Source organism: Mercenaria mercenaria, chromosome 11 (assembly GCF_021730395.1).
Source record: "Mercenaria mercenaria strain notata chromosome 11, MADL_Memer_1, whole genome shotgun sequence".
NCBI classification, from domain to species: Eukaryota; Metazoa; Mollusca; class Bivalvia; order Venerida; family Veneridae; genus Mercenaria; species Mercenaria mercenaria.
In genome coordinates, this window is record NC_069371.1 from 62527859 (window position 1) to 62599947 (window position 72089).

Here is a 72089-nt window from a genome sequence, read left to right on the forward strand (position 1 = left end):
GGATGAACCTCTGGCACATTTCGCCGATATTTGTGGTTTGGTAACATTACAGGTAAAACGTTTCAGCCAATCAGCGTCGTTTCGCGACAAAATGTAGCGAACCAATCAAAGTCGTCCGCGTAAAAGCGTGACCGCGTCCTTTCATATCGATGCCGACTTACGAGGAATATTATTATTTCTTCAGGTAAATTTCTTAGCATCGAATACCAGAAATAAATCTTTATTAATCGCAGTTATGGAATATCGCCTTTATCCATCGTTAGCAACTACCTTGCTTACATATTGTTTGAAATTTCAATTCGGCGTGCCAAATAGTGGCGAACATTGATTGGCTGAAACTTCTCCCGGTAGTAATTACGAGTGCGCATGCTCACCAAATAAACGACAGAAATAAATCAGAGGTTCGTCTCGGGATTTTGACGAACATCTGATGGATGAGAATGGTCACCTGTGGATTATAAAAGATCAATATCTTTTTGAAAAGCTTGGGTTGATATTTTTATGTTCTCTATAATGACACGTTTTATGAATATATGGGTATATATGGGTTAGTATTAGTAAGCCATATTCTAAATTATATTATTGTGTAACAGACACTTTTAAAACAGGCTCCAATTATTAAAAGTTTCATTTAAAATAGCTTTACTGAACACTTAATCTGGATATATCCGCCTATTAGAATGAAGTAACTCGATCTAGGTCTGCATGTGTTATGGCACTGATCTGTAACTCAGAAATCTGCATAACATAATGCAATGGCTTAAATATTCGGCATATTATGTAGAGTTTCATATCTGCAAAGGTCATTATGCACAGTTTTAAATGGGTATGCCTCCAAATAGATGTACACCAAAACAACAACAAAAAAGAAAAAGAAGAGAGAAAGTGATTTGTATAATCATATACATGACGAAGCTAAATTATTTCTCTTTACTTCAACATTTTCCTATGTAGGTCTCGCAATTAACAGAGGTTTTTTTCTTTTTAATTGACCGTTAATGAGCATTCAAGTATATTCAATACCGCCTGAAACTCATCGAAACACTTTTTCTTAATGTTTACATGTACTGGCGCATGAAAGTTTATCCTTGAAAATGTGTCTATAAAAGGTAATTTGGTTGCAAAAAGAAGTTGTCAGTCACTTGAGGAGTTAAAATTACCACAGAAATTCTAATAAAGTAACTTAAGGAACGTATTTTCTCAAATCTCCCACCCATCTCCTCTAATTAGAAACTTGTTGTCTTTAAAAAAAACAAGCAAATTCGATTAATTGGTATCCCCCGCCGAAAGGGTTTGTGGTGAGGAATGGCAAAAAGATATATCCGGCAAAAAGTTAAGGATGTTAATAAGAAGCAAATAATTTCATTAGTCAAAATCAATTTAACAGAAAACAAATGTTTAATTAAAGAGTACATAATAAATGTATGATACTATGATCCTGACTAAAGAATTTAATTTGAATGGGATATGCTTACTGTAATAAGCTTAGCTTTTAAAATTAAATGCAGTTAATTGAAATGTGAGCTTGAAGTTTAACTGGAACGAAATGTTGTCTTTGAGTGGTTTGGCACCAGGTGTTGCTGTTTAACATGTACATTTGAACTTAAAAGAGCAGATGTCCTTGAGAGAACACAGGTAAGATATCTTGAACATGGCTGAGGGCAAGGTTTGTGCAGTCACAACTTAACATGTTGAAGGTTTGAACATTTAAAAAAAAAAGAATGAAATGTAAATATATAATCTATATATAGATATATGTATATATTTATTTTTTTAGGGGTGGGGGTGCAGGGGAACGGGAGAGGAAACAAAATTTCACATGTTGATTATAAATATTGATTGAAAATTAAAAATGAAAAAAAAGATAAAAGGGTGAAGATGGAGGGGGGCAGAGGAAGCATGATCAGTGGTGGGCATGACTGGATGGAGAAGTGAGGTGGGGGAATGGTACAACTTGGAAGGTTTGAAAAAAATCTAAAATAAGAAATGAAAAAAAAAATTTTTTTGGGAGGGGGGAGGGGGGTTGGGGGGGGGGGGGGTGTGACCAAGGCAAGTGGGTGACCAGGTGTGGGTGCGCAACTTCACATGTTTATAATAAATGTTCACAGAAAAGAATGAAAGAAATTCAATGAAATTCTGCCAAATGGTAAGTTTGTTATGTACAAATATGTGGATTTTTAGACAATTAAAGGGCAATAACTCTGAAGTTACATAAAGAAATCCTTACAAAATTGTCTGTGCACAACCACATTATAGTGCTCTAAATTCTGTTAAAGTTTCAAAGTTCTAGGTCAAATATGTCAAAAGTTATGATGCAGAAATTGGCATATCTATAGATCTATAGTACCCTATATAGTTAACACTAGAAACTTCTAAGGGCCATAACTCTGGTGTTACTTGGGCAATCTGTCTGAAACTTGATGGGCCCCATAACCTTATAGTGGTGAACATGTATATGAAGTTTGTTTGAAAAAAATCTAAAATAAGGAATAATTTTTTTTTTTGGGGGGGGGGTGTCAGGGGATAAGGGGGGAGGTGTGTGATCAAGGTAAGGGGGTGGCCAGGTGTGGGTACACAACTTCACATGTTTACAATAAATGTTCATGGAAAAGAATGAAAAAATTTAATGAAATTCTACCAAATGGTAAGTCTGTTATGTACAAATATGTGGATTTTTATACAATTAAAGGGCAATAACTCTTAATTTACAAATAAATCCAAATGAAATTGTGTGTACACAACCACATTATGGTGATCTAAATTCTGTTTAAGTTTCATAGTTCTAAGTCAAATATATCAAAAGTTATGATGCAGAAATTGCCATATTTATAGTACCCTATATAGTTAACACTAGAAACTTCTAAGGGCCATAACTCTGGTGTTACCTTGGCAATCTGACTGAAACCTGACGGGCCGCAAGAACTCATTGTGGTGAACATTTATATGAAGTTTTAAATAAATATTCCCAACCATTTCCTAGATATGGCTCCGGACGGACGGACGGACGGACGGACGGAAAGACGGAAGGACGGACGGACGGACGGATGGAAAGACGGACGGAAGGACGGACGGACGGACAACGCCAAAACTATATCCCTCCGACTTTCGTCGGGGGATAATAAACTGTAGGTTCATTCATTTTCAGACGAACCCCTTAACACTATCAAGTATATCCGGAATAGTAAAACTGGACCTTCTAAAATACAGGTTTGAAACTTATATTGCATGTAAATAGTTCGTTACAATCGTTACAATTCTGATTGTTACATTAATAATAAATCCTGAGGACGATGGTGGTGTTTGTCTTTTTTGCGATATTATCATTTGTCGTTATAATTTCTGTTGAAATGATGCTGTTTCACGAAGCATTGGAAGATACCTTACGACAATTATAATAAGTATGCCCGTTTCAAGAGTTAGACAAATCCCGGGACAAATATTTAGCACAAATCTGAAAATATATTTTTATGTAAAACTAATTATATTTAAAACAAACTTTTTTATAGCAGGTAACTATAAAGTTACCTAGTCACTCACGCGCGCACTTTTATATTGTTTTGTAATGACATGCACGGACCTTTCGTCTTCTATTCATTGTTCTATGGGTTTCAAAAAGAAGAACAAACGTGATAAAAAACGAAAACATAGCAGTGACAATGGCGTTAACGGTCATTCAAAAAAAGAACCCCGCATAATGGCGGATCACCGGCATTAAACAGTGGTAGTGCACATGTAAGTGTTAGTGATACTATTCGTGAAGCAAACTCAGTTTATTTGACGAATCTGCCTTTGAGTTGGACAATTCTGTTTTCGAAACCAAAGCTCAAGGGAACTGTTATAGTTATACGATGGCGGACGCAAATGTATCAGGTGTAAACATTCAAGTCGAATCAGGAACTATGCAATCTACTAGCTCTACCAGTGATATAATGATCTTCTTGAAGCGTATTGATGATAAACTCACACATGTTGACAAACGTCTTAATACACTGGACTCGCTTGAAAAAAGGTAAACAAATTTGAAACTGAATTGACTTTGGACTTTAGTAAGGAATCATACTAAATCGATTGACGAAAAATTGAGCAAAATTAATTACAGGGCTGATAACGTCAAGTTTTCGCTTGGATTGGCTCACGATGACATTTCACGCTTACAAAAGGAAAAGGTTAAAATGCAGGACGATTTATTGTATTTGCAGCCGCAAAGCATGCGCAACAATCTCATATTTGCTAACATAACGGAAGATGACCATGAAACCCTCGAGCAAACCGAGCGCAAACTTCGCCAGTTCATGGTAGATCACCTTAAATTAACGCAGGATTTGGTTAGCCAGATGAATTTTGAACGGGTACATCGCATGGGTCAGCGTTCGAGTAGTAGTGCCTTTATCGCAAAATAATTGCAAAATTTACATTGTTTAAAGACAGAGAGATAGTAAGGCGCCAGAAAAAGGAACTTGCAGGTACAAACTTCTTTTTGCACGAGCATTTTCCCCCGGAGATTTTTGCGCGCAGAAAGGCTCTCCTGCCCAAACTGAAGGCAGCGAAACGGGAGGGTAGGTCAGCCTGGTTAAGTTATGACACGCTCTATGTGAACGGGGCGCCAGTGCGTGATGGCCATGAGTAGCGGTGTGGTGAGGCTGGACTGTCAGTTTTATCATGGAACATTAATGGATTGAACCGATCTAAGTTGGAAGATAGTGAATTTGTAGATAAAATATCAAAATATGACACTGTATTTCTGTTTGAATCATGGGCCAACAGCACATCTAAATTTGATATAAGTGGTTATAAATGTTATAACTTTTATAGAAAATTTTAAAATAGGAGAGCTAAGCGTTGTAGTGGTGGCGTTGTCTTTTATATAAAGGATTCAATTAAGCAAGGAATTAAAATTGTTCAAAATCATCATGATACAATCATATGGCTCAAAGCTGATAAAACTTTTTGTTCAATATGAAAGACGATGTATTTATTGCAGATGTATACATATGGGTCGAAAATTCACCTGCCTACAATTTTATTACAGATGACCTATTTACCTTATTACAAAATGACATACACATGTACGAATCACGTGGTATTGTATTATTAACTGGCGATTGGAATGCTCGAGTAGGTAACGGGGACAGAAAGGATTACATTTTACACGATAGATTAATTGATTTAATAGACGATGATACATACGAACCAGATGTGCCTTTAGGTCGTGTTTCGATGAATACTGTACATAATAACCAAGGATTAAAACTTCTAGATTTGTGTAAAGCTAATTCATTCCGTATCGCTAACGGCCGATTAGGTAGTGACTACAACGTCGGCAATTATACCTATGCTAGTACAATGGGAGCTAGACTAGCCACTAGACTGATAATAACTGTATTTCTATATTTTTCCCTTTTTTGACGAATTCAGTTTCATAGAGACAAAAGCCAGTCTATTTTAGAGATTTTCACACAGGACTGATGTTGAAATTATGATATTGGACATAGGATATAGACTGGCTCAGTTTACTACATTCAATCATAAAAAATGTAAAAAGATATTTCATAGTCTAGGAGCTAGTCTAAATGGGAGCGAGCGTTATTGATTACTTGCTTTTAAGAGATTGTGATTTTTGTTGTATAGACAGTTTTGAAATTGAACCGTTTTCTGAGTGGTAAGATCACCCGCCCATTTCTTTTTCAATTTTATGTAATACTGTGAATAATTGTTATGACGCTCCGTACAGCCGAACTCAAATAAAATGGAATGATGACCTGCGTAATAGTTTTAGACGTGGTTTAATTTCAAAATTGCCCGCTTTGAATGATATTACTCGTAATGTTAATTTTACATGTAAAAATGAAGCCAATTCATGTATTGACAATTTTACAGATGTTATGAAATGTGTTGCTGAACCGTTATTTTGTAAACATGTAGTAGTTTTAAACAGGCCACGGCCTAGCGATTCTTTATGTAGAAAAGCTGAATGGTTTGACAATTCAAGTGTTTAAATGTCAAACAGATTTATGTGTCGTGTGTTCATAAATTTAATATGTGTAAAAACGATGCTGATAGGATAGAAATGTGTACTTGTAAAACTACTTATTAAAATCTTATTAAGACTAAGAAACGGAAATATGAATTAAATAAAATGAAATATTGAGAGATTACGCCATTGTAATCCGAGAGAATTTTGGAAACACTTTTCACGTAAAATACGTCTAATATAAACAATGGTATTAGTATAGATGAATTTTACAAAAAAAAAATCGGGTCTAAATACACAGTTGCCTAACGATAGAAATATTGATGCTGAGCAGTTCGGTGATAATCATGACTTTGGAGGTAATGACTGTGTATATGATAGATTAGATACTAAAATGCCAATTAGGCGGTGATAAGTAATCTTAAAAGGAATAAGTCGTTTGCTGGTGATCAGTTATTAAATGAATATTTTATTGAATCTTGCGACATTTTGTTGTCTCATCTCGTTGACATATTTAACGATATTTTAAGTAGTGGCTTTTTCCCAGACAGTTGGATGGAAGGTATTATTGTGCCATTGTTTAAGAAAAATTATCCTTCTGATGTTAATAATTATAGAGGTATTACCTTAGTTAGTTGTTTCTCTAAAATCTTCACAGTGTTTTAAACAAAAGAATAAGCAATTGGGTTGAAAATAATAATATAATTAGTGATGCACAGTTTGGTTTCAGAAAAGAATGTTCAACTGTTGACGCAATTTTTGAATGCTATAAGAATAAGTAAAGTTCTTAGTGAAAATGGACGATTAGCATGTGCATTTATTGATTTTAGTAAGGCGTTTGACAGTATCTATCGCAATGGTTTATGGTACAAACTACATCAGTTAGATATTACTGGTAAGACTTTAAGAATTATCCGTGTTATGTATTCTAAGGTGAAAGCTCGTATAAGAGGTTGTAAGTCATACTCAGATTTTTTTGAATGCTCGATAGGCCTTTAACAAGGAGAGGTAATTTCTCCTCTATTATTTTCACTCTTCCTAAAGGATTTAGAGTTATTTTTACTTGAGGGTGTTAACAGTGGTTTAACCTTGGATGACATATAATTTATTCTGATGTTGTTTGCCGACGATATGGTTATCCTTGGAAAAACTCCATCTGATCTCCAACGAAGTTTAGATCTTTCAAATGTGTATTGTAAAAGTTGGAATTTACAAGTCAATCCAGATAAAAGTAAGATTGTTGTATTCAGGAAGAATGGGCCATTGAAATCAACCGAACAATGGACGTATGATAATATGCCCTTAGAAACTGTCGATAACTTCAATTATTTAGGGACCGGATTCAGTTACACTGGAACGTTTTTATTAAATCAAGAAACGCTAGCAGGGAAAGGATTAAAAGCTTTAAATGTTTTGTTAGCAAATACAAGTAAATTTTCTTTAAAACCTAAAACTCTGTGCCAGTTATTTGATGCTTTTGTTGGCTCTACATTAAACTATGCATGCGAGGTCTGGGGTTTTGGTAAATCTAAAGAGGTCGAACGTATACGTCTTAAGTTTTGTAAATTATTGTACATGTTAAAACATCATCCTGCAATATGTGTGTATATGGGGAACTGGGAAGGTATCCGCTATTTATTGATAGATATGTGCGCATTATTAAATATTGGTGTAAAGTTATACGTTCTAAAAACATTATTGTTAAGTATTTATATGTAGCAATGTTGGATGGGAGTTAAAAAAAAATGGGCTAGTAATGTTAAGATGCTTTTAGATACCTATGGTTTTTCATAAATTTTGAATTATCCATTAGATTATAACTTGCAGTCTTTCCACTTACAGTTCAAACAACGAATAATCGATGTTTTGTGCAAAATTTGAACAATAGCCTCTCTAACAGTCATTCTTTGTTTGCGTATAGAACCTTTAAATGTGTTTTTGAGTTTGAAAAACATTTAGATCTGTTACCTAATAAATATAGAATTGCTATGTCATGATTGAGATTGTCTTCCCATCAATTACGTATTGAATCTGGACGTTATGGTGCTGATAGAATTGACCGCAATTTACGTATTTGTAACTTTTGTCATACTGGTGATATTGAAGATGAATATCATTTTATAATAATTTGTCCTTTTTATAGAGATATCAAAAAGATGTATATTAAACCATATTTCTATGTAAGACCAAGTGTTTTGAAATTTACTGAACTTATGAGCACTACACAATATTCAGTACTCTTGAAACTCGGAATATTTGTATATCATGCTTTTTTGTTACATCAGTCTAATGTACTCGCTGTTGCATAGTTTTTTTTATTGCATACGATATCGTCTTTGTATAATATTACAATAGTCAATAAGGATACTTATAATGATTATTTCTTAGTTTACAATATTGCTTATCATATATTTTTGTTCCAGGTTATTGGCTTCAGTCGGTGTCATTTTTATACTAGAATGTTTTGTTTTGTTATATTTACCAACCATATCCTGCGAATTGTCTAAATAAGTGTAAGTATTATTTGCTGTAAAATATTTCCACTTTATTCTTTTTAAACTTCTCTTAAATCTTTCAGTTACAACAGCTTTTCCTTCATTAAATGTATGAGACATGTTAATCTTATTTTATTCAAAAAAGATTCAAACTTTTTATTATAAAATTGCTTTCCTTCATCTACCCATAAATTTGTAGGTGTTCTACCTTCAGAAATTATTTTATCAAATGCTTCAGTAACAGATTCTCCCGTTTTATTCTTTAATGGAATAACCCAAGCATATTTGCTGAATATATCAATAACGGTTAATAAATACTTTACACCTTTATTATATTTTGAAAAAGCTTGCATATCGACTAAATCAGCATACCAAGTTTCATCAATATCACTAATTATCACTCTTCGTTTCGGAAATTTTCGTTTGATTGGTTTATGTATTTCTTCTGCTAATTCATCACTCTATGTTGTTTCAGGGGTCTTTTTGAGTGAGCTTTTAGCTCCTAAGGACTAACGTTCAAGTAAATACTCTACCCCTTTTTTCCGTTTTTTTTTTTTTACTTTTTTTCCGAGTCTAAGTTAAAAAAACTTTGTATTTCGTTTTAATTGCTGGCTTTACAACTAAATGTTTTGCAATTTTTTCTCCAAATGTTTTTGATTTAGTGTTCTTTAGATTAGATAACATTTTTTTGTCGCATTCAATTTTATTTGTACTAGTATCATAACAATAAACATGGTCCATGCATACTGCGTCCAGTTCATTAACAGGAGGTCCATTATCTAAAGGATTTCCTGGTCCACAATAGTTTAATCCTGGGAGTGTTAAACCTTTCTTAGGTAATAAAGGTAACATTGCTTTATGAATATCAAATGCTCCTCCGGCGAGCTTTGCTGCTCCCCCAGAACGTTTCACAAACTGTGTTTTTATATTACCGCAGGATGCACACGGAGCTCTTAACATAAGTCTACCATTTTTGCTGTAACATAATGAGAATTTATATTATCAGTAAATTTTCTTTCTTTCAAACAATATATTTTATTCTGTAAACTCATTTATATTATATGTATTTAAAATTATTTAAAGAACACTTTTACTAAAAAAAAAATGGCCCCAGCGGGGCTTAAACCTACGCCCCCCTGAAAATTGTGATAAACGTAAGATAATGTTAAAAATTGAATACTCTCTATTATTGACCTAATACCTTAACACGGTTTAACTGTTTGTTATGTCGTAAAGCTTTACATTGATAAACTTGTTTTCCCAATATTCATAATTTCATCTGCTAAACAGTCTATAGTAAGCAGTTCACTTGTGTACATGTTTACTATAAAATGGAGTTATAAAATGGAGTTGTAGGTTATAGAGTCAGTATATGAACGGGTAAATATCTTTTTTCATGTTCTTTTCCTTTTTTATAACAAATTGAGGATTTAAATTATCAGTAAATTTTCTTTCAAACAATATTTTTATTCTGTAAAATCAATGTATTTTAAAGTAAAAAAATATTAAAAAGTGCAAAAGTCTCGTCTGCTACACATTACTTTTAACCCGGCACCGGGCAGAGATCATAACGCGCGCACCCGGCACCAGGGTGAACCTTTAGTCGTTCTTAAGTCATCTCACCTGTCGGCTCGTCCGGAATGAAGCATTGGTCCCTCTTAAGCCGTCCCACCTGTTGGCTCACAGCAGGATCACCTTTAACCCCATTGTTCGTTGCCTCCCGAACCTTCGAAACAGAGACAAGAACGAGGTAAGGCAAGCCGGGTGGCTATTACAAGTTATAGGAAGATATCTATTGTGCGCGCAACCTTCAATTTGTAATAGTCACAGCTGCTGCCATTAAGCGGGTGGAACAGGCGCCATACCGGACCTCTGAATCAACCGACTACCATTAAACAGGCAGAGACAGACGTCATACTAGACCATCTTGAACATAGCATGTAACAGTCGTGACCTACTAAAAAGTATTAAACAATTCCTTGTATATATAACACTACACTATTGTGCAATCCGCTTATCGATAAAGTAGTAATTTAAAAGCGATATATAAACATCGTGCGTCATCAATCAATAAGGACAAAACTATTGTAAATTATTTTTTCAGTGCAGAGTTTAAAGTTTCCTTCCGGGTTTTTAATGAAATATATTTTATATAAAATATATGTTTTTCTTCACTTTGTTAAAACCTGCGGTCAAACCAGAGGTTTTCATTTGGTTAAACCAGAGGTTTTCACAGTAAGTTGTTAAAACCTGTGTTTTTTTTAAATTGGCCAGCATTGGTCAGTTTAGGTCAAGAGCAAGGGTCAAGTTGGGGTCAAAGTGTTTCCGCTTCGGTATTTTCTATACTACTAACAATATCCTTTCCGTAACAGGTCTATAAAAAGAGCTTCAAAATGGGTGTCATGGGTGGCCTACATATAAAGTTTGGTGACAACATGTCTGGCCGGTTGCAAGACAACTATAAGCTAGAGTTAAGTGATAGTTACTGTGTTCCGCCGATCAAACGGGTTGCATGAAACGCCTTCTTGGGTAACCGTTACAATTCTTGGCCAAGATATGGCTGGGTTGCACGACGGTAATGATTTATCAGTGGACACTTCTTGTATAAACCTGGTTGTTAGTAGGTTTATCGCCGAGTCAAAGCACATTTCAATTTATATACATGGTTTGTTTTGAATTGTACATGAGGTAAATTAAAGTATGTATGTGTTTGATTACCTGGATATGTTTGAGAAACTTTATAGAGTTTAAATAAAGCAATATTATAACAATGATGTTACTATCTCTGTCAAAGTCCCCTCCTTCTGAAACAATATTTTCGCATTGTTACCTTTGCTTTCTATCATCTTATTATTCTCTGCAAGCTCTATAAAAACTTCTTTCCCACAAGGAGAAAATAAAACGCCCTTTTGCCTAGGCATCTTGAGTTACTTGTGTTAACAAGAATTTTGTTGAATTAATGTTATTTGAGCCACGCCATGAGAAAACCAACATAGTGGCTTTGCGACCAGCATCCGCCCAGTCTGGTCAGGATCCATGCTGTTTGCTTTCAAAGCCTATTGCAATTAGAGAAACCGTTAGCGAACAGCATGTATCCTGACCAGACTGCATGGATGCGCAGGCTGGTCTGGATACATGCTCGTCGCAAAATCACTATGTTGGTTTTCTCATTGCGCGGTTCTTTTGTTTCCAAATGAGCGTGAATGTTGAATAATTCGGTTAACAATAATAATTATAAATGTATTATCTTATTATTCAAATCTGGAACATGTATATTATTTTATTGGACATACTTTCCTTTTTGCACATTTTAATTGTCGTCATGGTCAGCTTTTAACGAGAATTTGCAAGAATTCTCTCCCTTAATTATTGACTGTGTTAAAACAATTCCCTTCAAATTGAATTACCTCCCTTACATAAGCTAAAGTCGTGTCATTCATGACCAAAGTCAATAATTTTTTATCATGGATTTTGCATTGATATAAAATTTTGCTTTAGGTAATACACGGAAATTAAGCTCGAATGTTACTTCATAGAAAGCAACAAGTAGCCAGTTTTTGATATAAATCATGTTGTTTTATAGATTCATATAGAAATATTATTCTTGTAAAGATATAAAACATTTCTGTAAAAAAACATTATGTTAGCATATGATATTACGAAATTCGTGTTGTCATGTAACAGAAAATGAAAACATTTAAATAAATTTCTTTTCTTTTCTTTTGAAACTTTGAATCCCGCTAAACATAGAAATCCGAAAATTATTTCCCACAAAAACACGTATAATAGTTTTCCTCGAGAAAAACGAAACTTGTGTGAAGATACATGTATTCCCATTTTGTCTGATTGTTCTTGTCCATATAACGGTACTTTTGTTTAACTTTTAAGTTTACTCTTTAAAACATGATAAAATAAAGTAATAAACTAAGCAATACTGTATTTGACAGGCAATGGCAAAGAAAAACCCGAGCAATTTAACAAACTTAAAAAACATACATATTACTAAAACGCAGATACACATGTTTTATTAAGTGGCCTTGATCCAAGGTTTTCCATAGAAATAAAAGAAAGAAAGAATATATTTAATTATTGGCCAGTTTTTCAACTCTAGCACTAAGAAAAGGCTCAAACCAGTATTAGTTAAGCCATCGCTCAACCTTGTTTTCTAACGGATTTTTACTTATACTCGGCGGGTATTTTTGTGATGTATTAGCTAAGCCTTGGTCACACACTATGAAGATGTGGATACAGTCATCGGACCGTTTCGCTGTACGTTTTCATAGATAAAACGTGTTACTTTGGTGATTTACTACTTCTCATAGAAAATACAAAGACACATTAAAACACAACAGCACTAGCGCCCGTCTAATGAATGAAAAAAAATGCTGGGAAAAAATGTGAATTTATTTCAAGGTAAGACTACAAGCATTCCTATGTTTGTTCATTGTCTTATTGTTTTCATTATTCCTAAATGTTCCACCTTTCATGTACAAAACACGTGTAATATGCACTTGTAATTAGGAATGCATTTTTAAATTTAAATCAATAGTATAGGTACTCAAATTACACTTGCAAATGCATGAATTTCAAGATCCACACGTCATTGAAAGGAGATGTGTATATACAGACGTGCGTATCCATGAACTTTTATATATATGTTCACCTACATATTTGTGCGTTACATGTATATATAATTAATTACATGCACTTATATATTTATGCTTGCACGTATATTTTGAAACGTGTACAAACGTAGCGAATTTAGTAAAGTTAAAATGGAAGAGTTGAATGTGTTACATTTTTAGCTCGACTTTTCGAATAAAAAATAGAGCTTTTGCACTCGCCCCAGCGTCGGCGTCGGCGTCGCCGTCGCCGTTGGTTTAAGTTTTTCTTCTATATAAAGTAAAACATATATAATACTAGCTTCACTGAGAAAAAATCTGTTCAAAAGTCTAAATCGTCGTACATAACGGAAGGGTTTGCTCAGTCCCGTATCATTCCCTCCCTCTTCAACATTTCTGCTTTAACTTCATACTGGAAATTTAATTCCATGTCTAAATATTCCGCCTGCATCTTATCTTAAACCACCTATGCCCCAGGTTTAGAATAACAATAGAAAGATAATCCATTGCTGACACCGCTCAAAGTAGAAAAATCCAATTGAAGGTTTAAGTATAGGATAGACAACTCGTGCCGTTGTCTACGGCATATATACAACGAGCAAAGCGAGTTGTATATATCCCGTAGACAACGGCACGAGTTGTCTATCCGACTTAGACCACGTGACATAAAAACTGCAATTATTGAAAACTGTCCCACGCGTTCTATAGAAATTAGGATTAACGTGTTTTTATAAGAGTGATATTATCTTTGTACCGTTAGCGCTTTTTGTCAGTTGGGCATGTGAAAGAATGCAGGTTACTTTGTATAAATTCAGTTTTACTCGAATACCGGATTTACTAAAATTTGACGTTCATTAACACTTTGAGTCATTTGCAGTCGCTAAACAGTTAAATATGGATTTCTCAAAAATACTCAAAATTGAACTACTGAACAATTAGTTTTTGTGAGGAGTTTGCATGTTGGCGAAACACGATGACAGATACGTTGAAGCAAGAAGATAGCCAGGTTCCGAAACTACAAAAAAGGCTGACAGCAAATCGGAGGTAAACATGTTGGATAAAAAAAAATACTGTTGTTTGAAGTAATCTGGTATTTTAAGTATGGACTAGTGCTTACTGGTAATATACATAATCACATACAAATTATCAGACTATTAGAAATCACTTTTCAACAATCGGTATAAAGTGACAAAATAATTATGGTTATATTCATTTTTGTTCTTATAAAAACAGGAACCAGTGTCGGTGTTTATTTATTTATTTATTTATTTTGTTTATCAGGATATAGTTAGTGCGTAGATGCTTTTAGGACTACGAACACTTTTAACTATATCGTGCCTTTCTTGTAAGAATGATGTAGTTGTTCGACTTTCTAACAGGGCCCAGTTGTTCGAAACTTTAACGGGCTGTTAGTTTAGTTTAGTTTATACTAATTTGTTTTAGCTCGATTGTGATGAAAGTTCAAGCTTATTGTAACCACACTCGAGTCCGTTTCCTGGGAAAACCACTACTCGTGCCATATGAGGTCATGGTCGTGACCCCTGCAGTAAGCTGTTAAACTAACTGCCTGTTAAATTTTTATTCAAGATACTAGTCTTGGTGGGTGGGAAACACTAGTATGATGTTTTAATTTAACTGTAAAGATGATTTAGTGTTTATAATACTTAACAAGTATATTTGTTTTTCTAAGTTTTCTAAACTGTCGAAATATACTAATAAAGTTAATCGACCGTTAGCTCAGTCGACTGTTAAAGTTTCGAACAACTGGATCCAGTTGTTGCAAATGTAAGGATCGTGCTGACATGTCTATTTTATAATAAGTGAACATAAAAAGTTACAACTGTTGGAAACGTTTCAGTGAATGTGTAAATTACGTATTTACCCACTTGGTTCTACACTACAAATGTGGAGTTTTTTGTAATTCAATTTGATTTTTATATGTATAGTTATTCCAGTCTTGTATTTCAGTCATGTCAACCCTTTTACTGATATCCAATAACATGGGGTCATTTTTACGATATTAGTATTTAAACGTTGTCAACTGAATTTACCTCCAAGTCAATCTTATTTTTTATCCCATTGATAATTGGTGAGAATATTGCAAGGTCATTTAACTCCGGCGTTAGCCTGTATTGTTAGATGGGAAATTGACACGAAATTCACGCGTTTTTTTGCCCAAGTTTCCCCCGATATATATACAACGCTACTGTTGTATATGAAATATAGACGGATACAAGTCTGCTTTGCGATTGGCTATTTACGGATTATCGTGGTCTAACTTTTGTCGAGCCCCGTTATCCACGTGCTGACTAAATCGTTGTAAATATACCCGACACGGCTTAAGTCAGAGCTTAAGTCATTACTTAATAGTTGAAAAACTGGCCATATGAATCAAGTTTCTGATTTTTCTTAATATCAGAATTGGTGTATGTGTATCATAGAGATCCGAACTCATTTTTTTTAAACAATTAGCTCTGATTCACCCTGTCTACTTATTTATAGTGTCTAAGTTACTTGTATAATCAATGATATACATAAATCAAATATGCCATTCAGATGTGTGTTTGTACATACTAAACAATTCAATCATGAAATCAAATTTATCGTGTAAACTTTTTAGCTGTAAAGGTGGCTCTTTTGCATGCTTTCCACGAACAAAACCGTGACAAAAAATTTAGGTCGTACTAAAGAGATAATCCTACTGTGCAAACTCATGGTAAGCATGTCAATTTTTTTTTTCAAGCTTGGATTTCATTTCTAAAATAGACATGATATTGCGCGTCTATTAATTATACCCTTTCTTTGCACATCGTGGAAACCATGCTGTGTTTTTTGTTTAAATAAATGTACACATTCTCTCCACCCCCCTCCCCCACCCCACGTGCCTCTCACCAGCTTTCAATGAGCGCCTGACTTAAAAATTACACTGTTTCATAAGAAAATTATTCTTTGAAGTAGTTTTTCTCATGTCGTCGAATGTTTCAATATTCCAAAGATATTTAGCTTTCAGTCGGAAATTATGTAATTTATGTTGATTTATATTGTTCTCATAAACAATTTGGTGAAAAAATCAAAGCTCTGTTCTATTCTGTTCTTTTCATTTTTTTTTTTTTTTTTTTTTTTTTTGACTAATTAGACAATTATGAATGTTATTATTTCAAAAGACTATACGGAATCGTACGTCAGTTGTTGGTATATGCAGTTCCGTAAATCAACAGAGTTTAAGTTGCATTAGAACTTTAAGAAATCCACAAGTTTTTTTTTTCGGCGACGCCGTCTAAATTCGTTTTCGTTACCTATGCCACGTGACTTCAGTTTGCAAATCAAACTACTTGATAACGCATTATAGATAATTTATCAAAATGGAAGATTTATGCAACACTCTGCCTGATTGGACGAGAGTGTCAATTTCTTTCACTCTTTTGATTGTGCTACGCTGAGTGAAATGTAGACAAAGCGTTTATCCTAAACGACGCTGTTCACAGTTTTAAAGCTAACTTTGGCTCAGTATATTTAGCAAGAATATTGATATATCTCAAAATGATAAGTAAGTTTAATAAATATGATAAAAACCTGTTCAAATACCAACATATATCAAATTAAAGAAAGAGCTGAATACGGTCTGCGTATCACATGAATAAGGGTGTGATAAGAGTCTTTTATGTAGAGAAGTGCTTTTTAAAAGATTTTCCTTGTTACAATTGTCGTCTGTATATGAAAAGGTTTCTTGCTTTTGTGACTTATTCAGATTGCATATTAAAATGAGTACTTGTTTGCTTTGATATATTTGTATAAATTATTTAACTGATTTATTATATATATGAATATTTTTCTTTAGTATGGTATGCAAATATTGAACTCAGTTGAAATCTGTTTTATTATATATATATGCTGTATAATGACTGAATCTCATTACACTGAAATGAAGGCACGCTGCATACAGTTTATCTATGTGATATGACTACAGTCAAACTTTGCTTATGAAACAGAAATATTGAAATAATTACAATTGTATGTTTTGCTTGACCTTCACTTTTTTATAGGTGTGACGTCATTGTCCAAAGATTCTTGAATAGCGAATATGCATTTGTTAAAGCGGGATCAGTTGGCCTATTTTAGAAATAAATAAAAATAATAAATAAAATAATCCTTTAATTGATTTTTTCTCATGTATTCTAATCAAACTTGATTTGTAGCAACTTTATTAGGCCCGCAGCCAACTTTGTTCAGCTGGGACATTTAACCCCTTTTAGGGGCTGCTAGAGCTAAAACTAGAAATGCCTTTATACAGCGTCTCATGAACAGCTTGGTGGATCTTTGTCATACTTGGTCTGGAGCATCATTATAAGGTCCTCTTCCAAATTTATTTATATAAGAACTTGGGCCCTATTAGGGACCACTATAGCTAAAAGTAGATATGCCTTTCTTCGCATTAACCACTAAAATGTAAGGGATTTTTATCAAACTCGATGTGTAACAATATCGTAAGGTCTCCTGCTATTTTGTTACAAATGGGGATAGGGACCAATTTAGCTAAAATATAAACACGTTTAATGACCTTTTCTCATGAACCGCTTCATGAATCTTCATCAAACTACTGCTGTAATTATTCGTCTTAGGATAAACGAAACAAAATTGCAGCCCTATGAAACCTTTGCGAAAAATTAAAAGAGAACCATTTACAAATGTAAATTGTTAAAGTGTGGTGTTTAGTTTTGCAATTTGAAAAATGTTATATGAAAGATGAATGTTAGATGAAAAATTCATAAACTTCTTTCCTTATTACAATTCGCCGACCATCATTTTTAAAGATATTTCTTGTTATTTCGTGATACACTTTGAAGTAAAATGGAAGCAAGAAGCCTTTACCCTATTACACTTATAATTATATTATTGTATTGTTTATAAAGTCAAGAATACCTACGTATGTGATAATAAATTGTCATGCTTTGGAAAATATAATTTATTTGCATCTAAAGTAAAAGAAATTGAAAAGTTTAGTGTTTTTCACTATATGTTCAATATAAGCGATGGTGATACTTTTAAAACAAAATTGGAAGCAAAAAGATATTCAGTTAGATTAAAAATTTTCACACTAAATTGAAGAGAAGAAATTGAAGTTTACTGTCATATCTGGTAAAATATTCACAAACCAAAAGACATATTTGAAATTAATCATTATAAATAATTTTCCTATATAATCAATTGCTCAAAGTAATATCAGTAGGGAAACCAATATTGATTATCGGATAGTTTTCAAGGGAGACAACCTACTATGATAAGCCAGTCAAATATAATAAAAGCTGGGGATGGAATTAATCTTTTCGACGCATGGTAATTCTTTTAAAACATAGTTATTGTTATACTTATAACTTGTGTATATTATGTTTATTTAAGACTTCTTTAATTTGAGACCTGTTTGTCGAAGAAAATTTAAGTAATTCTGATATGTGTATTTTTGTATAAATGTATAATTATAAATTGATTGTATGATTGTGTAGATGTGTAAATGAAATTTAACTGAAGGCCATACTAGAAATAAGTTGTTTAATATTTGTATTTGTATGTAACCTCCAGAAAATAAAATTAGTATTATCATTACTATTAATTTTATGATGCTATACCGTATATACACATACACCCACTATACATGTGAATGCTTTAATAAACATGAATCGTCGATCATCCATTACTCAATTGAGTAAGACTTGAAATTTTCATGCGCAACCCATTTGACTCCGGGATAATCTGGAGATTATAGGTAGATAACTCAACCCGCCGCTCAGCGTTGATCCGCGAGTTATCGGGCGTTCTGTCCATCAACCCACTAAAAGGCCATACAAGAAAATTTCATTCTTATATTTGACCTTTGACCTCCAAGAGTGACTTTGACCTTAGGTCTAGGGACCCAGTTCTTGCGCATGACACTCTGTCTCATGGTGATGAACATTTGTGCCAAGTTACATTAAAATTCCTCCATGCATGAAGTCTTTCGTACTTGAATTCAGTATTGTTATATTTTCTGGTCCTTTTGGATCATGGAGTCCATTCATTATATGTGTAATAGAGTTCCCCTTAAGCTGGTTCTAGGGGGGCGTGAGAGGTGTTACACTTTTCAGTACCTCTCACAAACAGACTCAATCAAAACCGAATCTGCTATTGTTGTTCTTGATTGTATTCTTTGCTTCCGAAGGATCTTGTCACAGATTTTATTAACTATCACAACAGCAATTTTTAAGTGCCGTGTGGCGGCTGTCAAAAGTCTCCCCGTACTTGGATTCAGTATTGTTATATTTTCTGGTCCTTGGGACCACTGAGTTATTTAACATATGTGTAATAGAGTTCCGCTTAAGCCGATGCTAGGAGGAGGGTGGGGGCGTGAGAGGTGTTGCAATTTTCATTACCTCTCATGAACAGACTCGATCAAACCTAGTCTGCTATTATTCATTTTGGTTGCAATCTTTGCTTCCAAAGGATCTTTTTTTACAGATTTTATTAACTATGACAACAGCAATTTTTCAGAGCCGTGTAGCGGCTGTAAAAAGTCACCCCGTACTTGGATTCAGTGTTGTTATATTATCTGGTCCTTTGGGATCATTGAGTCCATTCAACATATGTATAATAGAGTTCCGCTTAAGGCAGTGCTAGGGAGGCGTGAGAGGTGTAACTCTCATGAACAGACTCAATCAAACCTAGTCTGCTGTTATTCTTAATGGTTGCATTCTTTGCTTCCAAAGGATCTTTTTTACAGATTCTATTAGACCTAGGGCCCTGGTTCTTGTGCATGACATTCAGTCTCATTTCATGGCGGTGAACATTTGTGCTAAGTTACATAAAAATCCATCCATACATGAAGAAGAAATGCTCCGGACAAAGTCATTATTGTATTTGGCCATTGGCCTCTAAGTGTGACCTTGACCTTAGATCTAGGGACCTGGTTCTTGCTCAACACTCCGTCTTTTGCTAGTGAACATCTGTGCCAAGTTACATCTGAATCCCTTCATGCATGAAGAAGAAATGCTCCGGACAAAGTTGTCATTCATGTATCTGACCTTTGACCTCTAAATATGACCTTGACCCTAGACCTAGGGACTTGGTTCTTGCGCATGACACTCCGTCACATGATGGTAAATATTTGAACCAAGTTACATCAAGATTCCTCCATGCATTAAGAAGAGATGCTCTGGACAAAGTTTATGGATGCTGCCCGCCCGCCAAGATTGTTCCCATAATACGTCCCGTCTTTCAGACGGGCGCATAGAAAGCATCGCAATTTTCCACTCAAAAATATTTGTGCCGGTGGTAACCTAGAGAAAGCAAAATCCGTAAGTCAAGGGTCGACATAATGCCAAGGAATGTGCATGATCGTTAGAAAGCGCTGAAAGTACTTAGAAAGCGCCGAACAACACATGTTCAACAACATAGTCCATTTTATATGTAGCAAATATGAACATGATAATAAGACTTTCTGTGTATTATAACTATTGTTGTGCAAATATCGGCGTCACATCGTGATGTGTCAAAGTATGGACAAAGTCACAATACAGCAAGTGAGTGCATAAAAATTGCAATTTGTTGAGTTTGCATTGGCTATTTATTTAGCTATTTAAGTAGTATAATATTTTCACTTTCAAGATGATATACGCGAAAATATATTCGTTGCATTTAGCAGATAAATCTTTAAAGTGACTAAAGAAATGTTCGAAGTTGTTGTTGAAGCGTTGCTGGAGCTGCGGCCATAGCGTCCTGTAAAGCTGTTGCCACAGTTCTACCATCACTCGGTGGTGCGTCAAATTCTCTACCTCTGTTCCTAGGACGCTCTTGCTGTCCAGATCCCATTCTTGCTGAGCTTAGCGACATTGCAACTGCAAAGCCCCCACTTAATTGACCACTACTGTCTAGTAGTTTTGATCGAGATACGCACGTGTTTTTAACACTATCGCAGTAAAGTGGCGCTGGAGAGGGGCAGTTAGGACAGCAGTCTGGACAACTTGGTTCTGGGTCATAATTAAACCAGTTATTGATCCATTGTGGTCTGATTCCATCCCTATTGATTAACCATTCAAAGCCCGTCATTGAAGCATCTGGGTGGTTGCTATTGCCAACAGGAACTTCAGGATAATCTCTTGTCGGTTCTACTCCGCATATATATCTTTGTCTGCGTCGAAATTGTTCCCAAATATAGTCAACATAAGCATGATGCATATAAAATACAGGGTCGTAGCCAGTTGTAATAAAAGCGCTCATATCTCCACCCACCCAAACATGTGGACCGCCGTGGTAACCCTCCAGATCAAAGACAGGTGGAGCCGAAGGTCTTGATATGTTCTGAAAAGCATTGATTTTGCTGTTGAGTTTCTTCAACGTATTACTATTTAACAATATCAAATTAAGACCTTATTAATTAAGATATCGATAAGAATTTATTCATTTCATAAGTGAATATAAACTATAATGAATGAGTAATCAAAACATTACCAGAGTAACAATGGTAATTCTGGAATAATAAATTAAGTTAAAGCAAATAACTCTGTAAGTAAAGGAAATGGTGGGGAGTAGTATAGTGTATATCGAAAATAAATGATACTGACGTCTGTATTTCGAATCGGGTATAACAGCATTTTAATGTGTAACGATGCGTCATTTTTTTTTTTAATTTATTATTTCTGATTTCTGCAAAGCAATTCTGAAGGGGACTTATGTTTTTGACCCAATTTGTCCCCAAATTATCAAAAAAACTGAAAGTGGACGAAATATGCCAAAAGCAGTTTACAGAAAGTTAGGTTAAATTTTCAGTTGTTATAATATAGTATAATTCTCTTTGTATACCTTTAACTCACGCTAGAAAAGTACCGCAGAAATACGCTTGCTATGACATTTTCAGCAGAAAAAGAGATGAAAATAGGCAACGTGATGTATTAAAGCATAAATTTCTTTCATTTTTTTTAAATGCTACAGGCCTATCAGGCAGTGTGCGTATAACAATGGTTAAAGATTTGGCCATAACAACGCTTCAATCTTGAATTGCAAAATGAAAGTATCAGAAAAGTGACAGAAATGTTAAATCTTGAGAGAGAGAGAGAGAGAGAGAGAGAGAGGTTCAATTTTGAGTATTTTTGAGAAATCCATATTTAACTGTTTAGTGATTGCAAATGGCTCAAAGTGTTAATGAACGTCAAATTTTAGTAAATCCGGTATTCGAGTAAAACTGAATTTATACAAAGTAACCTGCATTCTTTCACATGCCCAACTGACAAAAAGCGCTAACGGTACAAAGATAATATCACTCTTATAAAAACACGTTAATCCTAATTTCTATAGAACGCGTGGGACAGTTTTCAATAATTGCAGTTTTTATGTCACGTGGTCTAAGTCGGATAGACAACTCGTGCCGTTGTCTACGGGATATATACAACTCGCTTTGCTCGTTGTATATATCCCGTAGACAACGGCACTCGTTGTCTATCCTATACGTATTGACCTGACACTCAAGAATATTCCGAATATTTTCCATAAATTAATTCTCGGTGTCTGAAGCTAAATAGCGATATAAATATTGTGTATATATTTATTTATAATTTTCACAATATCACATGTGCAAATAGATTTTCCCCTAAATTTTATCGGTAGAGATATTGTCATGCTTAATTGATCAAACCTTATGGTCTATAAACGTTATGGCAAATGTTGAATAAAACATATTAAAAATATCTTAGTTAGATAAAAAGATAACGTATTTCTCAGCAGCGTTTCCTGAAAATAAATGCTACATCTACAAGAGAAAACAATCAGATTTCGTAAAATATGTTACGCAGATATTGTAAGAGTAAAAGTAACATCGATAACAACGTTAACATTACATTGAATTCTAAAAAATAGTTTGAGGTGATTTTGAACTCTTGGTATCGTGCGTGACAGTCAGACAGCTACCACTATGCCACCGTGCCATTGGTTATTTATATTGGTTATTTTAGGATACAAATATTTCTTAAAATAATGAAAACTCCAAAAATACTAGCGAAGATTAATGCGTACCAAGTCAGTACTTATGGACAATAGACAATACCTGCGTAATGTAGCATTTATAAATGTATACTTACTTTTTTCAAACATTGTATATTTGACCTTTAAATTACGATCGTCATGTTTTTTCATCTATAAGATATATTCACGGCTCAGTATTTAACTTGAAGGTGTATAAGAAGAAGATAATCATTTTAATTATTATTGTTAGATGATGATGATGATGATGATGACGACGGCCACGACCACGACCACGACGAAACCGTAAATGCAGAATCTGAAACTAAGTTTATCATGAAAAAAGTTTTATAAACATGGAACCGAAGTATGAAGTTGTGAATTAAAAGATAAAAATAACAACAACAATAACAAACAATGAAACAAAGTGCGGACTTTTCATTCAGTTGAACAGATAAACAGACGATATCATTTTCGGATACACAATTGTTGAATATCACTTCATGAGAATGTGAACTTCAGAATGTGAAATATTAATGTTACAGAGACCATACTGGTGCGTTCTTTGTGTTTCTGTAAAATGAAACAAAGAAAAACTCTTAACAAATAATCGGCTTACAAAAATGCATTTACAGTGCCTAATTAGCAGAACTTTCATAAACTTTTTTAATATCATTTTATGTATTTCAATTTACCTGCAGAAGTAATTCCCACAATCATTTTGTTCTGACTGGGAGAAAGACTTACAAATAAATTAATTAATAAAAACTAACAAATTAAAATGACGTTGTGTGAGTCAGTTACTTACCTCTTAGATCGGTGTTCATGAATTGAAAATACCCGCGCTCGTGCGGTAACACCGTCACGATTCGCACGAGCGCTGGTATTTTCAATTCATGAACACCTCCTACTCGGTTAGTAACCTACACATATGCACGTAAAAGGATTTGCATTTCACTACCTGTATTATGCTTTTATTAGATATTTTCTCTGGCTAAAATGACAAAATTGTGCAATTTTACATTTAGTCAAATTCAATATATATTCAATCATGTAAAAGAATTAATTACAACCAATTGTAAAGCCGACCGTAAAGAATACAGTCTTAGAGAATTTATTTTGAAATTCTGCCTGGTTACTTTATTATACACAAAAATCCAAACACCATAAATTTGTCCAATTTGTAAATCTGTTCACACATAATATACAGTTACATAATAACAAGTGATATTATAGGTTGACTGTACAATGAAAAACTATCTTATCTTCCAATATAAATCAATGGAATTGTAGTGTAGTGCTGCATTCAACAATCGATGTGTACTGGTTTACCTATGTAGCTGTGGTCAGTAATGCATATAGTACAAACAATTTTTTAAATTAAATTTACAAGGAGTTGTATTTTTGTGTCAAATGCAACAACCAGGGACAATTTTGACAAACATTCCATAAGATTTTGCAGTATACATATTGTACTTCAAAAAGAACTAAATTTTGTCTTTTGTAAATATGTGTTTAATGGAGTTTGAATGTCTGTAAGATTTCAATATTTTAGGGTAAGCTTTCGGTCTAAACGAGACTCAAACATTTCCCAAGCGGCGTATGTACTATAAATCATCATGTGCTTCCATGTTGATGATAATTTGACCAACTGTTAAGACTTTAGTGCAATTTTCAAGAGAAAAATACTCGGCCTGAAAATATGAACTGCTATTGAATTGTGAAACTACTCTTATTTTAGTAATTACAGTGCCTGAGACACCGTAAGGGGAAATAAATTTAAGGTACATTCTATTGCCAAAATATCGACATTTCATCTTTTTACTACAAAGACAAACAAAAAGAATATGAAAACCTAATTCTTTGCTTTGTTGGGCCGACACGACTACAGATGGTCATATGGCGACATCCCAGTTTGTGATGGTGGAGGAAGACCCCTGGTGCCCCACTGGGCATTATTTCATCACGGGCGGGAGCACCTGTTTAGCACCGCTGATCTTCCGTACGCAAGCTGGATTGCTTTCCCACTTAAAGAATGCCCACAAGCGAGGCTCGAACTTGGCCTACATGGCTGAGGCACAAGTGATTTTAACCCCTTCCTAAAAATTGACTTTACGTCTTATGGTATTATAAGAAAGTTTGGCCGTAATGACGTCACTATTAGGATACTTCTTTCTTGTAATAACGATATTATATATTGTAATAACGCAATATTTTCTTGTAAAAATGATATATTAAGTCATCATAACGAGAAAAGATGTAGTTACGTGATACGGGTAATTTTCTTGTAATATTAATAAAAATCTCGTACATACGAGATAAACTCATTTTTTTCCAAACGAATCTCTTCGACTTTTGCAGTTTTGAGATTGTTCTCTTTTCTGATTTTTAAACACCAGATGCATTTATAATTGCTTTTTTGTTATGTTCGGTGTAGGAAATTCTGATTTTCATTTCAGTTTTTTACAAGTAAAACGTTGTAAATTTTCTGTTAAACAGAAACTCTATTTCCTTATAAAAGTATATTAAATCTTGCTTGTAATATTTGACAATTAGTGTCTTCAAAATTCAAAAAGTTTATTCCTACTTTTACCTATGGAGGCATTTGGAATAATGCATAATTTTCATTTGGTACTTGAAAAAGAAATAAGACACAAAAATCTGTTACAGAATTTTTAAATCAAACAATAAGGTTTTACTCCCCTATTAGAATTTCAAAATCAGAAATAAATTTCATTAAAAACGGAATAGGCGATTTTATGGTAAAATAGTATCTTCAGAACAAGCCTTCACCTGGACTATCATTGTATAAAATTAAACCGCAAACTGCTGCTATTTTGTCATTTCACTACCAAGGCATTCTTATTTATACATTGCCTATATTTGTGTTTTCTCTACTGGCAAGTAAAAAACTTGATCAACTAGTGCAAAACATGGTTTATTTAAACTTATTATTATAATCTATAACTATTTCCATCAGCGTGTGTGTCATTAAAACGTTAATAATATACATAATTCAGTTTAAAGGAATAGATCTAAGATTTAAAGATAAAAAAACAACATTTTATCATTGTGCATTTAGCCGAGTGAGATATGATTTGTAGAAAATACAGTTCGCTTTTAATTGTTAAAAGGTGTTTTCTAACCATTGGCAGAGAGTGGATGAGGGGGTGGTCCTGACTGTTGGAATGCCAAGTAGTTTTCAGAAAGTTCAATAGAAATAGTCCTGATATTGACAGTAAGCTGAAAACTGGTAAAATTCTGATACTTACAGCTAAATAGCACTGAGACAAGACTTTCTGAATCTGATCCTTCTTGAAAAGTGTACTGCCTCTCCCATAATTCCTCTCTAACCCCCCTTGTCCTGTCACCCAATACGCTGCCGGACCACTTGTTACTATCCCTTCTCCGTTACCAAAGTATGAATCAGTCCAAAGTATAGAGTTAACAGGATTGCTCATGGCGTCATCGAACGTACTTGCCCAGTACGGAAGGGACACTGAACGGTCGTACATTCGCAATACTTCTTCAAACCTTCAAAGTGTTAAAAGAGAGTATAGTTTTCTCTAAAATTGTCTGAAATATAGTGATTCATAACGTTTTATTTTTACTATAATCAATTTATTACTTTTGTTTTAGAGGAAAAATCTCAAATTTATTTACAAGGTTGGAGAGATGTTCCTGATATATTGGGTGGGGGATACTTGAAAATTCAGTTATGATTATTGTTTTACTCTACCGTTTTATTCTAATTTTAAATGATCAGAATCCACGAGCACCGTTCGAGGTCCGGCCGGGCTCCTAGCGAGCTCCGCGTGACTTTTCTGCGATGTCCGTACGGATATCCTACGATTGCATCCTCTGAAGAGGACCAGACGCTACGATTTTACCGTAAGACCGTAAGGATTCTAAAATTGGTGGACTCGTATGATTTTGTGACCGAGGCATAACATACCAAAGATGATAACATAACATTATTATTATCATTATTACCATTATTATTATCATTATTATTATCATTAAGCAAATTTCATTATACATTGCAACATGGGCATTTATTATATACCTATAAAAATTTTGTAAAAATGTCGGCATGCATGCCCAGACAAAGTTCTATAAATAGCGCACATAAAAACTTCACTAAGTTCCATTTTAGTATCGATAAACATTGAAGATTTCTTTCAATAACAAAACAACAAACAAAAAGGTAGAGGTATATAATAAAAGGGTCATTATAAAAGTAGCTAGATCTGGGATTTTGTAATCGGCTCTCGTGGAATTTGGAATTTGGAATTAGCGCGCCTCGTGAGATCCGATCTGGCAAAAATCCACTCGAGCCGAATACAGAATCCCAGATCGAGCTACTGTTCTAATAACCCTATTGTATTAAAGTAAACTGAATGAAAGTAGACTCCCCCCCCCCCCCCGCCCCAAATCAAGCTGATTCCAATAACTCGTGTTGGTGCCGAAATGACAGAACCTTTAAGTTCCCTTATCCGTACTTTTCAGATCTATAGGCTAATACATTACAAGCCCGGTTTAAGTATTTGATTGTGGGGTAGAAGTTTGTGTGGGGTAGGGTGGGGAGTGGCGGGGGGCACCAGTTTGGAATGGAGGCGTCACCGGCGAGGCGCATAGGGGTAGGTATGGGAGGGGGGCCTTTCTCCCATGTTAAGTGGAGAGGGGGGTCAGGGGGCCTACTCTAGTGCATTTTTTATTCTAATTTTTGAGAAATATTATTCCTTTGCTAAAATAGTTGGGAACAACTTTGATGAGTGTAGGTCACTTCTAAGCCGGTAGGGGGAAGGTGTGCGACGGGCCCCTTGAGTCTCGCCCTGGCGCCGGGCCTGTATTATAAACTCATTGATGTTTCGGCAGCTGAACCAATCTAAATCAAAGCTATTTAATTTAGTAATTGATATAGTACTTTCAAAAACATCGGAAAACATTGATTTTCACAAGCAATTTTCGCTATATACCAAGCTCAATATTAAATTGATTTTACATAAAAAGGGAGATAATTTCAAAAGAATAGCTGATTGTCAACCTAATTGTAAGAAAACTGCGATAGACACGTGCTTTACGGATTATTTGAATGAGCGATGACTGTTATAAGTAAAACAATCTTAGTTTGAGAGTGATTATTTTGTGAAGAAAATCATGACCTTGGAAAAATTGTACATAATGATATTATAAACCGAAATATCGCGCAAATTATACCAAAAAGTCATTTTGGCTATACATTTGCACTTAGTTCTGAAGTATGGAATATGGAAATAAAGCGTATATCTCTCGGAATATTTTTAAAACGGATTCACTTTCTAGTATACAAAAATATCTATTAGGATTTTAATAAGCTGCACTTTCTCTGTCAACACTATTGTTTGTCTTCTTATTTTGTGTGTGACTGTTTCTCTTTTTTTGTGAATTAATATACATATATTCAAATTAAATGGAGTGTTTGTCAAAATCGAATGTTTACGTTAAATTGTGTGTTACGTAAACTGATCTTCTGTGTTTTTTCATTATGATTAGATATTCTTTAATTTTCTATTTCAAAAGAAGATCAGATGGAAACTTAAGATACGTAATATTTTTAAAAATGTCATATATTACCTTCTTTAAATAAAGTTATTATTATTTTTATCATTATTCTATCTATGCAAAATTACAAGCTGATCTTTCAATTTGGACAGAACCATTAGCTGTTAAAAGGGGTGCATACCAAAAAGATACTGACTGAATGACGAACAGCGCAGATCATGATCAGACTGCACGGGTGTGCAGGCTGATCATGATTTGCACTGGTCGCAAAGGCAGTGTCAGTCGTGACCAGCATGATAAGGGTTAAATTATTTAGCTTTGTAAAGAATATCTTTTGTGGCACTTAATCACTTACATGGTTATATAAACTCTATGCCATGGTAGAAAGGAAGGGCCACTATGGTGTTTGTCTGAAGCTTCGGCGTGAATCTTGGCAAATAGGTCAATGTAACCATCCTGAAACAGATGTTTTATGTAACAAGCGAATAAATACCACAACGTATGTTTTAAACGAAAATTGACAAAGAGTTAAACACTACATGGATTGTTTAACAAATAATGTATATAGCCCCTCTGCAGAAGTCACCGGACATGTTTTCAACACATAAGATGATTTTGTGAGTACTTCTTCTCGTATATATCGTTGTAGAGGTCACAAAACTAATTTAAAACCTTACCTGTATTTTTCAATTAACTTTCAAAAAAACAACGATAATATTTTTGAGCATGTGAAATGTTTGGGGGGTTTTGTTTGAGATTACACCCAGTAAGACCAGAATTATGGTAACAATATTTCGGCACCAATCAGAGTGCTTAAAGAGGACCTATAATTTTGCATCGAACGTCTCCAAAAGTATTTGACTTAGATTCCTTATGACACTTGAATATAACAAGAGCTCGTAGAACACGAAATGCCCCCCCACCCCCCTTGCATTCAGTAGCTGCACAAGGAACAGAAATTACTTAGTACTGACCTCAAATCAATGTGACCTTGACCTTTGACATACTGACCTCAAAATCAATAGGGGTCATCTGCTGGTCATGATCAACCTCCCTCATATGGGAAAATTAGACCCATCACGAAAATCGCCACAAAATCCGATAATAAGTTTGGCCAGGTAAATCTGCTGTCGAGACTGTTCGGTTGTTTTCGGCCTACTCCGTATTATAAGCCGATGTCTAACAAGTAATCCCTTCTTCGCCAATGTACTGTTACACAATATTGCCAAGTCTAATTTACAGTGATTGCAAATAAATTGGAACTAATCGGAACCTAAATGGTATTTGGTGGATTAATAGGAATACCTGTATAATGGTATTCTCAATAAACACATTATTATAAAACCGAACAATCACATTGCAAAAATGATTTCTGCTATTTTACAATCAGATGGAAGCTCGCTTTTATAATACTTTGTTGGTTGATCGTGATTATGAAATAAAGGTATTAAATAGTTTTTTTGGGGGGTAATCGAATAACTGCATATTTATTGTTATGTCGTGATTTTTTTAAAGTCAGATATCGAGCAAGTAATTAGTGTCGAGCCAGCTCGAAAATCGTACTCAAAATTTGAAAAGCCGAATTTCAATATCATACTAAAACTGCGATCTGCTCAAGATCATAATTCAAAGATTAACAAGAGCTGTCACAGGCGACAGCGCGCTCGACTATTTTGATGCTGGATAGTGAAACTAGGCACATCTGAGGAAACTAGAGCTGTCACTGGAGTGTTTAATGACTCCAATTGTGGATGAAGATATTGCACAATATGCTGAGTCTATGTCAAAAATATCAACTTAAAGTTATAAGAGAGGTAAAGATAAAATGTATCAAAACACTATATAAGTATATCCTAAGCAAAAAGGGGCATAATTCATTGACTATTGGTGCCAGAATTATGCACCTTGTGTCATATGGTGTGGGTGATAATGTTGAACAACTATTTTAAGTCTGAATCAAATCCATTCAGTAATAACAGAGGCAGAGTGAAAGTGCATCAAAACTTTAACCTTAAATTCTAAGTAAAATGGGAGAATAAACGAAAAATTGGTGCCAGAGTTATGCACCTTGTATCATATGGTGTGGGTGATGATGTTGAACAACTATTTTAAGTTTGAATCAAATCCATTCAGTAATAACAGAGACAGAGTGAAAGTGCATCAAAACTTTAACCTAAAATTCTAAGTAAAAAGGGGAAATAAATCATGAAAAATTGGTCCCAGAGTTATGCACCTTGTGTCATATGATGTGGGTGATGATGTTGAACAATTGTTTCAGTTTGAATCAGATCCATTCAGTAATAACAGAGATAGGGTGAAAGCGAATAAAACTTTAACCTGAAATTCTAAGTAAAAAGGGGGAATAATTCATGAAAAAATGGTGCCAGAGTTATGCACCTTGTGTCATATGATGTGGATGATGATGTTGAACAATTGTTTCAGTTTGAATCAAAATCAATTCAGTAAAAACAAGAGATAGAGGGAAAGTGCATCAAAACTTTAACCTGAAAATCTAAGTGAAAAGGGGGCATAATTCGTGAAATATTGGTGCCAGAGTTATGGCCCTTATGTCAGATGATGTGGATGATGATGAGGAATAAGTATTTCAAGTTTGAATCAAATCCATCAAGTAATAACAGAGATAAGTTGAAAAAAGAGAAAGTGTAAAAAAACTTTAACCAAGGTGGGGACGCGGAAAGACGCCGACGCCGACGCCGGGTCGAGTAGGATAGCTCTCCTTATACTTCGTATAGTCGAGCTAAAAATATTGCAAGATCGGATATATTGAAATTCAATTTTTTAACCATTACCCAGCTAGATTTCTATAATGAACGTGTCCATCCTTCAATTTGGACAGTACCATTAACTGTTAAAAAGGGTGATTACCAAAAAGACACTGACTGAATGGCAAACAGTGCAGATCATGATCAGACTGCACGTATATGCAGGCTGATCATGATCTACACTGGTCGCAAAGGCAGAATCAATCATGTCCAGCTGGCTAAAGGTTATAATACTTAATAGATTATTCCCGGTATTATATTTCAAGCCTGCTCAAATTTTCAAAGCAATCGAATTTAAAACTGGGATTAAATTTGGAACAGCTGGATTTCGATCTTGCATTAGTTTTATTTGCGAGCGAGCTCAACGTTTCGAAAATCTAGCACTGAATGCCGAACAAGTTTAAAAATCAAAGTCAAATTTTCAGTCTGAATATCGAGCAGGTATAGAATTAAGAGCCAGTTTAAGATCGCAATTTAAATGTTCTTTAAAATGCCGATAGACTAGAAATTCATGCTAGCTCAAAATGTTTAGTCTATACTTATTTGTTGTAGCTCGGTTGTGATGAAAGCTTCAAGCTTATTGTAACCACTCTCGAGTTAACTTCCTGGAAAAACCAGTACTGATGTCATGTGAGAAGTCATGATCGTGACCCCAATGAGGCTCGAACCCTCGATCCCTGGACCACTGCACCCCTCAAAATATTTGAATTTCGGTCTTCCTGCTGGCTCTATTTTCAATTCTGCCTCGAAATTCGATGGTTTCTTTTGTTTTGAATTTCGTTTCCCGAGTTGGTGCGAAATTCAATCTAAGCAAAATTTAACGTCATCCTTTCGAAAATTTGAATTTCGATCTTCTACTTCTAACTTGCCCAAAATATGCCGCCTCAAATTTCAACGTTTGAAACTTTTAACGGTCGTTTTCCTTCTTACACTCTCGAAATTTAATTCAAGTTCGAAATCAATTCCTTAAGATTTCCATTTTCAACAGACTCGATGTTCAATGCTGGCTCGAATAAAACACTGAACATTTCAGTTCCGAACTTCGAGCAAGATTCAAATCCGATGCAAACTCGAAATTTTTCTTTTTGAAAATTCAAATTTCGATCCTCAAGCTGTTTGAAATTGACTATTGGCTGTAAAGAAAATCATATTATGGAGCGTCCACTAATTTATAAATCCGTGCACATTTGCAGTTTAGCGGGTGAGAGAAAATCAGTCTTTACCGTTAAGGAGCTTAAATTCCGTAAGAATTGACGGAAATGTACGAGAATGTTCGAGTCTTTCCGACAGCGATAAAAAAACCTATACTCATCTGCAAAATGCTTAAAAAGACCATTTTCTTCAAAGCTGAAGTTAATATGAAACAATAGCTAAATGAATATAGATTACTAAGTCGTTTGCAATGGTCTTCAAAGGCAAATAAGAAACTATTTATTCTTTGTTAAACAGAAGAAATTTCAGCAAATTATCCATATTTTACTTTATATCTAATTGTAGATAGACAGACATAAAGTATACGCTAAAAAGATCATTTTCTATTTATTATTTTTTTTTTATTATACCAGATTTATATAGCGCCCTTTTCATTATCAATTTCACGTTCAAAGGCGCTTTACATAGTTCAAATGCAGCCACACAGGGCGCCTAAATCATCCTCTACTAGTACAGACACAGAGCGATCTGACCAGATGGACAGAGTGAGACAAAGCCCCCACGACAGAGAGATCAGAAATCAGATTTTGAAAATAAAATATTCATAAGAAAGACAATGCATTGAATATTATCACATCGTTTGCAAAGCTAATATACCTATAATACTTTTCCCATAAATTTAAATAAAGTAAATGGCTCCTTCTTTGCGCTATATAAAATATTTTCACTCGTGCGAAAAATCGATGGGTCTAATTTTCCCGTATGATCAAGTTTCGTGATCCGAGGCCAGAGCGTTCTCAAGTTATTGTCCGGGTCACTTTGACCTTGACCTTTGACCTACTGACCTCAAAATCAATAGGGGTCATCTGCTGGTTATGATCAACCTCCCTATCAAGTTTCGTGATCCCAGGCCCAAGCGTTCTCAAGTCATTTTCCGGGTCACTTTGACCTTGACCTTTGACCTACTGACCTCAAAATCAATAAGGGTCCTCTGCTGGTCATGGTCAACCTCTCTATTAAGTTTCATGGTCCCAAGCCCAAGCGTTCTCAAGTTATTGTCCGGAAATTGTTTAACTGTTCCAGGTAACCGTGACCTTGACTTTTGATCTACTGACCTCAAAATCAATAAGAGTCATCTGCCGGACATGACCAACCTCTTAATCAAATTTCATGATCCTAGGCCCAAGCGTTCTTGAGTAATCATCCGGAAACCGTTTAATTGTTCCGGATCACTGTGACCTTAACCTTTGACCTACTCACCTCAATATCAATAGAGGTCATTTGCTGGTCATGATCAACCTCCCTCTCAACTTTCATGATCCTAGACACAAGCGTTCTTGAGTAATCATCCGGAAACCGTTTAATTGTTCCGGGTCACTGTGACCTTGAGCTTTGATTTACTGACGTCAAAATCTTTAGGGGTCATCTGCTGGTCATGACCTACCTCCCTATTATCTTTCATGATCCTAAACTCAAACGTTCTTGAGTTATCATCCGGAAGCCGTTTAAATGTTCCGGATCACTGTGACCTTAACCTTTGACCTACTCACCTCAATATCAATAGAGATCATTTGCTGGTCATGATCAACCTCCCTTTCAACTTTCATGATCCTAGGCCCAAGCGTTCTTGAGTAATCATCCGGAAACCGTTTAATTGTTCCGGATCACTGTGACCTTGAGCTTTGATTTACTGACGTCAAAATCTTTAGGGGTCATCTGCTGGTCATGATCTACCTCCCTATTATCTTTCATGATCCTAGGCCTTAGCGTTCTTGAGTTATCATCCGGAAACTGTTTAACTGTTCCGGATCACTGTGTCCTTGACCTTTGACCTACTAACCTCAAAATCAATAGGGGTCATCTGCTGGCCATGACCAATCTTCCTATTATCTTTCATGCCCTAGGCCCAAGCGTTCTTGAGCTATCATCCGGAAACCGTTTAAATGTTCCTGGTCATTGTGACATTGGTCTTTGAACTTAAAACCAATAGGAGTTATCTGCTAGTCATGACCAACCTCCCTATCATCTTTCATGATCCTAGGTCCAAGCGTTCTTGAGATATCATCCGGAAACCAATTGTTCCACATACCAACCGACATACCGACCGACAGACCGACCAACCGACCGACCGACCGACTGACAGACATCTGCAAAACAATATATCCCTCCTTCTTCGAAGGGGGGCATAAAATATGCTTACAGGGCCTAAATGTTTGTGTCGTACATAACGAAGGTTCAACGCAATAGGGGCGTATCTACGTATTTTACCAAGAAAATTTCAAATATAGTGATGAAACCGTGTAGGAATAAAATTCAGCATGTTATGTTATGCACCTGGTGCTTTGTTTGGGATTTAACTCAGCAAGACAAGAGTTATGACGCCTGATTTGGTCAAAGATATGCATAAAGGTCCTAGAAGTCCGTGTCGCACATATTTTAAAATATATTTGCCCTTGAGTCATTAAGCTTTATAGAATATTAAATATTTTACTCTTACTCTCAGTGCTTCCCTCCCCCCCCCCCCCCCCCCCCCCCACACACACACACTCAACCACCTCCCACCTCCCTTCAACCACCTCCCAACTGCCAGGCACCCCGGTCGAAGGTAATATAAAAGTTTAGTTAGTAAAGCATTGCCGACAAGTACACACGGAGAGACAGAAAGTGGAGGCATCAGTGTAATATGGACATATATCTAGTTTTCTCTTTATTTGACAAGTCTTCCTTTTTGTGTTTGTCTTTAAAACATCGTTACCTATTGTCCGCTTATGCATTTAACTGTTGTTAAGAACAAGCAAATGTTCATATATTTTCAATATATTCATAGGATGTAAGAATTTTCATGACAATGTGTTCTGTATGTGTACTATTGCACACGCGATGACAATTGTACATTGACTAGTTTATCATAAAAGCCCTAAAAAACCTTTGATTCCCATCTAAAAATGCAGTAATAATGAAAGGAGGTACAGTACCATATATAATCTTTTCAAAGCTCTGTGAAACCTTTCCTTTTCTCCAGGAGACAGCGTCCGGTACTCTTTCCGCGTGCGTTTACCAGACCGCGGGTATTGGCTACTGCGACGTTGTGTAGACGTCCCCGCCTGTGTACTCCCTGCGAATCCACCAGCATTCGACTTCATTGCTAAAGATTCTTGAATAGGTTCCATACCAAGAGACGCCGATATATTTCTCAAGACTGATCGATCTTTCTCGTTTAATGACATGTCAGGGACGATGTTCCACATCAAATCCTGTAAAAGAAAGTTTTACTCAGTAGAAAACAAACAGGTAAATGTCATTTATATATACTTTTTTCTCCTCTAATTATTAAAACACATTGAATTATATGAATATTTTCCAAGTTTCCATAAAATAATTACAGTATTCTCATTTTTCATAAACATAGCCATTTTGCATTAATCTTCTAAGCTTATTATAAGCTAAGTGTACAAATGTACAATATATAATATGTTAAACTAATAATTACAACTAAAACGTTTTTACTGTAATACGGTGGTATGTTTAGTACATGCAAATATACTCTTTTTAGAATAATTGATGTCGTGTGAACGACATCTTATCTCGAGTACACGACATCTTATCTCGAGCGCTCGACATCTTATCTCGAGCGCACGACATCTTATCTCGATCGCTCAACATCTTTTCTCGTGCGCACGACATCTTATCTCGATCGCTCGACATCTTATCTCGAGTGCACGACATTTTCTGTCGTGCGCACGACTTCTTATCTCGTGAGGTCGACATCTTATCTTGAGCGCTCGACATCTTATCTCGAGCGCTCGACATCTTATTAGGTGCGCACGACATCTTATCTCGAGCGCTCAACATCTTATATATTTCGCACGACATCTTATCTCGTACGCTCAACATCTTATCTCGAGCGCTTAACATCTTATCTCGTGCGCTCAACATCTTATCTTCAGCGCTCGACATCTTATCTCGTGCCCTCGACATCTTATCTCGAGTGCTCGACATCTTATCTTGTGCGCACGACATTCTATCTCGAGCGCACAACATCTTATTTCGAGCGCTCAACATCTTATCTCGAGCGCACGACATCTTATTTCGAGCGCTCGACATCTTATCTATATATATATGAAGGCCCTTTGTGTTTATTCAGGTCATCAGTATGACTGCCACCGTTTTTGCTTTTGTTTCGCTTATACTTTTGTTTGCAGGGTATTAATTTAAATACGCAAACTGAACAAAAAAGCCAGCAAAAATTTGGTAATGACGCAAAGGGATATATAAGTCATTGACCAAAAAAAAATGATTTAATATGTAGGCTTCGCCCATATATGAAAGAATTTCCCCGTGCCATCTTAATTCATGTCATTTCTGACAATGTGCCATTTGATGATGTCAGTCAACTGCGATAAGTAGCTACTCTAACATGCAGTAAGCATCATTAATTATGTTCTTTAAATGTTGAAGATAGGATGACCAATTATGTGCACCACTTTCCCAAATGATGTGATAAACTTGTGCTTGTGGGAAGGTTAAATAACATTTAAATAGACGGGATCCTAATTATCTACTTGTGTGTATGTTTTTACTAATGACCTAAATTCATATAAAAAAGCCTTGATATGTATAGATAAGATGTATAGCGCTCAAAATAATAAGTCGTGCGCTCAAGATAAGATGTTGTGCGGACGAAATAATATGTCGAGCGCGCGAGATAAGATGTCGTGCTAACAAGATAAGATGTCAAGCGCTCGAGATAAAGTGTCAAGCGCAAGAGATAAGATGTCGTGCGTTCAAGATAGGATGTCTCGCGCACAAGAAAAGATGACGAGCGGTCGAGATAAGATGTCGAGTGCTCAAGATAAGATGTCGTGCGCACGAGATAAGATGTAATGCACTCGAGATAAGATGCCGAGAGATCGAGATAAGATGTCGAGCGCTCGAGATAAGATGTCGTGCACACGAGATAAGATGTCGTGCGCTAGAGATAAGATGTCGTGTGCTCGAGACAGTATGTCGTGCGCACGAGATAAGATATCGTGCGCACGAGATAATTAAATCTAAAAAAATGCATGTCCTAAAGATACCATGTTTGAAGGTGGCAGTTAAACCTAATGTGTAATAATCAAATTATTAAGCGTAACTGAGAAGCACAACCGTTTGACTTACTAGACACGTGCACACGTATATGATCCTTTTTATATGTAATGAAATATTAATGATATTTTGATTCAATTCGTAATCAGCTTGTTCATAATTCGACAGTTGCGAAAATGCAAATCGTTTTTGAAAAAAAAAAAAAGAAAAGTACCTGTAAGCAACTTATTCTAGCTGCGAGTTGACCAATTGGTTTTCCTTCAAAGCTCCTGAAGCATGCGTGTGTTGCCTCTGGTACTAGCATGCATACCTGATGATTTGTTGTTTGTGTGTCCACTGCTTTCGCCATCAGAAACACAAAGACACTACACAAACTAAACTTTCCCATGTCCAGTTTTTCTACAATATATTATTACAGTAGTCATTTCTTCCTTGTTTACTGTGCTTTTAACAATCATATCAAAGCAACAGTGAGTTATATATACCAATAAAACTAATCACTTTTTATATGCAATGTTTTATGTGCAAGAAAGAACTATAAGAGTCAGAAAAGTCTAATTCAATGTCAGGATAATGCGCCAAGAAGAAACATGCGTAATTTATATCGTCAATATTAAATTTCAAAATCATGAAGTGATATGTTATGTCTGTGTATGTATCTTATTCTACGATACCTCCCTGTACCTTTTGTATTACACAATTTGTCGTTATTATTTTGAGACACACATCAAGATGCCCCAGTAAAATTTAATCAAATTTTATGAAAAAATGTGCGAAATTTTACATTATAATCAAAAGAAAATAATTTATTAAAATCTTCCAGTAACTAAAAACGCGATAAAAATGGTGCCCAGTTACATCGGTCAATAACATTTCAAACGACCAGCAAAATCAAAGTTTTCTTTTTTTCTATAATTGCAAGAATCTGCATCATCACATTCACATAGATATTCGACACATAGTTACAATACAATACAATAGTTGCATTCAGGCGTGATAGAAACTTGGGAAATATACTCGTACATGGAAAGCTCAATAAAGTTATGAACGAAGGAAATGTCGCCAACAAACGGGGTTGTAGACCAGGATGCATAATATGTGACATGTTAGCACACGATCAGGATAGGTACAAAGAGAATAATAAAGTCGGATGCCAGTCAACTAACCTTGTGTACGGGATATATTTTACACTCTGTGAAAAAGTTGTTTACGTGGGAGAGACGTCGAGAACGGTGAAGGAAAGGATGAAAGAACAGGAGGCGGACGTAAGACTGAAGAGATAAAAGCCAGTAGCGCTCCATTTCAATGTGTGGTGATAACATGGGAGTGAACTTTGTAGAACTTGTAAAAGACCAGTCAAAATATTACAGGCAGATTAAAGACTGAACTAGAATAGAAACTGAAGCACCACTGGGCATAAATAAAAGGCAAGTTTAGGTGTCTATGGCGTGAATACAAGTAAACATTGTTAACAGACTGTAGATATATACTGTCAACTGTTCTGAATATAGTTATATCCCTTAATGCAAATTATCTATATATATTCAACGTATCCTCGAGATCCAGTTTACTTTCAGAGAGAGAAAATATAGCTTCTCTGGTCCCAATCAATTAAAAAGACTTAAATATCACTACTGATTTGTGAGACATGAAAACAGAGATTTGATTATATATATGCAAATGCTGAACCAGTACGAATGTATAGTACAGTGCGGGCTCGTATATAAAGCAGCTTCGAAACATATCTTATTGGGTTAGTGGACTTGCTGTGGCATGTGTGTGTTCTTTTGTACGGTTAGGCGCTTTGCCGTAATTGGTCTGGTATATTGTGGTGATGATTTAGTTCGTATAAATTCTCTCTACTATATACATTTGAGCTAAACTATATATAGGTATAACAAGAAATATCTTTAAAAATGATGGTCGGCGAATTGTAATAAGGAAAGAAGTTTATGAATTTTTCATCTAACATTCATCTTTCATCTAACATTTTTTAAAATTGCAAAACTAAACACCGCACTTTAACAATTTAAATGGTTCTCTTTTAATTTTTCGCAAAGGTTTCGTAGGGTTGCAATTTTGTTTCGTTTATCCTTAGACGAATAATTACAGCAGTAGTTTGATGAAGATTCATGAAGCGGTTCATGAGAAGAGGTCATTAAACGTGTTTATATTTTAGCTAAATTGGTCTCTATCCCCATTTGTAACAAAAGAGCAGGAGACCTTACGATATTGTTACACATCGAGTTTGATAAAAATCCATTACATTTTAGTGGTTAATGCGAAGAAAGGCATATCTACCTTTAGCTATAGTGGTCCCTAATAGGGCCCAAGTTCCTGTATAAATAAAGGAAGAGGACCTTATAATGATGCTCCAGACCAAGTATGACAAAGATCCACCAAGCTGTTCATGAGACGCTGTATAAAGGCATTTCTAGTTTTACCTCTAGCAGCCCCTAAAAGGGGTCAAATGTCCCAGCTGAACAAAGTTGGCTGCGGGCCTAATAAAGATGCTACAAGTTTGATTAGAATACATGAGAAAAAATCAATTAAAGGATTTTTTTATTTATTATTTTTATTTATTTCTAAAATAGGCCAACTGATCCCGCTTTAACAAATAGCATATTCGCTATTCATGAATCTTTGGACAATGACGTCACACCTATAAAAACATGAAGGTCAAGCAAAACATACAATTGTAATTATTTCAATATTCTGTTTCATAAGCAAAGTTTGATCGTAGTCATATCACATAGATAAACTGTATGCAGCGTACCTTCATTTCAGTGTAATGAGATTAAGTCATTATATAGTATATATATAATAAAACAGATTTCAACTGAGTTCAATATTTGCATACCATACTAAAGAAAAATATTCATATATAATAAATCAGTTAAATAATTTATAACAAATATATCAAAGCAAACAAGTACTCATTTTAATATGCAATCTGAATGAGTCACAAAAGCAAGAAACCTTTTCATATACAGACGACAATTGTAACAAGGAAAATCTTTTAAAAAGCACTTCTCTACATAAAAGACTCTTATCACACCCTTATTCATGTGATACGCAGACCGTATTCAGCTCTTTCTTTAATTTGATATATGTTGGTATTTGAACAGGTTTTTATCACATTTATTAAACTTACTTATCATTTTGAGATATATCAATATTCTTGCTAAATATACTGAGCCAAAATTAGCTTTAAAACTGTGAACAGCGTCGTTTAGGATAAACGCTTTGTCTACATTTCACTCAGCGTAGCACAATCAACAGAGTGAAAGAAATTAACACTCTCGTCCAATCAGGCAGAGTGTTGCATAAATCTTCCATTTTGATAAATTATCTATAATGCGTTATCAAGTAGTTTGATTTGCAAACTGAAGTCACGTGGCATAGGTAACGAAAACGAATTTAGACGGCGTCGCCGAAAAATGTAGCTTAACTATATATAGGTATAACAAGAAATATCTTTAAAAATGATGGTCGGCGAATTGTAATAAGGAAAGAAGTTTATGAATTTTTCATCTAACATTCATCTTTCATCAAACATTTTTCAAATTGCAAAACTAAACACCGCACTTTAACAATTAAAATGGTTCTCTTTTAATTTTTCGCAAAGGTTTCGTAGGGTTGCAATTTTGTTTCGTTTATCCTTAGACGAATAATTACAACAGTAGTTTGATGAAGATTCATGAAGCGGTTCATGAGAAGAGGTCATTAAACGTGTTTATATTTTAGCTAAATTGGTCCCTATCCCCATTTGTAACAAAATAGCAGGAGACTTTACGATATTGTTGCACATCGAGTTTGATAAAAATCCATTACATTTTAGTGGTTAATGCGAAGAAAGGCATATCTACTTTTAGCTATAGTGGTCCCTAATAGGGCCCATGTTCCTATATAAATAAATTTGGAAGAGGACCTTATAATGATGCTCCAGACCAAGTATGACAAAGATCCACTAAGCTGTTCATGAGACGCTGTATAAAGGCATTTCTAGTTTTAGCTCTAGCAGCCCCTAAAAGGGGTTATCTCAGCTGAACAAAGTTGGCTGCGGGCCTAATAAAGATGCTACAAATCAAGTTTGATTAGAATACATGAGAAAAAAACAAAGGATTTTTTTATTTATTATTTTTATTTATCTCTAAAATAGGCCAACTTATCCCGCTTTAACAAATGCATATTCGCTATTGGACAATGACGTCACACCTATAAAAAAATGAAGGTCAAGCAAAACATACAATTGTAATTATTTCAATATTTCTGTTTCATAAGCAAAGTTAGACCGTAGTCATATCACATAGATAAACTGTATGCAGCGTACCTTCATTCCAGTGTAACGAGATTCAGTCATTATATAGCATATATATAATAAAACAGATTTCAACTGAGTTCAATATTTGCATACCATACTAAAGAAAAATATTCATATATAATAAATCAGTTAAATAATTTATAACAAATATATCAAAGCAAACAAGTACTTATTTTAATATGCAATCTGAATAAGTCACATAAGCAAGAAACCTTTTCATATACAGACGACAATGGTAAAAAGGAAAATCTTTTAAAAAGCACTTCTCTACATAAAAGACTCTTATCACACCCTTATTCATGTGATACGCAGACCGTATTCAGCTCTTTCTTTAATTTGATATATGTTGGTATCTGAACAGGTTTTTATCATATTTATTAAACTTACTTATCATTTTGAGATATATCAATATTCTTGCTAAATATACTGAGCCAAAATTAGCTTTAAAACTGTGAACAGCGTCGTTTAGGATAAACGCTTTGACTACATTTCACTCAGCGTAGCACAATCAACAGAGTGAAAGAAATTGACACTCTCATCCAATCAGGCAGAGCGTTGCATAACTCTTCCATTTTGATAAATTATCTATAATGCGTTATCAAGTAGTTTGATTTGCAAACTGAAGTCACGTGGCATAGGTAACGAAAACGAATTTAGACGGCGTCGCCGAAAAAAGTAGTATGTTTAAACAAAATAATATCCCTATAGTTAGTATGTGCCCTTTTCCACTCAGAAAACAACGTGGTAATTAAATATTTTAGTTGTTAATATTGATGGAATATATGACAGTATAATGGTTATAACACACAGTACTATCTTTCTATTGTTAAATATCGTTGATATTATTTATTTTTGTAAAATTAAAGAATAATACGCATTTTAATGTTACATAATTTCAACTGCCAAGCTTGCGATCCATTCCGTCATACGGACATTGTTGTCTATAATAATGTTTTTATTCAGAAGTAGCAGAATTTACATTTGTTGTTTATATCCGATTATCATTAAAATTGCACATGTTTCCTGTTCTTATCTTTTTCGTAAAAATTTCCATTTGCAAATTATAATAATTATATTCTACGCGAAATCCAAGACTTACTTATATAGATACAGTTTTTCAATAAAAAATATCATACGTATCATTGATTTATTACCTCCCTTTATTATTGGCGGGTGTACATCGTTTGTATTGTTTACGTTAATGTCATTTCCGTGATTCCATATAACGTTACTTATCTTATGTATTTGTAAGCAAGACAAATTGCAGAATATGTGATCTAAGACTTGTGAATGTGACTTGATAAAGGCCCTGGGCCGAAACGTTGTCGCAAAGAGTGATAATAAAAGCTATGAAAAACAATCCCTATTGATATTTATTAAATACATACTAATTAAGTCAACGACATCAATGTAACGCATGAGTTGAGTTACTTGCAGTTCTTTACAACATCGCTATAAGGTAATGTCAGCCGTGCTTTGTCATGAACAGTAATGTCAGCCGTGCTTTGTCATAAACTGAAAATGTATTTCACAAGTAACATATGTCGTATTTTCAGGTAGAGTGCAGACAAAACAAATACTGCTAGTGTGAACATCGCTTGCAACTTTACAACCTGCCCCACGTTGTCAGGATACTGGTTATATGACCCAGGGAAATGCCTACGCCTTTAGTATCTTGAACAATGGTTTGGGTCCATTCGCTAAGGTGACTATGTCTTAGACTAGCTGACAAACGATGTAGAATGTCCTTTGTTAAAGCATAGAGCTGGTGAGACCAAATATCTCATATACAGAATTTTCCTCTAGCTACCTTGCCTAAATGATTCGTGTACCAATGATTCGTAAATGATTTCTTATTATGAGCTAGACAATTTCAGGGATCAGGCAAATCACTAAGTGTTTCAAACTAACAATCTTTAATTAGCTCAAACTCCTATAGGCTGGAGACTCTAACTTGACTGGTCTTTTTGTTGAAGTTCCCGTCAGACAATGTCTTTGAATCAACAACATACGTGTCCTATCGCATAAATGCTCGGCCTCAGTCCTCTCAAACTCTATAAGATTGCCATGACTCCTGGATGCTCAGTGCTTATATGCTATCATATAAACATTCAACTACCATATAGGTATATCCCCGATGCCTTGGCTGTACTTTGCCAATAATGCTGAACCGTCTATAAGCTGGAACTCTCCTACTATCTCAGTAGATTATCAAACTCTGGGTCTCTGTCGCAGCTTCCCGATGCTCAGCCTATATATGCTATCGTCTATAGCATTCAATTACCTTTAAGGTTAAATTCCTATACGCTGGTTCTATAGCTCGAAACCTTATCGAAATTCTGCTACTCTTCTTTAGTCTAAGAACTTCCAAAGTTTTCTTTTTAATAATTTATCCGCCCTGACCGGGTAACTGCAATAGTCTCCTTATCAAGGTACTGGGATAAATTATTAGTTGAATCCTCGATGTGTCTTCTTCTACCGCTGGATATCGAATGAGCTCTCTGTCATCCATCTACCTATTTGTACCCCAACAGACGTGCTACTTTTAGAACTTGTTTCTGATTGGTCCAAATTTAAACATAACGTCTTACAACGAGTACCTGCTCTATTAAATGTCTGGTTCCCGTTAACTATTGTATATGACTCAATGTGTGATGCTGGGATCCAGCTATCGACATAATGAACCCAAATCAGCCACAAATGACCCAAAGTCTATTATTAACAGCAGTTCAACAATAATTATAACAAAAATAGCATGAAAAGGGAGTCGAGCACTATCTGTGCTTATGTGTTACGTTAGCAATACATTAATTATACAAATTATTCTGACACACGTCTGGTGCCCCGCGTCTGTGATAGGTTGTGACAGTATGCGGGGTACACCCTTACCTTTCTGTATGGTATAGCAGTATGAAAGTACTGGCATTTAACCTTTTAAAGTATCTAAGAAGAAAGAAAGACATATTTCCTGTTGTAAGTGATTCCGGAAAGTAAAAATGAGCAACGCTATGAGAAAACCAACATAATGGCATTCAGCATGGATCCAGACCAGCTTGCATATCCGCCAAGTCTGGTCAGGATCCATGCTGTTCGCTTTCAAAGCCTTTTGCAAATAGAAAAACCACGCGCTTTGGGTCAGTGCGACACGAAGCGGAAGCGAGTGTAAAGGAAATATTGAGTACATAAATTCTGTTTACCTTCGCTGTTTCCTGTGTTGACAGATCAATTGGAGGGACATGCTGGTAATAATTATTGTAGAAATATTCGGTTATTTAGGTATAATTTTATTAGTGTCGATATTGCGGACTTTCATCATCAACGGTTATTTGGGGTCGACTCGTACCCTATTTACTTCGTATCAGTGTTTTTTATCATCTATATAATAAAAGAAACTGAATGTGCATGAGACTTGATTTTAATATATGTAGGTGGGTAGAGTATAAGGGTGCACTTATACTTCCTTGCTATTGAGCTAGCTTTTATAGCGACGTGGTAGAGTGTCCGCCTTAGGTGTGAGAGGTCCCGGGTTCGATTCCCGGTCAGGGCTGAAGTATGATCAGCCTGTTACATATAAAAATAAATTAAATAGGCATCAATGATCTATATTTGATACGGACAAATGCCTGCAATCAAAGGGTATGTTTGACAGTATTGCAACTGTAACAGTCTCAGTAAAAATGTGCAGCCTCGACTGGTTTTCAAATCTCGGACCTTCTGCTTACCATGCCAAAGCTTTACCAACTGAGCTACATGTACCCAGGCCACCCGATACGAGAACCGCTTCACACCTTCCCTCTTATTGCGAGACATTAGCACTCCTGGCCAATGTCTGCTGCAGACTGTTAACTGAATTCAGATTCACACCCCATCCAAACTGCTTTGCCCTGCATGGGCTCCAAGGGTGAGCATCCTGGACGAGCCACCAAATGTAACAGTCTCAGGAAAAATGTTTGCCTCGATGGGGATTCAAACCTCGGACCTTCGGCTTACCATGCCAAACGCTCTACCAATTGAGCTACCGAGGCCACCCGATACGAGAACCGCTTATTCAACTACACAACTAATATGACCTGTCTGTATTGAACATATGTTTACTGGATAATAAAGTCAAGGAATTCTCTTGCCCTCCAATAAATTAACTGAAAGCCACCTAGCCTGCATGATAGTCATCAGGTAACCCAATGCCTAGTCGAGAGTCCTCTAGGGGTTTAGTATCTGGCTTGAAGTCTTGATTTGACATATTTGTGATATTACATATGTTATGCAATGTAAGTTACAAATGAAACATTCTTATCACACAAGCTTGGTATCACAGTTTATTATAATGTCTTTAAAACTATTTATGTTGCAGAATGCCAGAAGAAATTACAGACAACAATACTGCTCAGTGCAGTAACCAGACCTAAAAAAAAAACACTGCTCAAGGCAAACTTTTGGGACAGAGTGCTGCATACATGGGCTTATGCACAAACTGAGATTTTGCAAGTCAACTGTCAAAGTCATAAAGAGAGGTAATAAAAGGAATGGAATCCATAATACCTTTTAAACTGTTAAGCAGATATTTAAACCTATGACAAATATATGAGTTATTATTGAGATAACAATTATAAAAAATAGGAAATAGCAAGAAATTTATATTAAGTTATAGTTATGTTCGTGATAAAAAAAAAATTGGCTGTCAAATTATAACCAAAGTCATTATAACCCTTCAAAGGTAGTTGGTTGCATTAAACCAACTATTTCTGTTTTCTTAATATTGTACAAAGTTCTAAACAGTGACATTTTTTTGTAACAGATCTATAGTGGACAATGTTGAACAGAGTTGAAGTCCTGGAATCTCGGTCAACTGCAGATAGCAGCATGGCGTAAAGCAGACGTCTTGTTTCCCAGTCCAATTTTAGTCAGGTATTCTTGGTGGTATGTGACAAAAAAGCCATTGAGTTTTTTTTTCTTCCTCTTGAATTCATACAATTCATACAGTCATATAGAACCATGAAAATGTCATTTAAGTTTATAAAATGTTCAAAATGAAGTAATTATAAAATTCCTTCATTCTAAAGATATAATTATGTCTTTGTCTGAATTATAGTAGCAAATATATATATTCCTTCTTATCTTAGAGTGATAGTAATAAAATTTTTTAATGTATTGCACATTATAAATAATTTAATAATTCTTCATATTACAGCAGATTTTATTGTTTGTTTCTGAAAAAACAGTTGACAGACCATATTACTGATATTACATTTTGTCATAACTATAACTTTAATAAACCAGGATAAGTTTGAACATTAGCTTTACTTTTTCAGGTATGAAGCTGCAGTCAACACCGGTTTTTAGAGGTCTGCAAGTACAGAGTTTTAAATTGTGAAATAAAGTAAGTTATTTTTGTCTTTTCTAAGACCTGTAGGGCATATTTAAGACATACATGCTATACATATTCACTTTTACCTCCCAGAATTCATCATATAATATGTCATACTAGATAGCACACAGTACTGTTTGTCCATATAGAGTACACCTTTTATTTGCTTGAAAATAGTTTGACTTTTCACAAATGATGTGGTATCAGTTGCCCTTTGTTGCTGTGCATTTTAAACCCACACTAGGGGTATAGCATTCTTTCATGCAGGAAAGTTATCCAGCTAATTTACATAGTGTTGGTTGTTAAAACAAGTGCCTGCTCTATCTTGCCTGAAGTAACATATGGGCTCTTCTGTCACCATTAAAAGCTTGAAAGTCATACTAAAAAATAGTTTTGTCCATTTTAAGTTCCTTACATTTTTGATGTTAACAAGAAAGCAGAAAGCTGGAATTTCTACAATTTAGAAATTAATCAATCATGTTTAATAATGTGCCAGGAGTTTTACATATCAGCAGGTTTCTCAAGCACTACTTTATGAAATGCTTTCAAAGGTCAGTCACACATGTCTTCTTCATCATTAGTTGATCTCACAGACAGGTCACATAGAGCTCTCTAGCTTTTATTTTGTCAGAATTGTGCCTCTTTTTTAAACTACAGATTTTGGTAACAGTTTTGCCTGTGTCTCAAAAACTACTAGGCCTTCATAAATTACTTTCCTGTCATCAGATAACCTCAGAGGGCAAGTTGTGTAACTCTAGCTTCAGTTTTGTCAAAATTGTGCCTCTTTTAATTTAGAAAATTTTATCAAAGATTAATGCATGTAAGCTGGTTTCTCATAAACAACTTCCCATATGATGATAATATTTTCAGCTTTAAAATAGTTAAATACACATAAATTAAAACATGGATGTATATGTGACAGCCCTGATTTTAAGGGTTTGGATAGTAATATTTTAAAATCAAGAGTTATATCCCTTTGTTAGTTTTATTGTGTTTTGTGTGCATTCATGTGCCTTGACCCTAGGTCAAAATTTTCCCTCTGAAATGCTTTAATTTCATTGGATTAGTCTTTCATAAGATACCTGGTCATTGTCTGTATAGTCATGTAACTGAATACTAGGAATATAAACTAGCTATTTTTATTTAGGGACCCAGACTGTCAAAAATAAATGTTTAACATTAGGTATATGGGCATTTTCTCCAACAATTTAGGAACCCAGCCCAAAATCTAGGGGCGATGGGCTACTAAGCCCCTGCTAATCTATATCCTTGAATACATCTATTGAGCTTTTTTTTTAAAACAGTTGAATTAATATTGGATTAAATACAGGTTTTTTATTTCACTCACTACAGTTTGTAATTATCAATTCAATGGTCCCATAAAGTGCTTAGTAATGATTTTATCTTTTATGCTATTGGCTCATTCTGTTTAGACAGTTAATATTTTGTTTCATAATATCACTTTCTTATATCACTGTCTCATTCTCTATTTGCACTATAAACCATTCAATCATTTACAGACCTCTAACCAGTTAGCAGAGTGTGTGTGTGTTATGCTGTGCTGAGATATTGCTGTGACATATGGTGCATTAAGGTCCATAACCTGGTATGCATAATTTGTATTTGTAACCTTTAATAATTGCATAGCAATGTACATTTGAGTTTACACACTTCCTGAAGTTATAATGTATTTAGCTGTAATATGCCACTACACACACATGTTTATGTTTGAGCCTGAGATGTCATTATTTGATTTAGAGATGTGCTTAATATGAACTGTACGGTATTTTGTGTAACAACTTTGTGTCTTACATGATTGTAAGTATTTATAGTAAGTATTGTTCATATGTATTTTCAGGATGCGTTATACTAAATACTATGGAGATACTAATATTAAAATAGTAAAACTACAATTGGTAAATTGCTTGTTGACCTTAACAAAGGAATGAGAAGAACCCATCCCCATAAACACAATTAGTTTTTACAGCCAATCATTATGGCATCCTAAAGAAACTAACAGAGTGGCATATACATATTCTATATTACTGTAGGTTGAAATTATTGTTTTGCCCATACCAAAGTTTTAGATATGGGTAGATCATCAGTTTTTTTTTTCTTCATATTTTTTTCACAATACAGTGTTTAAACTAGAATTGCAGACAGAGCAATTGTAAACAATTCTAACATTCAACTAAACTTCATTCAGAAAATTGCACTAAAGTAACACAGTGATTATGACTGAAAGAAGATAATAGGATATTTGTTTTCATACAGAGAAATTAAAATGAGGGTTGGATCAATAATTGGTCGTGTCAGTTGAAGTAGTTGAGGGTAGTTCTTTACATTATTTGATGAAAAAAACATGTATATGGTCTTTTTTTTTCAGGTAATTATAGTTTGACAACTGTACAAGACATCCTTTTGAAGACAGTTGTGAGTGAGCAACAGTCCAAGATACCTTGTTAATGCTGCCCTGTTACCTACTGAGTTTCTACATACAAGTCAAGTAAGTACTTGCTAAACTGAATTCATTTGAAGCTTTTTTAGCTTGACTGTATGAAGTATATGGAGGGCTGTCTTACTTGCCCTGGCATCAGCATCCATGTCTACACCTGTTAGTACCAGGTGGATTTTCTTCAAACTTAAAACCACATCATATGACACAAGGGACAAAACTCTGGCACCAGTATTCCATGCATTATTCCCCTTTTGTACTAAAAATTTCAGGTTAAATTTTCAGTGCACTTTTCATTCTATTAATTATTAATTGATTAAAACTTGAAATACATTGCAGTTGTTCCACGTCATCTCCCACATCAAAATGACACAAGGTTCCAAAAAAATACACAAATTTTTAATGAATTATGCAAAATTGTACTTACTTAAAGAATGAATCTGGATCATGTTGAGTCAAAAACAAGGTCACTCGGTCGAATCAAAGGAAAGCTTGTAAACACTAAAGGTCACAGTTGTGACTCAATTTTTATGAATTTTGGTCAGAATGTTTATCTTGATGGTCTCTAGGCTAAGTTTGAAACTGGGTTATGTGGAATTAAAAACTAGGTCACTAGGCCAGATCAAATGAAAATCTTGTCAATACTTTTAGAGTTCACAGTTTAAGTTGGAACCTGATGAGAATTGGTTATAATAATTGTCTTGATAATCTGTAGGACTGGTCAACTTTGAATCTGGGTTATCTGGAGTTAAAATCTAGGTCAATCTTCATGAAACTTTGTCAGGATGTTTATCTTGATGATCTTAATGGCAAGACTGAATCTGGGTCATGTGGTTTTAAAAACTAGGTCACTAGGCTAGATCAAAGGAAAATCTTGTTAACACTGTAGAGACCACATTTTAAGTTTGAAACTCATGAAAATTGGTCAGAATGCTTGTCTGAATGAATTCTAGGTCAGGTTTGAATATGGGTTAATATGGGTCAAAAACTAGTGCACCCAGTCAAATAAACAAAAAAAAAACAAAAAAAAAAACGGGTGTATGTGCAATAGGGGCTGCGTTTTGGAATGGATATTGGTGAAATTTTATCAGAATTAATTTCTTGATGAAATCTAGATAAAGTTTGAATCTGGGCCATCTGGGGTCAAAAACTAGGTCACCTGGTCAAGTCAAAGAAAAACATTGTGTCTGCAATAGGGCTGCATTTGTCATTTGATGTGCATAAAACTTATTCAGAATTTTTGTCTCCATCAAATCTCAGATGATTTTTTTTATCTGGGTCACCTTGGATGAAAAACTAGGGCAGCAGGTCAAATAAAAGAAAAGGTTTACACTCTAGGGCCTACATGTTTGATTAAATCTTTATACAGCTTTGTCAGAATGTTTGTTATCAGTCATTAGGTCAAATAAAAGAAAAAGCTTGTTTACACTCAAGAGGCAACATTTTTGGTGCAATCTTAATGAAAATAGATCAGAATATTCACTAGGTTAAACATGTTTACACTGTTATGGTATGTTACTCAGGTGAGCAACCTAGGCCATCTTGTTACTTAAATATTAAGTAAAAGTTTTATTTTGATGAACATTCACTCTACCTCTGTTATTATTAAATTGGTTTTTAAATTTAAACTTAAAATAGTTGTTTGGCATCATCACCCACATCACATGACACAAGGTCCACAACTGGCACCAGCATTTCATGAATGGTGCCACCATTTAGCTAAGTTCAGGTTGAGCTGTTAGTGTGTGGATTGGTTTTGTTGTACATCGCCCGGCTTCCTGTGTTAGTAATTTCATTTAAACATCTTCTTCGCTGAAACTACCGGTCAGAATTACACAAAACTTGGTCAGTAACATCCTGTCATGGACTTGTAATTAAATAGTTTTCTAAGATTCTTCTTGATCTTTAGTGGCCATCAAAGCTAAAGGAAGAAAAACTTTTAAATGACCTCTTCTTATGAACCGCTTGATGATCTTATTAAATTTGGTTTGTAGCATAATTAAAGGCCCTCACCCAAGTTTGTTCAAAGTGAGGGCACTTGGGTCCCCTTTTAGGGGCAGCTAGAGGCTGAGATAAAAATAGAAATACCTTTAACCTACATTTGTCATGACAGCTTAATGTATCTTCTTCAAACTTGGTATATCCAGAGCTAAAAATAGAAAAGAAGTAGATAACTTCTTGTCTTGAAGCTAGTTCAGATGTGACCAGTACAAACCCTAGTTGTGCATTGTGCATGTTAGGGTCTTACCCTTATCCTGCTAAATTTCTATAATGAATTAGTCACAGTACCATTAACTGAAAAAAGGGGTACTTATGAAAAATAAATTGACTGAATGGTAAACAGTGCAGATCATGATCAGACTGCATAGATGTGCAGGTTATTCATGATTTACACTGGTCGCAAAGACAGAATCAGTTGTGTCCAGCATGATAAGAGTTAACATATATTCTGCTGAGTTATGGAACTTTGTTTTTTGTTAGCTCACCAGAGCACAAAGTGCTCAAGGTGAGCTATTGTGACCAGTCATTATCCGGCGTCCGTCGTGCACCAACATTTGCCTTGTGAACACTCTAGAGGCCACATTTTTGGTGCAATCTTAATGAAAATAGATCAGAATATTCACTAGGTTAAACATGTTTACACTGTTATGGTATGTTACTCAGGTGAGCAACCTAGGCCATCTTGTTACTTAAATATTAAGTAAAAGTTTTATTTTGATGAACATTCACTCTACCTCTGTTATTATTAAATGGTTTTAATTCAAACTTAAAATAGTTGTTTGGCATCATCACCCACATCACATGACACAAGGTCCACAACTGGCACCAGCATTTCATGAATGGTGCCACCATTTTAGCTAAGTTCAGGTTGAGCTGTTAGTGTAGGTGGATGGTTTGTTGTACATCGCCCGGCTTCCTGTGTTAGTAATTTCATTTAAACATCTTCTTCGCTGAAACTACCGGTCAGAATTACACAAAACTTGGTCAGTAACATCCTGTCATGGACTTGTAATTAAATAGTTTTCTAAGATTCTTCTTGATCTTTAGTGGCCATCAAAAGCTAAAGGAAGAAAAACTTTTAAATGACCTCTTCTTATGAACCGCTTGATGGATCTTTATTAAATTTGGTTTGTAGCATTAATTAAAGGTCCTCACCCAAGTTTGTTCAAAGTGAGGGCACTTGGGTCCCCTTTTAGGGGCAGCTAGAGGCTGAGATAAAAATAGAAATACCTTTAACCTACATTTGTCATGAACAGCTAAATGTATCTTCTTCAAACTTGGTATATCCAGAGCTAAAAATAGAAAAGAAGTAGATAACTTCTTGTCTTGAAGCTAGTTCAGATGTGACCTGTACAAACCCTAGTTGTGCATTGTGCATGTTAGGGTCTTACCCTTATCCTGCTAAATTTCTATAATGAATTAGTCACAGTACCATTAACTGAAAAAAGGGGTACTTATGAAAAATAAATCGACTGAATGGTAAACAGTGCAGATCATGATCAGACTGCATAGATGTGCAGGTTATTCATGATTTACACTGGTCGCAAAGACAGAATCAGTTGTGTCCAGCATGATAAGAGTTAACATATATTCTGCTGAGTTATGGAACTTTGTTTTTTGTTAGCTCACCAGAGCACAAAGTGCTCAAGGTGAGCTATTGTGACCAGTCATTATCCGGCGTCCGTCGTGCACCAACATTTGCCTTGTGAACACTCTAGAGGCCACATTTGTGACCCAATCTTTATGATTCTTGGTCAGAATGTTAGTCTTGATGAGCTCTAGGTCAGGTTTGAAACTGGGTCATGTGGGTCAAAAACTAGGTCAGTAGGCCAGATCAAAGGAAAAGCTTGTGAACACTCTAGAGGCCACAGTTATTACCCAATATTTATGCAACTTGGCCAGAATGTTTGCCTAGGTCAAGTTTGAAGCTGGGTCATGTGGGGTCAAAAGCTAGGTCACCTGGACAAATCAAAGGAAATACTTGTGAACACTTTAGAGGCCACAGTTTTGACCCAGTCTGTATGAAACTTTGTCAGAATGTTTGTCTTGATTATTTCTAGGTAAAGTTTGAAACTGGGTCATGGTTTCCGAAAGATAACTCATGAAGGCTTGACCGATTTTAATAATTTTTGGTACACAAGTGTAACATTAGAAAATACATGTCAGGTTTGAAATTGGGGTCAGTAGGTCAAAGGTCAAGGTCGTATTGACCCTGAACAGTTAAACAGTTTCTGGATGATAACTTGCGAATGCTTACACCTAGGATCATTAATTTTGGTACACAGGTGTAACACCATAAAATGCAGGTTAGTTTCGACTTTCATGTCTGTAGGGCAAAGATCAAGGTCACAGTGACTCGGAACAGGTAAATGGTTTCCGGATGATAACTTGAGAACACGTTTGGGCCTAGGATCAGGAATTTTGATACACAGGTGTAACATCATGAAATACAGTTCAAGTTCTACTTTGAGTTCAGTAGGTCAAAGGTCTAGGTCATAGTGACTCGGAACATTTAAATGCTTTCCGGATGATAACTTGAGAACGCTTGGGCCTAAGATCATAAATTTTGGTACACAGGTGTAAAATCATGAAATACAGGTCAGATTCTACTTTGAGGTCAGTAGGTCATAGGTCAAGGTCACAGTGACTCGGAACAGTTAAACGGTTTCCGGATGACAACATGAGAACGCTTGGGTCTAAGATCATAAATTTTGGTACACACATGTAACATGATAAAATACAGGTCAAGTTTGACTTTGACGCTAGTAGGTCAAAGGTCAAAGTCACAGTAACACAAACAGTTGAACGGTTTCCAGATTAAAACTTGAGAACACTTGGGTCTAGGTTAATGAAAATTATAGGGAGATTGGTTATGACCAGCAGATGACCCCTACTGATTTTGAGGTCAGTAGGTCACAGGTCAAGGTCACAGTGACCCGGAACATTTAAACAGTTTTCAGACAATAACTTCAGAAGGCTTGGGACTAGGATCACGAAACTTCATAGGGAGGTTGATCATGACCAGCAAATTACCTCTATTGATTTTGAGGTCAGTAGGTCAAAGCTCAAGCATGTTCACTGTCGACATTGGCTTAGTTCTGTGACAAGGACATATTGTGGGGGTATAATTCGTCACTCCTGTGACAACTCAACTATTCATTAAAATTGATCTGTAGCATCTTTGTAAGGTCATCTCTCAAATTTGTTCAAATGAGGGCATATGATCTGTTTTATGCTTTTATACTGATCACAAATATTATTATTCATGATTCTGTGTGTCATAAATATATTCCGTCATATGGTGAAGGTCTTGGACCTTCTTAATTCGTCCGTCACATTAGCTGGTGTACTCAGTTGCTCTTACAATTACCATACATGGTATGATTAGGCTTAAGAAGTAGATGATCCCAAATGTTTTGGGGATTAGTAGGTCAAGGTCATACAGATCAGAGGAACAACCCATCATGGGGGCATACACGTTCTTCAAACAGCTCTAATGAATATGTGTATCTTGACTGATTTGTTTTTTTTTCAGGTATCCATCAAAGATTGGCCATGGTGTTTACAGAACTGAAAGCCAAGCTGTGATTTTTGAAAATTTATTATAAAGTTCTAAATGGAAATACAATTTGAAAAGCACAGACAACTTCTTGTATTTTTAAGCTAGCACTTAACCATAGTGTTAATTGATTGATTACAGACATAAATGTATGCCGTGAAGTTCAGTTTAATTAAAATGACTAAATATAAACGCTGTAACAGGAGGATTGGTCAATAGCTGAAAGGTCAAGCTCTAAGGCCATTATTCACAAGCCAAATGCTTTTGTGTCTCTGGATCTCGTATAGAGAGATGTCAAAAGGTCATATTTATGCCCAACTTTGAAGAATATGTGGTGAATTGTTTTGCTCATTGTTGGTCTGTCGGCATCGTTTTAATAGGAATGGTCTCTGTCCTGACGTTCGTCCGTAACATTTCTATCGCTAAGAATATATCCTAAGCCCCTCCAAGGATTTTCATGAAACTTTGGTCAAATGATCACCTCATTGAAACAATGTGCAGAACTTATGAGTCAACCGTGTCTGCTCTGTATCTCCTTAACCCCTTGAAGGACTTTCATGAAACTTGGGTTAAATGGTCATCTCATCAAGACAATATGCAGACCTCGCGAGTCAGCCGTGTTGGCTCAGTGTCAAAGGTTTGAGCTCTGTATCTCTCAAACCCCTTGAATTATTTTCATGAAACTTTGGTCAATTTATCACCTCATCAAGACAATTGTAAGAACTTATGATTCAGCCATGTTGGCTCAAGGTCAAGGTCACAACTCAAGGTCAAAGGTTTGAGCCTTCATTTTGGGTCTGCTATGTATCTTCTAAACCCCTTGAAGAATTTTCAAATTCATAGATGTTGTCATATAATTAACAACGTCTGACTCAGTGCTTCTACCCATTACCATCAGCCCGTTCACTATCTATAACAGCGGCGGCGGACAGCTGTCTTTAAGATTGCCTTGTCTGGTCAATAACTAGATAATACTTGTGCCTACAGTAGTCAAACTTCATGGGACTATTACCTGTAGACAGCAAATGACCCTTACTGTTGTTGGGATCGGTGGAATAACGTTCATAGTAATTTTTAGACTGTAAACAGTTTCCGACAAATATTTCAAGAGTGCGTTGGCTTACTGACGCTAAGCTTTATAGAATTGTCAGTGGTAAGTAGACTTCTATTGTCACAAGGACGTTGAGACTGAAAACATTGTCTGCTGTATACTTGAAGAGTGCTGCAGCTGACAGATTTAGAACTACAATATAATATCCTGTCGTCATCAAATGATCATTACGGGTCAGTTGTTTGAAGGTCATGATGACCTCTAGACTGAAAATGTTCTCCGGCCAATATCTGAAGAACCCTTTAGCCTACAGTCTTTAAACGTCCTTGGAAAATTGAATGTAAATGACCTATACTTTTTACCTGTCAGTATGTCGGAGGTCAGGGTCACTGATCCTTAGACTGAAAAGTTTCTTCTTAATAACTATAGAACACTTGCTCCTACTCTAATTCACAGGGAGCCTCCGTGACCGAGGGGTTAAGATCGCTGACTTCAAATCACTTACCCCTAACCGACGTGGGTTCGAGCCTCACCCGGGGTGTTGAATTCTTCATGTAAGGAAGCTATCCAGCTGGCTTACGGAAGGTCGGTGCCCGCTTATGATGAAATAATGCACGAGGGGCACCTGGGTCTTCATTCACTATCAAGCTGGAAAATCGCCATATGACCTATAATTGTCGGTGTGAATTAAACAACAACAAAAACCTAACTTCACAGACATATTTTCTATTTTCAACATATGACACTTGAGGTTTTTGCTGTTGATGAGTCGAAGTCAAAGTGAAAAAGATGCTCATTCATATGATTTACATACTAAGCCGGGGTTTGAACCTGTATTGAAGTATGGGAAGTTTTTTGTTATCACTAGGTTAGGAAAGAAACATCCATAAGTGTCATTTCGTACGAAACAAGGCTGGAATGATTATTTTCGTAAAATCGCGACCAAGTCTGAAATTTGGATCAAAAAGTAGATCAGATCTCAAAAATACACGTTTACAACTAATGTCACATTTTCTACTTTATGTTTATTGTTTTGATGAATTCAAGTTACAAACTGTTCATCTGCGAGCGAAATATACGTCACTAGTTGAAATCATAGAAACTAGCACACCGTTTCTGTACACCTGTCCTGTCAACTTCAAGTATTTCGACAGAGTAAGATAGGTATGTCTGTCAGAAAAATTCTGAATAGTACATGCAATAATTAGTCATAGGTGCCCATCCGGGCATTCTTTTAAGAACGGGTGGACACTTATAAATACTGACCTCCCGTAAGCCATACTGACAACATCCTCACGTGATGTTTCGAACCCACAGCGAGGCAAGTGATTCGAAGTCAGCGACCTTTACCACTCGGAGACACCATTCATTAATGTTACCAAGCAACTGGTGCAACGCAATGCATGGAAACATGGTACCGTACATTATCTTGTTTATATTTCTACATATTCATAGTTATTTAAGCATATATGAGCCGCGCCATGAGAAAACCAACATAACCATGCTGTTCGCTAACAGTTTCTCTAATTCCAATAGGCTTTGAAAGCGAACAGCCGGGATCCTGACTAGACTGCGCGTATGCGCAGGCTGGCCGGATCCATGCTGGTCGCAAAGTCACTATCATGTCGGTTTCCTCAGGCGCGGCTCATATGTATTACCCAGAGGACTTGAAAATCTTGCAAATTGGGCCGTGGTAGATCGGATCTTTTTCAATGGTGTATCCTTTGTAGTTTATAGGCATTTAATAGGGCCAAAATCATTTCAGGTTATGTAAAAAAAATCGTACTGTTTTTAAGTTTGTACATCAGCTCCATTGCCTTGTCCTATGGTTTTCCCAAATGTCCGAAATTGCCTCAAGTTATGTTCAGGGTATGTTCCTGACCGCCTATACACATCAATAGTTTCTTTATTTCTTACACAAATATAACAATTCGTCTGCGTGACACTTATCAATATCCAGAATACTATACTCAGACATAACAAGGAACCATACTTTTGTACATTCTTTCATGGCACATATATAAATTTTATATAAGTCTTCAATGATACATGCATAGGTCTCAGTTCAGCAGTCAGTTTTAAATGTCTTGTTTTGTATCATTTTCACATAACAGTTCTGTCTGAAATAAACATTATTAATTGGAAATGAAAGTTAATTTTCACATAAGGCGCGTTTCCGGATTTAGACCGTTGAAAAACTGAGATTTAGTTAGGAAATACACGTATGTAAAGAAGTATAAGGCGGTGATGGTAATGATGGCTCCAAGATTTTGAGTGAGAGTAGTGAGTTTTCTAGAAAGATCTGGAGGTATCATTCCCGTGAAAAATTAAGAAAGAAATTTGGTGATTTTAAATGTTCATAATACATGGCCGTTTTCGTCATCCAAATTCACAATACAAACATTAGCATTTTACTGTAGCTCGGAGTAAACCAAAAATATCGTAATTGATGACTTATATCTTTATTTTAACATTTCAAAACGATACCCAGTAAGCTTTAGGGGTTTAAGCGTCGCCTGATCCGCTCGCCTATTCTTTCGTTTTCATTGAATCGGGGATCCTCGGTAATGTACGTTATATCACGAATATTAACGGAGGTTTCCGAGGGTTATGTTTGTATCGTCTGCTATTTTATTGAATCGGGGATCCACGGTAATGTACATAATATCACAGATATTAACGTAGGTTCCAGAGGCAATTCATCCTTGTGTTTGTCCATGCAGTCTTTGTGCACACTTGTCATGATTTTTTTTCTTTTTAATATATCCAATCGTCGTGTCTGAATGAGAGATTGAATGAGAGAAAGAAATACATTGGTCTGCTTTTTTAAAAATCCCTTTGCACTTTTCACCGCCGAATTCCTTCGGCCCTCAGAACAGTCTTTCTACTCCTACGATCTACTTTCCAGGGATCTAATTTCCAGATTTTATTTCTACCCCTAATTGTAAGATGGTAAATCTTACATATACTATTAGGCCTACTTCAAATTCAAATCATTTTGAATTATTTAATTCACTTCAGTTGTGGTAAAATATATTTAGATATATTTTTGATATTGTATTTTATATTTCTTTACACAATGCGTGAGTTATTGTTTGTGCAATTTTGTATTAGGCCTATGTCATGTTTATGTTAGGCTTTTTATATTACGGAATAAGAAAGAGAGTAACGAACCGACGCCGGGAATTGCTATGACATTAGTAAAATAAAGGCTATGAAATTATTATAGTTTGTTTGATAAAAAGATGACTTAATGCCTTGTGGTTACACAATTATATACAAATGGCTGTGATTAAGATGAAAATGTATTTCAGATTATACTCCAACGCACAATCCAGACTCGCACAAATCACGATTTTTCGAATTGTTTGTAAATTTCTATGGTAGGATCATTCATTGTAAAATATATCTACTTTAAATATTATCAGATCATTTAAAAATGAAACATGCTTTATCATTTACGCACGATAAACCAATTCTCGGACGATCAGAAAACACATCGAGGATCAATATAGGCTACACATCCGTACAATTACTTCCTACTAGTTTTGAAAAAAGTGACATGTTCATCCCAGGTGAGAACTACACCCTGTGCTTTGTTCATTTTACCACGTCAGATCTTCTGAATATGATGTACGCATAAAAATTGCTTTTTTACCAGTCCGAATTCAAACAGACGAAATATGAACACTTGAACATCATCTCAACTAACTAGTTTTCCGGTGCGAATATTTTTGTTTGTGTTTTGGAACACATTTATTTTAAACATTTATCTCTCCGCCGAAGAAAACTTTTATAAAATATGCTTATTAAATAAGATTCATAAATTTCATTACATGCTTATGTTTAAATTATGCCGGTTGTTTTGTTACTAAGCAAGTGCCCGTTTTATTTACACGATGTTAAAAAAAAAATGTAGACTACGTCACTGTGTTTAACCAATTACGAGAAAGTTACGAGAAAGTTACGAGGATTGCGATATGCGGACTTACGAGGACGTTGATAAGACGGTTTGCGAGAGTCATAAATATTCTCGTAAATCGGAACTTACGAGAAATGGACCTCGCAAGTTTCTCGTAAAGTTACGATATTGATAAGACGGCCCCAGTGTCAATAAAATTGCGTAATACTGAGACACCACTACGCCATCGTGTAATGTGTTTTCTACATAATGTAGTTATTTCCAGGGTACGATACGTAAACGCCCAAAAATATGGCGAAGATTAATGAGTGCCTGGTAAAGGGCTTATGGACAATTGACTGAAAATTATTATACATGATATCTAATTGTGAATGTAACTCTACAAACAGTTATTTCATATATTTAGTAAAGTTTATTTGATAACATTCGACATTAAAATTAATATTTTAAAGAGACTTTTAGCTGGGAATTTATCATAGTACGCGGGTGGTCGGGTTTAGGTATCCTCCCCGGAAATTCCTTAAAATAATGGACAGTACCTGTTGCATTTTTCGTTAAAGATAACGGCCTTATGTGGCGTACTTCGTAGACGCGCCGTTTATAGTGCGTACATCGCTAATTTGGCATAAAGCTCCTTTAAACATGAATTTACCCCCATGAATATATATTTCAAGTTGTAGCTTGTGATGTTTTTTCTGCGTTAAACCGGTGTAAAGTCAACAGAATGATTTTGAGAGAGAAAAATGAACCTGAAGTGAACATCCAAAGTTGAAAACCGCCCTGAACACGTCAGTTTTACTCGAATGTTTGAAGAAACTAGCGAATTACTGACCCAAATCACATCATCATAGGATATTTTGAATGATCGCGCTTGTACTGAATACATTGCTTTTTTGAACACGTTGAACTTTAATGAAAATAAGTAGGTTTTCTTACATCACTATACAGGATGGTGAAAAAATCAACAGGAAATGCCGGTAATGGAGCGTACACTATACCATGTATGCCACCCGTACCCACAGTAAATGCAACGTATACGTTGGACTCGGTGGATATGTTTCAATTGTACCTTTTTTAAAACTTTTTATCACCAAATTCAATTATGTTTCACAGGTTGACGACAATGAAACTAATGACCAAGTTAACATCAGCGGAAAAGCAAACCGGGAGAAGAAACGGCAACATCTTTTTCCATCCTGAAGGGTAAAATTTAAGAAATGATATTTGATAATATGAAAAAGGTGTTAGTAAGAATAGTAATTCTAGCGTTTGAATGAACCCGTCCAATGTATTCGGGGGGCTCCAGAAATTTTGAAAACTTGATAGGTCCGAAATGAATTTACGACATCGGCGCTACCCCACCCACCGTATTACCGTATAAACCTTGTGATAAAGTAAAGAAATTAATTAGTATGTCATGCATTAAACATGATATACCGTCACCTTAAGTTACCATCCAACAAAAACAACCAGTCAGTGTTGTACGTGATCTTTACTTTGCTTTTCTTTCTGAGAAAATACTTGCAAGGATAAAACTGTCTATGCATGGTTTTCTTGGTACTATATACCCAACTAGTCGAAAAGCCAACGCATGTAACTTTGTTGCCATATACGCGGCAGGTACTTTGTAATGTGTTCTCATTATTTGACGGATTGTTTTGAAGTCTTAGGTTGACTATCTCCAATTTATGTGATTTTTATGACTCACTGTTGCTTAATAAATTTATTCTTTTGATGTGAGGAGAAATGCAACCTCTAGCCTAGTACTTGTATAACTGCAGGATAAAAGAAGTAAAAACTGCAACTATTTGTTTTGATATTCAGTGTCTTTAGTCAGTATTAACACGTTCCAATTGTATTTGACAGTTTCCAAACTGTCAAAATGCTTGATTTATCGAGAACTTATCAGACAATCACAAAAATAACAAGTAGATGTTTCATAACTTTAATAATCATGAATATGTATTAAATACAAGACACCTCGAGCAGGAAACATGAAACCACATATCTAAATATGTATAAGAAAACTGCTCTATCCGAATTCAGATAAAAGGCAAACTTAGATTATCTTCAATTCATTTTATATTAATTATACAAATACTAAATACTGTCAGATTAAATCCAATATTCATTATGCTGCGCTGTCATAAGCGAATACACTTTACAAATACGATAATTTACGGAAGAAATCTTGTACCTGATCATTAAACGAACAAATAAATACACTTGACCATATCGTGAGTTTGTATTATTATCCGAATTCAGACAAGTCTATACAATATTGACTATCTAAAGTTGGACAGAATGAAAATTGTGTTTCGTTTTTGCTATCCAAATTCAGATAAGCAATCAAGCAGTTCAACAAACCTAGCATTGACTTCGCTATCTGAAGTGAAATAACTATAAGTTTTGCATCTCATCAGGAATATATGAAAAAGTTCTTGTGTATGTACATTTGTATTATCGTTGTTATCCGAATTCGCCTAAGCCACAGCGTAAAACGATTTGGAACCGAACAATAGAGAAACTGTGCGTTGCGTTTGCTATCCGAATTTAGATAAACACCATTTGAGAGCAGGCAGTAGAAAAAAGAACATTGACTTTACTTTTTTTTTTGGTTGGATTTAACGTCGCACCGACACATGATAGGTCATATGGCGACTTTCCAGCTTTAATGGTGGAGGAAGACCCCAGGTGCCCCCTCCCCCACGAGAAACGTTATCATTTCATATTACGAAAACAAATGCCCAGATATTTGTAATATTCAACGTAATACGAAAATACATCTCCTTCAAAACACTATTCCAGTAAGGTAACGTGATCGCTTTTAAAGATCCAACCTGAAAGTTATAAAAACATAATATTATATATGATTTTTTTAAAAGAAAAGTAGTTATTTTAACACAGTTTCATCAGGCGCGGTTGGTAAGAATAATACAGCTATTTTGATGTATAGGCCCTGATGAATTCATGGGTATTAACTTCCAAAATACATACCTTAGCCCTTATATATATTTATAGACAATTTATACGCTTGAGAATCCCGGTTTTCTTTAATATATGACTGCATGATTTTCTATCACCTATCATACTTTCATTCTATTAATGCAAACATTTATTGTATAAATTGTGAAAGAAATTTTCGGAGCAGTTTATTGTTCAAAACCAGCTTTAAAATTTTATTTCTACACATGTACGGACGTTTTGAATAAAATGACAAAACAACATCTTTTAATCATTTATTACATACTTCAATAAAATTCGTGAATGTCAAGTTATTATTGGACAAAAGTTAATCAACAGAATCTGTAATATAAAGGAAGAAGACATTTTACTTACTTTCATTTATAATCCTACCCGAGAGAAACACAAAAGTCAGTTTGAAGTGACCTGTTGACCTGCTACTTTTCTCCTCACATCTTTCAGAATGAATAATGTATTGCATTTCTACAAAGTAAAGCGGTCCAACCTACTGTTTGTACAAATCCGCAGGCAGTCATTTGCACAAGAAACCACGATTGTCCAGAATTTTACATTTACATCAGATCTATAAAATTTGGCTACTTTCAGAAGCTCAGAATATCTATTTACAATCAAATCCATCAAGAAATGAGAGAGCTCTTTTCTCTCGGATACACTTCCTTTAGTTGGGTAACGAAGAGCAGGTAACTGTACCTTGTTACCTCATTCTGTGACTCAACATTTTTGTTCAGGAAAAAAAAAACACTTATAAATCTTGCATTTAACGATGCTATGACTTGTATAATATTATATGGGTAATATGCCACTACGATATGATGTTCGTTACGTATAAGCGTAGAATATTAACACGGGGGGCTTTGGTTTACTTCCATAATTTCACTCATATGTAAACTATTGTTCGAAAGATCTATATACCCTGATGAATACGTATTTGGAAGTATATGCTTAGATATTCAAAACATCCCTAAATAGGACAAAAGATTCTTTTACCCTCTGTCCAAGTGACAATTTAATTCGTTTTTATTACATTTTGTTGGCGTTTTACTATTGCTTGTCTGTATTCAAATGCCAAATGTAATATACTGGTGGCATTGTCGTCACTTTAGGTTCACAATGACACACTGGCCATAAGACTGGTTAGTTTGTAGAAGTCGTAGGGACTTGGTGTCATTACGCGAATCAGGAGCCCAGTTAACAGACTGTTTCGGCTTTCTTACATACATTGATATTTAGTGTGAAACAGTACATTCCACGTGTGGTCATTGCCCAAAGTACCATTAAATTCCCCTAGGGTTAATTACAAATATTAAATGCAAGGCTTAATGACACAATTGTAAATGAAGACAAATGGAAATTGTTCTCTTTAGAAAACTACCCGAGAGAAAACCAAAAGTCACTTTGAAGTGGAAAAGTTGACCTGCTACTTTTCTCCTCAATCTGTCAGAATGATAGTGTATTGCATTTCTACAAAGTGAAGCGGTCCAGCCACTTTTTTTTACAAATCCGCAGGCAGTCATTTGCACAAGAAACCATGATGTCCAGAATTTTTTTTTTACCCCTTTCTTCATTTTCCATCAGATCTATAAAATTTGGTACTTTCAGAAGCTCAGAATATCTATTTACAATCAAATCCATAAGAAAATGGAGAGCTCTTTTCTCTCGGATACACTTCCTTTAGTTGGGTAACGAAGGGCAGGTAACTGTACCTTGTTACCTCATTCTGTGACTCAACATTTTTGTTCAGGAAAAAAAAACACTTATAAATCTTGCATTTAACGATGCTATGACTTGTATATATGGGTAATATTCCACTACGATATGAAGTTTGTTACGTATAAACGTAGAATATCAACACGGGGTCTTTAGTTTACTTTCCATAATTTCACTCTTATGTAGAACTATTGTTCGAAAGATCTATATACCCTGATGAATACGTATTTGGAAGTTAGATGCTTAGATATTCAAGCATCCCTCAATAGGACAAAAGATTCTTGGACATCTGTCCAAGTGACATTTAATTCGTTTTTATTACATTTTGTTGGCGTTTTACTATTGCTTGTCTGTATTCAAATGCCAAATGTAATATACTGGTGGCAAGGTCGTCACTTTAGGTTCACAATGACACACTGGCTATAAGACTGGTATGTTGTAGAAGTCGTATGTGCTTGGTGTCATTACGTGAATCAGGAGCCCAGTTAAAAGATTGTTTCGGCTTTCTTACATACATTGATATTTAGTTTGAAGCAGTACATTCCACGTGCGGTCATGGTCCCAAAGTACCATTAATTTCCCACAGGGTTACATACAAATATATTACTGCAAGGCTTCAATGACACAATGTTCTGAGGACAAATGCAAATTCCGTCTCTTTAGAAATCTACCCGAGAGAAACACAAAAGTCACTTTGAAGTGAACTGTTGACCTGCTACTTTTCTCCTCACATCTGTCAGAATGAATAGTGTATTGCATTTCTACAAAGTGAAACGGTCCAGCCTACTTTTTGAACAAATCCGCAGGCAGTCATTTGCATAAGAAACCATGATTGTCCAGAATTGTTTTTTTACCCCTTTCTCTTCATTTACATCAGATCTATAAAATTTGGCTACTTTCAGAAGCTCAGAATATCTATTTACAATCAAATCTATCATGAAATGAGGGATCTCTTTTCTCTCGGATACATCTCCTTTAGTTGGGTAACGAAGGGCAGGTAACTGTACCCTTGTTACCTCATTCTGTGACTCAACATTTTTGTTCAGGAAAAAAAAAACCCAAAAAACACTTATAAATATTGCATTTAACGATGCTATGAATTGTATAATATTATATGGATAATATACCACTACGATATGTGTTCGTTACGTATAAGCGTAGAATATTAACACGGGGTCTTTGGTTTACTTTCCCTAATTTCATCATTTTGTAGAACTATTTTTCGAAAGTCTAATTACCCCGATGAATACGTATTTGGAAGTTTATGCTTAGATATTCAAGCATCCCTCAATAGGACAAAAGATTCTTTGACATCTGTCCAAGTGACATTTAATTCGTTTTTATTACATTTTGTTGGCGTTTTACTATTGCTTGTCTGTATTCAAAAGCCAAATGTAATATACTGGTGGCAAGTTCGTCACTTTAGGTTCACAATGACACACTGGCCATAAGACTGGTTTGTTTGTAGAAGTCGTAGGGACTTGGTATCATTACGCGAATCAGGAGTCCAGTTAACAGACTGTTTCGGCTTTCTTACATACATTGATATTTAGTGTGAAACAGTACATTCCACGTGTGGTCATGGCCCCAAAGTACCATTAAATTCCCATAGGGTTACATACAAATATATTACTGCAAGGCTTCAATGACACAATTGTACTGAAGACAAATGGAAATTGCTTCTCTTTAGAAATCTACCCGAGAGAAACACAAAAGTCACTTTGAAGTGAACTGTTGACCTGCTACTTTTCTCCTCACATCTGTCAGAATGAATAGTGTATTGCATTTCTACAAAGTGAAGCGGTCCAGCCTACCTTTTGTACAAATCCGCAGGCAGTCATTTGCACAAGAAACCATGATTGTCCAGAATGTTTTTACCCCTTTCTCTTCATTTACATCAGATCTATAAAATTTGGCTACTTTCAGAAGCTCAGAATATCTATTTACAATCAAATCCATCATGAAATGAGGGATCTCTTTTCTCTCGGATACACTTCCTTTAGTTGGGTAACGAAGGGCAGGTAACTGTACCTTGTTACCTCATTCTGTGACTCAACATTTTTGTTCAGGAAAAAAAAACCCAAAAAACACTTATAAATCTTGCATTTAACGATGCTATGACTTGTATATATGGGTAATATACCACTACGATAAGATGTTCGTTACGTATAAGCGTAGAATATTAACACGGGGTCTTTGGTTTACTTTCCATAATTTCACTCATATGTAGAACTATTGTTCGAAAGATCTATATACCCTGATCAATACGTATTTGGAAGTTAGATGCTTAGATATTCAAGCATCCCTCAATAGGACAAAAGATTCTTGGACATCTGTCCAAGTGACATTTAATTAGTTTTTATTACATTTTGTTGGCGTTTAACTACTGCTTATCTGTATTCAAATGCCAAATGTAATATACTGGTGGAAAGGTCGTCACTTTAGGTTCTCAATGACACACTGGCCATAAGACTGGTTTGTTTGTAGAAGTCGTAGGGACTTGGTGTCATTACGCGAATCAGGAGCCCAGTTAACGGATTGTTTCGGCTTTCTTACATACATTGATATTTAGTGTGAAACAGTGCATTTCACGTGCGGTCATGGCCCAAAGTACCATTAATTTCCCATAGGGTTACATACAAATATATTAATGCAAGGCTTCAATGACACAATGTTCTGAAGACAAATGCAAATTACTTCTCTTTAGAAATCTACCCGAGAGAAACACAAAAGTCACTTTGAAGTGACCTGTTGACCTGCTACTTTTCTCCTCACATCTGTCAGAATGAATAGTGTATTGCATTTCTACAAAGTGAAGCGGTCCAGCCTACTTTTTGTACAAATCCGCAGGCAGTCATTTGCACAAGAAACCATGATTGTCCAGAATGTTTTTACCCCTTTCTCTTCATTTACATCAGATCTATAAAATTTGGCTACTTTCAGAAGCTCAGAATATCTATTTACAATCAAATCCATCATGAAATGAGGGATCTCTTTTCTCTCGGATACACTTCCTTTAGGAGGGATGTAACAAAGTCAGTAATGTATATGTATGTTACTGGGTTACTTCCCTTGCTCTTTTATGACTGTGCTTTTCCTTTACAGCTGTTCTTTTTTATGTTGTTATTACTATTTCATTTGTTTGTCGGAAACTAGTTTTAAGCTAATGTTAATTGTTAAATTCATATTCGACGTTAATTAAAGTTTCATGTATCTTTTATCTTATATCTTGAACAAAAAAACCCCTAAAAATCTGGCACACACTTGTCAGCTGAATACGGTGGTTGTAGCGTTTTTGTTTGTAATCGGAGCATTAATTGTCAGTTCTATACTTTACAAAGATCGTCATATTTCTGAATAGTTTCACGAATTGATTAATTGCATCTCCTTATCTGTCACAATCAATCAATTGATTGTATTGTTTTCTTGTCGAATCGTCAGGATGCTTTCTTCATCTCTGAAATTTAACTGCGTCATCTTGAAAGATGCTTTTAATGTCGAGGACATTACACTAACTCAAGTTTTAAAATTAATGTCAAATCTCCAGTATCAGACTGATTAATTCTGAGGTTGGTTTTGAAATTGACCAATGGCAGGACAGCATTGTGAACCTGGTCTCAACCTGAGTGTCAAAATCTTGGGCGGAGGTCTCTGCTTACTATACTAAATGGAATATTCACCTTTTAATCAGTTTGCCTTGCCTTTGATCAAATCTACACAACTAAATTGGATACTTATATTAAGCAAGTTGCCTTGCTTATGTGATTGAACTTACTTGATAAGTGTAAATGATAAATGATCAGTGGAGTTTGATTTTGGTAAATTGTATCTTTAGAAAAGACACTATGTAAAAAATTGAATAGACCCAACAGTTTACGGATGAAAAAAATCAACCTTATAATTCTAACACGACAAATGACCTACATACACATAGAAGAAATTCAATCAAAAGTTATTTTGCGAGAACCCATTCGCGTGCAAAGGATTTTCCGTATACCGTCAAACCCCTGTGTGCAATTATTTTTATAAATGAAAGTCACGTGAAGTTTGTAACTACTAGCGTAAACACCGTAGTATCCGTGTACAACAACAACAACAAAAGTTTAGCCTTCGTGATATATTCTTACGCATAAGAACTCAAAACACCGGTTATTCTACGATAACTTAATGAACATGTGCAATTTGCAAATTTCAGGATGCTAAAAGTACTTTGTAAAATGTTTACGGAGTAGTTATAATTCAAGACTATGTGATGATCCGGCATATCTGTCATTCCGAGCTGGCACGTTTAGAGTGCGGGGCGGAGAACATGGTTTCCATGTGGTAGTTTTTGTTACGGCATATCATGACTGATATAAAGAGAAACCCGTGCTCTTATTTATACTGTTGGCAATATTCAACTTTGTCAAGTTTTATATTTAAATGTTGGATTTAAAATATTGTCCAGCTTAGATTACATTTAAAAAAAGCTCTTTTCTAAATAATTTAATGGGGCCTCCGTGGCCGAGAGGTTAAGGTCGCTGACTTCAAATCACTTACCCCTCATCGATGTGGGTTCGAGTCTCACTCGGGGCGTTGAATTCTTCATGTACGGAAGCCATCCAGCTGGCTTACGGAAGGTCGGTGGTTCTACCCGGGTACCCGCTCGTGATTAAATAATGTGCGGAGGGGCATCTGGGGTCTCCCTCCACCATTAAAGCTGGAATATCACCATATGACCTATCATGTGTCGGTGCGACGTTAAATCCAACCAAAAAAAAAAAATTTTAATTGTAGTCAAAAAGGATACAGTTTCTTTTTTGTAGGTAAAGTTTTGGTAGTTTATTATATATAATAAGTGCTATTCTTGTACTAGTTTTCTTTCGTTTTGAAATAAAGTCAAATATAGCTAATAGACGCCATTCATAAAAAAGTTTTGCGCATTTGCACTTTCCTTCAGTGTTGTGTTGATATTTAGTTTAATTGATGACAAATGCTAAATCGTTCTAGTTTTATTTTCGGTTCGCTACTAGATAATTTCATGCTAATTAATTGGGCTGAATATGTTCGGGCTGCCAACTTTCTTTGTTTAGTTTTCTTGTTCATTTATGGTTTTTGTTTGTTTTGTTTTTGTCATTTAATGTTAGTCGGTATTTTCATTGATACAAGTATAGTAAGCTGTATGTAATGTATATAGTTTTTCTGTTTGTACATATGTTCAAATCTTCAATATTGGAGGAAAATAAAGACCTATCTACAAGATATAACAAGTCAAAGGAATATCAGGTGTAGTCTGTAATATATACATAAATATAGTGACACTTACAAATATAACAAAGAAATGATATTTAGCATCGGACAAAATGATAACCACACACAATATTACATGCTTAAATTTTATAATATCGGGCTAATATCGCGTGAATGAAGTCCTTGTCACTTTATTTCAATGTAAACATACATTTGTTTTCAGCTTGCAAAGTTTCGCCTTGGTAACGGTTCAGTTGTTTTAGGTCAGGATGACGGGCTCAGTTGCGGAACCGCACACGGTATAGTGGTCGCAACTTGACCTCAGGCTGATTATTCATATCGATTATTTCATTGTAGAAATCAAGGGTGCTTAGGGTAGCAGTGTATATTTATATGGAATTAACTTGTACACAGTGCAGTATCAAAGTATATTTACTTACATTTGATCAGTTAAAACTTTCCAATACACTAATTAATATTTACACAAATTTATATTTTCTTTTTCTCGTGCAGCTCGTGTTTTACGTACAGTCCTTTTCAATAATAGGATGTGCGTTATTACAGTGGAACTTCTAAAAACTGGACCTTCTGAAAACCGGAAACCTTTAAAAACCGCACAAAACTTAAAGTCCCGTTATTTCTTGTTCTTATTTCTATATATTATTAACTTCTGAAAAACGGAACTTCCGAATTCTGAAAACCGGACGATTTTTGAAGGACCGTTTATATTTTAACACTTAAATTGACTTCCGAAAACCGAACAGCAAAACATTTGCCGGATTAAAAGTGTCACCTGTAAATACAAATACAACCATGCCAAGTTGTCAACATGTTCTTTTATGTATCTATTAGCGGCACACATTTATTTTGACACGCATTATAATAACAATGATCATTTGATGCAAAAGTAAAGAAGTAAATTGGCGAAAAACGAAAGCGAGGCTCGCAAGAATGGCCGCCTAATTTTGAAAACTGACCAAATTGTTCAAATAAAAAGTGTATACAAAAAATCTGGGACTTATTTTGATCTTCGAAAAGTGGATTTGGTAGATAAATGTGGCTGGGATTGAATATAAATTAAATATAAACGGTAATTTGTGGATTTATTGTGTGATTTTGTGTCAACATGTCTCATTCTCAATCAGACTCAAACGGTAACAACAATGACAGACAAGTTCAACAGAACAATACAACAATGGACAACGTACAAAGTGGGCCAGGGTCAGTATGTATACCCCCCTACAGTGGACCCTCTTTCCTTGCACCACCATTTCCAGGATATCCTCTGCCACCAGGTTTTCAAACATCACTCGCGAACTCTATGCAAAATGCCATGCTAAATCCAATGACTGACAATAATGTTAGCAGTTCAAAGGTAAATGTTGTTTCGCTTTTACAAGATATGAATGGTCGTCTAAAATCTATTGAACAAAGTATATCTAAAATTGAACCTCTAGAAAGGCATATTACAAAACTATCAGCACAAATGGTTGAAATTCGAGAAGAGAGTAAATCCATGAACAAACGAGTGCGTGATGTTGAAGAATATTGTCAAACATTTCATGAATTCACTAATATAATTAGATGTGACAACGAAACAGAAACAACACATTTAAAACAAAGAGCTTCTGATCTTGAACGCCAGGTTGAGCATTTATACACACAATTCAGTGAACTCAATACACAATATGAAAATCTGAATTCACGCTCACTTGACCAACAGTGTAGGCTCATGGAAAATAACCTGATTATTTTCGGTATTGACGAGGCCCGGCCCGAAAATCCAAACTCTGACCAAAATGGTAAAAGTGACAAAAGTCAAACAACCCGTGAAAACGTTGAACACACATTCAGA

General features: G+C 35.3%; 1 protein-coding gene and 2 long non-coding RNA genes across 5 annotated transcripts; 2 read left to right on the forward strand and 1 right to left on the reverse strand.

The window, feature by feature from the left end:
- Positions 1–20586: 20586 nt before the first annotated feature.
- LOC123550181 (putative tyrosinase-like protein tyr-3) lies at positions 20587–38053 on the reverse strand. The gene is made up of 5 exons (XM_053517560.1): positions 37851–38053; positions 35524–35802; positions 28969–29069; positions 26342–26603; positions 20587–21416 (listed from the first exon to the last, which is right to left on the reverse strand). Exons 1-5 carry the CDS (start codon positions 38022–38024, stop codon positions 20778–20780), a joined length of 1455 nt encoding a protein of 484 aa, XP_053373535.1. The 5' UTR covers positions 38025–38053; the 3' UTR covers positions 20587–20777.
- Positions 38054–45083: 7030 nt separating this feature from the next.
- On the forward strand, positions 45084–48935 carry LOC123532564 (uncharacterized). 3 transcript variants are annotated; one of them, XR_008366210.1, is made up of 4 exons: positions 45970–46471; positions 46756–46865; positions 47270–47337; positions 48846–48935. It is a non-coding gene; the product is annotated as an uncharacterized LOC123532564 (long non-coding RNA). The 3 variants fall into 3 exon arrangements; XR_008366209.1 differs by having other exon boundaries at positions 45972–46471; positions 46756–46877; XR_006682673.2 differs by lacking the exons at positions 47270–47337; positions 48846–48935 and adding an exon at positions 45084–45202 and having other exon boundaries at positions 46312–46471; positions 46756–47057.
- Positions 48936–49722: 787 nt separating this feature from the next.
- Positions 49723–55419, forward strand: LOC123532382 (uncharacterized). The gene is made up of 2 exons (XR_008366211.1): positions 49723–49831; positions 55317–55419. It is a non-coding gene; the product is annotated as an uncharacterized LOC123532382 (long non-coding RNA).
- The last annotated feature ends 16670 nt before the right edge of the window (positions 55420–72089 follow it).

Coding starts and splice junctions, on each gene's coding strand:
- LOC123550181 (XM_053517560.1), bottom strand. CDS start 38,024: ATGGGAAAGTTTAGTTTGTGTAGTGTCTTTGTGTTTCTGATGGCGAAA. Junction 35,803..37,850: donor CTAGAATAAGTTGCTTACAG/GTACTTTTCTTT, acceptor TTTCTTTTACAG/GATTTGATGTGGAACATCGT. Junction 26,604..28,968: donor CATAGAGTTTATATAACCAT/GTAAGTGATTAA, acceptor AACACTTTGAAG/GTTTGAAGAAGTATTGCGAA.